This window comes from Crinia signifera, chromosome 7 (assembly GCF_055691185.1).
Source record: "Crinia signifera chromosome 7, ASM5569118v1, whole genome shotgun sequence".
NCBI classification, from domain to species: Eukaryota; Metazoa; Chordata; class Amphibia; order Anura; family Myobatrachidae; genus Crinia; species Crinia signifera.
Genome location: NC_139223.1, coordinates 88,095,477 through 88,167,565, shown reverse-complemented (window position 1 = coordinate 88,167,565; position 72,089 = coordinate 88,095,477). Strand labels below are relative to the sequence as shown.

Genomic DNA, 72,089 nt, shown 5'->3' with positions numbered 1-72,089 from the left:
ATTCAAGAAAGCAGCGACCGAACGAGCCTCTGCGGGAATACGCGCTAAGCTTACAGGAAGCCATGAAGGCCATACAGCTGAGGGAAAAGACACCGAAGGAACAGGTGGACGAAACATTGACCAACCTCTTCATCGAAGGAGCGAGAGAGGAGGCAGTCAAGTCGCAATTGCGCATGTGGAGGCGGCAACAACCTGACAGCTCCTTCGCCAAATTTAAAGAGACCGTCCTACAGATCCTGGGCATGAACCAGAGTGGCCGGGATGAAGATGAGGACTCGACGGAAGGAGAAGCCTGCTACCAGGCCCCAAAAGGGCAAATCACAGACACCCTATACCCGAACAGGGCCGTTACCCAACAGGCACAAGCCCCTGCGGAACCAAGCCCGCTCGAAGTGCTGACCCGCCAGATGTCCGAATTAACGAATAATGTGACGCGCATGTCGCAAAAACTAGAAGACTTAGACAGAAATCAAGGCAGAAGTCGACAGGGGGAATGGCGGCAGGACCGTGGCCCGAGGAATCGCCCAAGATGGGAAGTCACCCGCGAGTCCGGCCGAAGATCATCTGACCAATTCGACCAGCAGGGGCGACCAATCTGCTGAAGGTGCCGGCTGAGCGGACACATTGAGAGAAATTGCCCAGAAGCGACTTTAAACGAGGGGACCCCGAGGCAAGGGACCGACCCTCGGGAGGAGACTCACTAACCGGTCCGGCACCACCAGCAGAATGGTGGCCCCGGTACGTCGGGGAATGCCCCCACCTGAGTATCAGGGTGAACGGGGTACAGCTGACAGCCCTGTTGGACACAGGGTCACAGGTGTCCACCATCAGGATCACGGACTTCCTACAGCACTGGGCACAGAAAGACATCGTGTCTCCCCCCGCAACCTGGTTACGCCTACTAGCCAGCAACGGCCAGCCCATCACCTTCCAAGGATATTGGGAAACTGATGTACAAGTGGGAAAAGCCACCCTGGACCAACAGGGGTTCCTAGTCACCACTAACTCCAATGAATACCTACCGCCGGTGATACTGGGCATGAATGTGCTAAGAAATTGCCCGGATGAAGTAGTAGAAGCATTACGGTGGGAAATGAGAACAGCCCCCCCCCCAAGAGAGGAAGGCTTTGCAGCAAACAGTGCGACTAATCACGGGTCAGCAGAAGTTCATCAACGAACAAGGAGAAGTGGGGAAGGCCCGAATCGCAGACCGCCGCCCGATTCTCCTGCGACCAAACTCAGAGCAAGTCGTCTGGTGCAAGGCCAGGACGGGCCCGGGAGGCAGGGATTACGAAGCCCTGGTCGATTCCTGGGATCCAGATGGTCGACAGCCATTCGCAGTTGCCAGAACCTTGGCGAAGGTGGTCCAAGGGAGAGTACCGGTGAGGCTGCTGAACCCACATCCATACGCAGTCAAACTATACAAGTACTGTCAAGTGGCCAGGATTAGCTGGGTGGACTTCCAGGACATCTTGGGGCGAAGCGTCACGGCGGCTCAACAGGGGGTGACGGAAGGAGAGAGGGACGACAGAGAACCCCCCTGGCACGCAGCCATACAGATCGGAGATGGGGACACCCCGGCCGAAAAGAAAGAGGGGGTCCTCCGTGTTGTGGAACGGAATGCTGCCGCGTTCAGCCAACACCCGAGCGACTTCGGCAGAGCCGAGAAGGTATACCACCATATCCCTACAGGATCGGCTCCCCCGGTCAAAGAAAGGCACCGACCCCTTCCCCCGGCCATGTACCAGCCTGTCCGGAATATGATCACCAAAATGAAGGAGGCTGGTGTTATCAAAGAAAGCCATAGCCCCTGGGCGGCCCCCCTTGTGATCGTCAAAAAGAAGGACGGTAGTCTACGCTTCTGCGTGGATTACCGCAAACTGAACGCCGTAACACACAAAGACGCCTACCCACTCCCTAGGATCAAGGAATCGCTCACGGCCCTGAAAACGGCGGAATACTTCTCGACCCTTGACCTGACCAGCGGGTACTGGCAAGTCCAGATGGCCCCAGAAGATAGAGAGAAGACGGCCTTCACGACGCCAATGGGCCTGTTCGAGTTCGACAGGATGCCCTTCGGACTCTGTAACGCCCCCGCCACGTTCCAGCGTGTGATGGAGCACTGCCTTGGGCAGCATAACTTTGAGATGGTGCTCCTCTACCTAGACGACGTGATAATTTTCTCAAAGAGCTATGACGACCACCTGCGGCACCTGGACGAGGTCTTTAAACGACTGATACAAAGCGGTTTGAAGCTGAAGCCCACCAATCCGACCCCAGACCGACTGGGTCCGTGAGCATCAGCAGAGGATTGACGCTGCTCGAGAAGTCGTTACTCAGCGGATGGAGGGTGCCCAGCGTCGGCAAGAAAAGGACTACAACGCTAACAACCGGCCCGAACCCCTGAAAGTTGGAGACTCCGTATGGAAGAAACGGAATCACCGCTCGAGTAAACTCGACGCCATGTGGGAGAATGAACCGTACACAGTCGTCAGAACACCCGCGGGTGACCGATACACCTACGAGATCCGAAAGACCCCTGAAGGACCCATCCACGTGGTGTCAAGGGACCAGCTCAAACTTTGCACTGCCGAAGTCCCAGCAGAATCGAGAGTCTCGCCTGAGGTGGAGGGGCAGGGAACCTGAGGGGGCATGCCTTGGGACAGCCCCACTGATTTGTTAGTCTTCATGAGTGCCCCAGCACCCTTCCTTCCATGGGCGTCCCCCACTCCTGTGGCGGAGGAACCCCTGTCAGTGGCCGGCCATGATTCCCCTGAGGTCCGTCCCCCAGTGGTGCAGACACGTAGGTCGGAACGCACAACCAAGGGTGTCCCACCCTTGAGGTATAGAATGTAAAGTACTTTTCTTTGATATTGTACGATTGTAAATTGTTCCTTAAACCTTTCTCACCTGAATATACAGTTATTATTTATGCAGAAAAGCCCAGGCCTTAAATGTTTTGTCCTGTACCAAGAGACTGAAACTGGACTACTGTCACTCCCGACATAATGCCTGCGGACTGGGGGTGCCCCGTTTTGAGCTCCGCCAGGGGTTTGCTTTGTTCAACATTGGTGGGCAGTGGTGCCCTTAACTAAAATGGCGGACGGCCATTCTAGCATAGGGTTGCCAAGCAACCAACCCGACTGGAGCCGCAGATGATCAGGGACCAGGAGGGACTGACCTTGGAACCCTGCTGACGGGGGAAGAGAGTCCGCTGGGATTGGCAGCGGGAAGAGCGGGAACGAAGAGAGGAGGAGAGTGCTGGTGGCGCGAAGAAAAGTGAAACGCCCCGCGCGAGAGGAGGAGAGAAGGGGACGGCGCCTGAGAGGGGGAAGAAGGAGCGTGACGGAGCCTGAGCGAGAGAAGCGTACTGCCGGAGAGGAGGAGATCGGGCAGCGAGGAAGTTTATGGTGAGGCGGCAGAGACCCGGGCGCAGAGGAGTGACATCACCGCCGGGTAGCAGAGACGCGAGACGCCAGGGGACGCGAAAGTGGAGAAGACCCGGAGGCAGCCCGCCCCGCAGTTGCCAGGAACCGGAGAGCCGGCGGAGTCACGGAGTGGGGCAACGCCGCGCCTGCAGCGCCCCCACTAGTGCACCCCGGTGAAGAAGAAGAGGCCCTGCGGAGACACCAGCGGTGTGGAGAGCCGAGTCCCTGTTCGTGACGGGCAGGAGCCTGCAACTGCATCCGGTCACCAGGTACTCGCTCAGCCAGGTTACCAGCCCCAGTGTCACTGCCCTCACTACCACCCGGTGTGCAGCCAGCCTGCCAGCCCCAGCGTCACTACCCTCTTTGCCACCAGACACTCAGCCAGCCTGCCAGCCCCAGTGTCGCTACCCTCACCGTTGCCAAGCCCTCCTTAGAGCTGTTTGCTCCCTACTGTCAGCCACTTGGCCTCTCGCTACTCACTGCAGCCCCTAACGGTACCCGGCTGGGACCAGAAATAAAAGGGAAAAGAGGGGGGGGCCATTAAAGAGACCAGGCCTGTAGCCCAGGAGGAATACCCTGCCTTTCACCGTACTGCCTGCTTCCTCCCTATTGGGAACAATTGAAGAACAGCCTGCCTTTGCCTTGCTGCCTAACCCCCCAGTGATTGGGTGGTGGTCACCGGTTCACCGCCACGTTGGGCCAGTGATTACCGGTGTGACACTTATACTTGTTGGCTCAGTGCCAAAATTCAGGGACTCAGTGCCTTTTTGATCTATGGACCTTTTGTTATTGTTTGTACTAAGTGTACAGTGTTACAGTGTTGTAGAAATTCATTTGCAAACCCTTCTTGATGTGTGACCCTTACTCTCTGCTGTGCACAGATTGCTGGCGGTATTGTTGGAGCTGAATATTGTGCGAGTTGTGGCCTACGGGTATTATAACTGGCCCCATTGCGCACAATATTTCTATTGTAGAACATTTCGTATTACTCCCGTAATATTTGGTAACTTCAGTGTACAGATTGTGTGCCTGTTATTGATTGTCGGTTTTATTGTCATTACACTGATAAATCCTTTCTGTTATAGCGGTGATCTTTCACTTCCTAGCAGCCTAAATAAATCATTCTGATCACCGCCGTAACGTGTGCTAGCCGGTTTGTGGGATTGTTTTGGGGTATTGCTTTCCCGGGGACCCTCGCCCCTACACCCTCCGAACTGCAGGCGAGTGAAGCGGCAAGACACAGCGGAGCAGTGCCAGACGGGAGTCCGGAGTCTCAGGTACCGGCCACATACACCTACACGTGATTTGGTTATTTCACACTCCCTCAGCTTCAACCACCCTGGTGAAGTTACAACATTTTCAGGCAAGCTCTCTGCCACTTTCCAGAGGTTGCCCAACTCACCTTATTTCTCCTCCTCTAGTTTCACCATAGGGTTGCTTGGAAGATCAGGACCTACAAGCATCCTGGAAAGGGCATCGGCATTGAGGTGCTGTTTCCCCAGATGATGCATCAACTCAAACTTAAATGGCTGTAATACCAAAAGCCAACAGGTCACACGAGCATGTATGCATCCATTCTAAGGGTGCATGATCTGTGACCAACAAAAACCTCTCGTCCCAACAAATGATATCATAAGGATTTGAATGCCCACTTAATTGCTAAGCACTCTTGCTCTACAGTTGAGTACTTGCACTCTCTGGGCAGTAATTTATGACTAAAGTAGAAGATGGGCTTCTCCTCTCCATCTACCGCTTGGGAAAGGACTGCTCCTAATCCCATCCCAGAGGCATCTGTCTGTAACACCAATTGTTTTTTTTTAAGCCAGGAGCTTGCAAGACAGGCTCGGTACACAAAGCTCACCTTAAATCCTGCCAAGCAGTTTCCATTGGGCTAAACCGCATTATCTTGTCTGGGGACTGATTTTTAAGACATTCAGTTAGTGGAGTCACTCTCGTGGCGAAATCTCGAATGAACCTGCAATAATATCCCACCAGACCAAGAGATGTCCTAAGTTATGACTTACATTTAGGTTTAGACCAGGTGAGGACTGCACATTTCTCAGGGTTGGCGGTAAACCTGTGTGCCATTAGAGACTTTGGGAGGTGTGACTCCCAGTCAGAGCTGAAGATAAAAATGTCATCAACATATGCAGCTGCATATTTCCTGTTGGGTCGCAGCAACTTATTCATAGCTCCCTGGAAGGTTGCTGGGGCACCATGTAAATCAAATCGCAGCACTGTACTGAAATAAGCACTCTGGGGTAGAGAAGGCTGTTTTTGCCTTAGCAGCTGCTATTAATGGAATCTGCCAAGTGTAGTAAGATACTGACTATTGGATACATTTTCTACCAACTCATCAACTTGGGTATGAATGAAACCGGGAAACTTGATTTCATTACGAAAGTAATTGCAGAGACAATTGGATTATTCCGTATTGTGTTTCTGTTTTTTTGGAATAAATTAATGCGGTACGTGCTGCCTGACACTGTCCAGTTGATATGTCACCACATATACAAGAACATAGATACAACACAGAATATACTGACAGTTTTTTTCAGGCGCTCCTCTCTCCTAATTCGTTTATCCAGTACCGTTTTCACTGATATCTCTCAATATTCATGAAAGAAAAAGAGACCATACCTAGGGTGACATTTATTAGAGATCGATGTTGTGTTTTTGGCGATTTATATTGCAAAAACGGCCGTTTTTTCATTTTTTTTCCAAATCGACTACTTAATGGGTGGCGATTTGCGGCATAAATCGCACTTTTTGCCGCGAAATCGCACTTTTTGCCGCGAAATCGCACTTTCTAAAAGTGCGATTTTTTTTTAACTCCGGAATTCGCATCCAGATGTTTTCCCCATTGAAAAATATACAATTCGCATTTTTAATGAGATGTGAATTTGGAAATCGCCCAAAAAAATGGTCTAAAGTTCCAAAAAAAAATAGACCTGATCCTGACTGGCGATTTGGTCAGAAACATGGCGATTTTGTCAGAACCATGCACAGATCATTGTGATCTGTGTATGGTTCTTTGTTAAAATATGTGTAAAAGTAAAAAAAAATGTACATAACCAGCCCTGGGCTCATTGAGCCGGACCTGGTTCCAAAAATACGGGGGACAAAAAGCGTAGGGGTCCCCCGTATTTCTGAAACCAGCCCCGGACTCTTGGACCGGTCCTGGTTCCAAAAATACGGGGGACACCTGTAAAAAGAATGTTAAAAGAAAACACACACACAGAAAAGTAAAACTTTATAACACACACATACACACACCTCACTTTTACACCGCTATACATACCGATCCAGGATCCAGCACTGGTCTCTCTGCAGCAGAGCCGGACAGCCCCCACTGACAGCGGGCTGAACCGGCTTTCTCCGATGCAGCTAACAGCTTCTGTCGCGCTGTCCCAGCGCAACAGAGGCTGAGAGCGTCTCCGGCTTATGTGTCTCTATGGAGACGCATAGCTCAGCCAATCAGGGCTGAGCTATGCGTCTCCATGGAGACACATCGCCCAATCACGCTCTCAGCCTGTGTCGCGCTGGGACAGCGCGACAGAAGCTGTTAGCTGCATCGGAGAAAGCCGGTTCAGCCCGCTGTCAGTGAGGGCTGTCTGGCTCTGCTGCAGAGAGACCAGCGCTGGATCCTGGATCGGTATGTATAGCGGTGTAAAAGTGAGGTGTGTGTATGTGTGTGTAATAAAGTTTTACTTTTCTGTGTGTGTGTTTTCTTTTAACATTCTTTTTACAGGTGGACTACTAGTCCCAGCGGGCCCATTAATGCCCCGCATGCTGGGACTTGTGGTTCTCCAAGTCCCAGCCTACGGGGGAGGTCTGCTGGCACTTGCAGTTCTCCTGTATTAAGCAATGTTAGGAATGAGAATTTAACCATATCAGGCCGGCGTCCAATGGCCAGGGACGCCGGTGACAGCCCCGGGCTTCAGCCCTGGACGGGTGAAGCCTGGGGGGGACCCCTTTATTGGGGGGGTCTCCACTCCTCCAGGTACCCCATCCAAGGCTGACCAGCCACGGTGCTCATGGTGCGGCCGGGGGACCTTGTGTAAAAAGTGTCCCCCGGCTGTGGCATGACACTGGGGGCTGTTGGAGCCCGGTGCTGGTTTCAAAATACGGGGGACCCCCAGATTTTTTGTCCCCCGTATTTTTGAAACCAGGACCGGTCCAAGAGTCCGGGGTTGGTTTCAGAAATACGGGGGACCCCTACAGTGGTGCAAGTAAGATTTTTTTCTTGGTGGTACTGATAGCCTCCACCAAAAAATGGGCGTGGCCATGTGTCATGAGGGGGCGTGGTCACACAAAGCTAGAGGAGTGACTAAATGACAATAGTAGCATGGCATCAGGAGACAAGGAATGAAAAACAGGGAATGATTGGGGGTGGGTTGGCTCTTGCTTGGGGGAGAGCAGGACAGCTTGTGCTTACAATTGTGGAGTCTGCTCTTCATGCTGTCAGCACCGCTGATGCCTGTCAGTGTGACAGGCTAAATCAGCAGTAGCTGATAGCTGCATCCATCACCAAGCATAACGCTGGGTGGGCGGGCTGCGGATGCATTATATTTAGACTTAAAATAAAAATAGAATTGACAGTGGGTCAGGGGGTAAGTGGTACTGCGTACCTGCAACATATTTCTTACAGGTACTCCGTACCACGCCGTACCCCCTTACTTGCAGCACTGGACCCCTACACTTTTTGTCCCCTGTATTTTTGGAACCAGGGGCCTTATTTTGGTTCACTCTTAGAGGCAAATTCCTTCTTAGATGGGTAAAACCATGTGCGCTGCAGGGGGGCAAATGTAACATGTGCAGAGAGAATTAGATTTGGGTGAGTATTTTGTTTCTGTGCAGGGAAAATACTGGCTGCTTTATTTCTACACTGCAATATATATCTCACTTTGAAGAAAAACCCCACCCAAATCTAATTCTATCTGCACATGTTATATCTGCCCCACCTGCAGTGCACATGGTTTTACCCATCTAAGAAGGATTTTGCCTCTAAGAGTGAACCAAAATAACCCAGGTCCGGCTCAATGAGCCCGGGGCTGGTTATGTCCAGGAGGGGGGACCTCACGCCAATTTTTTATTTTATTTTTTTGGTACTTATGTAGTATCTGGGCTGCCGATTTCTAAATCGGGTCGGATCGGGAGATCGCATCGCATCGCATGCGACCATGCGATTCGATGCGATGCGATGCGATGCGATGACCCGATTTTTCCATAGGAATCAATGTTAAAATGGACTGAGTCCATTTTAACATGGAATTCAATGGGAAAAATGGGTCCTTTTCATACCCCTACTATCCAAGTGGGCATGGAGTTGGATATAAACCTGTGGCGAGCGTAGCGAGCCACCGAGCCCGAAGCGTGGCGAGCGAAGCGAGCCCCGCGAGGGGACGAATACCGTCCCCTCGCGGGGCTCGCTTCGCTCGCCACGCTTCGGGCTCGGTGGCTCGCTACGCTCGCCACAGGTTTATATCCAACTCCATGCCCACTTGGATAGTAGGGGTATGAAAAGGACCCATTTTTCTATAGGAATCATTTTAACATTGATTCCTATGGAAAAATCGGGTCATCGCATCCGATATCGGATGCGATGCGATGCGATGCGATGCGATATCGCATCGCATCGCATCTGATTGTATGCCTTAACTTAAGGCATACAATCAAAAAATCGGCAGCCCAGATACTACATAAGTACCATTTTTTTTTTAACACAAAATCGCACATTTTAACAAAATCGCACCTTTTCATGACTACAAAAATCGCACTTTCATCCCGAAAATCGCCCTACATCGCACTTTCTCGCACTTTTCATGCCGGAATACACACCTCATTAAAAATGCGATTTTTGGAAAAAAATGCGATTTTAAAAAACGGCGATACAGGGCGATATGAGCAAAAATCGCATTTTCGGAAAAACGGTCAACACAATAAATCTCGCCCATAGTGTATTACCCTAATTGCATACAGATAAAACAGATGAAATCCCCAAGTGGGGAACCGTACCCTCTGTTGTTGTCCACTTATTTTAAGCAGACAATCTGCGTTCAATGGGAGGGAGTGATCGACTCCAAACCACGATCTTCTATCCCTTGGGAATATATCACCATGTGGAGAAAACACAGATTTGCCTCTGATAGTGAAATACCATTTTATTCTTTAAAATACAATTAAAATACAATATGGGTGCATACAATGGACTCTCACCAGATTTTTTTGTCCACAAAACTGCAGACAAAAACAGCGATAGATGGAAAACCACAGGCGTCCCTGGATGCTGAAGATGGATATTTTTCCTGGTGATAGGCCCACTGTCTGCAAGTCCCTGCTTCCAACACATTTCAAACAAGATTTGTCCTTTCTCAAGGCAATTGGATTATTCCACTCACTGGTTGATTCCTCTATATCCCCTAGGCATAACATCTCTTGCACCTCTTGCTTTACCGCTGCCCAGGTGGTCTTTCCTGGAATGGCAGAAATCAAATCTTGGTAGTGCTTTACCAAGTTTACCACTTCCTGTTTCTGTCTAGGAGTAAGCATGACTTCAATGGGTACCTGGCATTCTGGAACCTTTTTGGCTACCAAAGAGGGCTAACTGGCATGTTCCTTCCAAGGTTTTAACAGGTTTTTATTTATTATTTTTTTTAATTGCGTTTTTATTTAATTTTCAATATAAAACAAGACAAAAAACATAGTTACATTATGGTACCAGCATAATTCATATGTTACACAATTCATTAGTTAAAAAGATACCTCATGCAACAGTACACATAACAGACATATACACGTTCACAGCACAACTCCCTGAACTCCCACCAGAAAGGCCTCTCCTCTTCATCCATGACAATTTCCCCTGTCCTGTTGCACACAGCCCCTTCTCCCCCCCCCGATCCATTCTCGGCACAAATAGCCCCTACCATGCCCCCCGGTCCTGATTTATTGGGCTCCTTCACTTACTCTAAGTAGTACTCCGCTGTTGACTTTAAAACCTGCTTTCTTTTATACCTGCCCTAGGCCTTGGGTGCTATACCGTGTTAGACCCATAGAAACCAACCTTACGGAGAGGAGAAAAACTAAATAAAACAATATATACATAAAAAAAAAAAAAAACACCCATCAAAATTGTTAAGCTATCTATTCAATAATGATCAAAAATTTCTAAGTGTATCAAAATGTGTCGAAAACACCTCCCTGTGCAAATATTGCCTGCATCTATTTTCACTAGATTCGCCTCTAGCACTATTATGTGCCAAACTTTTTACATCTCGTACCTCCTATAAGGATACCTAATAGGATAGAATAGTGGAAAAAAAAAAAAATATATATATATATTTAATTATGCTATACATAACTTTGGGGTAGATTTATTAAGCTTGGAGAAGTGTTATCTATCCCCATAAAGAACCTTAAGTGCAAGGTGATAATGGTTCAGCCAATCAGCCACAATATGTAAATTGACAGGTAAGAGCTGATTGGCTGAACCATTATCACCTTGCACTTAAGGTTCTTTATGGGGATAGATAACACTTCTCCAAGCTTCATAAATCTACCCCTTTGTGTCTAAAAAAATAAATAAAGGGTTATCTACTGTGGTACAATTGCTAAGCCTCGTTCTGTGTAAGAGAGGAGAGCTCCTCATACGTGCAACTAAATCTATATTATCTGATTATTTGACTATGATCAAAAAACAAGTGCTTATACATTCAACCTCTCACAGTTATTGACTCTATGGTCTGCTGACCTATTCCAATATCCCCAAATGCCCTGGTATTTAGAACTCGAACCCCTGGATGCATGCACAAATTTCTCATGTTCACTGGTCTGGTTCACTAGATTGACCCATTCTCCATGGAGCGGTCCCAAAGGGGACATCCACCTACGTGCTATTATTACCTTCGCTAGGGCCGCTAGGTTCTTTGCCAACTGCTTCATTTCCCGATTAATTGTCCCTTCCGCCCAGATCCCAAGGACCAGATTTAGTTTATTTAAGGTATTTCGTGGGACACCAATCAGGACCAAAGTTTTAATTATTTCATCCCAAAACCTACTAACCATCTTGCAGCTCCACAACAAGTGGTCAAGGGTGGCATCCCCTTCTCCACATTTCGGACAACTATCAGACCCTCCTCCAGCGAATTTTTTCATTCTAACAGGCGTTACATACGTCCTGTGTAAGATGTTAAATTGGACCTGTTGAGTCCGCATTAAATTTGTTGCTTGTCGTGGGCCATCCAAGGCCACCCTCCAGCCATTTTCATCTAGCTGGGGGATGTCCTTGGTCCATTTTTCCCGTAGGACCCCTAGTTCCTCAGATTGAGTAAATGAGTGTAGAAAATTATACATTTTAGACAAGCGTTTACCCTTCGCTAGTTGTTTAATGAAGGTTTTACAAGGAGCCTCCACCACCTCCCACCGAGTGGACTTGCCACCTACAGTCATAGCACTCCTTACTTGAAGATATCTAAAAAAAACTGCCTTAGGTATACTAAATTCTGCCTGCAGCTGGGAAAATGATTTCAACACCCCTTCCTGGCACCATTGGCCTATTGTATTAGCACCATAGGTATTCCACACTAACCCACCTTGTTGTTCCTTGAGGTCCCTCATGCCTGTTAGCGAAAGGATTGGAGTGTCTGGATCCAGACCAACTGCTTTTGTTAATTTACAAGACCATCTCCAGATTTTAACCGCTTGGCTAATTATAGGAGGAAGATCCCGCCGGAGCCCCCTCACAAACAGTCTCTGGAGAGGTGTATAATCTGGATCCACACACTCCACAAGACTCCGCAACTCTGCAGAGTCTTCTCCTGGCCTAACCCAAGCACATATTTGAACCATCTGAGCGGCCATGTAATATAATTTAAAATCAGGAAGGGCCATTCCCCCTTTATCTCTATCCCGACTCATAACGTCCATTTTTACTCTGGGCATTTTATCCCGCCAAATAAATGAGGAAACTATGCTCTTTATCTTCCTAAAGTGCTCATCCCCAATAAAAACTGGGGAATGTTGCACTATATACAAAAATTTAGGCAATAATGCCATCTTAACCAGATTAACCCGCCCAATTTGAGATATCTGGAGTCTGGACCAACTACGGCATTTAGATTTTAATACACTAATATATGGAATTATATTTTGGGATATAAAATCTACTGAGTTCCTAGTAAAAGAAATACCCAAGTACCGGAATTTTCCCACCCTCTTTAGTTGTCCTTCGGGTACTAGGCTCAACCCACCCTCAGTTCCCAACTGGATATAATTAGATTTATCCCAGTTCATTGTGAGGCCGGAATATCCCCCAAACTCTTGTATGAGTTGCATTACCACAAATAGATCCCCAGGCGACGCTAGACCAACCAACAGATCATCTGCGTATAGTGAAACTAAGTTCCTGCTGGGACCCCTACCCCCGTTCTCTCCCCCCAGGGCTGATCTCAACGCACATGCCATAGGCTCCACCACCACTGCAAACAGCAGAGGGGATAGAGGGCATCCCTGGCGCGTCCCTCTGGAGAGAGAGAAAGAGGGGGATGTAAACCCATTGATGGTCACTCTAGCCCTTGGATTTTGGTATAGCAATGAGACCCGTTTTATAAACAACTCCCCAAACCCAAAGGCCTGCAGAACCCTCCACAAAAATGGCCATTCGACCGAGTCGAATGCCTTGTTCGCGTCAAATGACGCGAGCACTGCATCCGACCCCCTCATCTCCTCATTCTGAAGGTAAGTATATGCTCTTCGGAGATTAATCATGGTCGACTTCCCCTCCATGAAACCCGTTTGATCGGGATGGACCACCTGATCTACTACTTTCTGAAGTCTAGTTGCCAAAATTTTAGCATATATCTTTGCATCTGAGGTTATTAATGATATAGGCCTATACGAGTCAACTCGAGTCAGGTCTTTACCACTCTTGGGGATCATGATAATTGCAGCCTCTGTCAAAGACTGAGGTATACACTCCTCTTTTTCCATACATTGAAAAACCCTCAACAACTGAGGACCCAGTTTGCTAATATATTTCTGGTAGACCTCCCCGGGGAGGCCATCAAGGCCAGGGGCTTTGCCCCCTGGAAAGGAGTTAATAGCAGCGTTCACTTCTTCCACTGTCAGGGGGGCCTCCAGTATATCTCTTGAGGAGGACAGCAGATTTGGAAGTTCCAACCCTGCCAGGTACTGACAGATTTCCTCATTACCGCTACTTAATTTAGACCTATATACCTCTTCAAAATGTGTAGAGAATAATTCTGATATTTTAGGGGTGTTGGTCACCTCCTGACCTGATTCTAGCCTAATCATGGATATAATGTTAGATGGGCTCTCTTGTTTCATAATATGTGCCAAAAATGTCCCTGTCCGATCCGAATTGGCGTACCACCTATTTGACCCTGAGGTTAGCCGTCGGCACGTTACCTCCTGAAGATACTCCACCCACTCCTTTTGGGCAGCCTGCCACAGCGACCTGGCTGAATCTGTCTTATCGGACAGGAAGGTGTTTTCAAGACTAATCATTTTATCTTCTAATTCCCTTGCCCTCTTTCTACTTGAGAGCTTCAGGAAGGCTATCTTTTTAATAAACACCCCCCTCAAATACGCCTTGAAGGCGTCCCACACAACAATATTTGCAGAGGACCCATCATTTCCTTCAAAGAATTCATCTATCGTTTTCTCCATCACCGCCTGATCCCCCATTTGCTGCAACCAATATGCCTGCAGTTTCCAGTATCTGAACCCAGTCTGGATCTCTAGGTCAATCTCCATAGTGACCGGTTTTAACAGGTTTACATGGTATATTTGTACCTTCCTCCTTCTACCCTCCTGTCAGACCTTGTAATTGACCAGTCCCACCTCCTCTATGATCTCATAAGGGCCCCACCATTGTGCATACATCTTAATTTTATGTGGTGGATACAAGCACTAATGCCGCCTATACACGTCCCGATGTGGACATGCGTTCTGTGCTTAACTAGCATCCATCACATTGCATTGCATGCCTTGTGCATGCCTTGTGCATGCAATGTGATGCAATGTGATGAAAAGCAAGTTGAAATAAAATGTGCAGCACATACTTTTTGTACTGTGCGATGAGGTTCTGCAGGAGCACGCACCTCAAAGCACACATCGCACAGCCCGCATCGGGACATGTATGGCCACCTTAACACTTTGTCTCCCGGCTTAATGGACCGGTTGACTTAGGTAACATCATACCTTTGTTTTCTGATGTTGGGCCCTTTCCATGTGTTCATTCAGGAGTGGCACAATATGCCTTAGATGGCCCTATAATTGGAACACAAACTGATGACGTTAGGGTCCTGGCACGGTTGTTCTTCCCACCCTTCTTTTAAGAGATCCAGAATCCCTATGGGCTGTAGTGGATTGGGCTACCTCTCTGACAGCAAACATCAAATAAGGTAGGAGCAGATCCCAATCTCATTTTTCTTGTAACAATGCCCTCTTTATAATTTGCTTAAGGCAGTATTTTTCAACCAGTGTGCCGTGGCACACTATTGTGCCTTGAGCTGTTCTCAAGTGTGCACCCAGATCTAGAGATACCCAAACCAGTTTACAGCCACCAGCAGTTCAACTCTTATTTACTGAAACATGGTTTCCTAGGGTAGTCCAGGAACTGCAGTAGCTCTCCCGGATGCCTAGCTTTGGTAGTCTCTGGCACCTTAGTTGCTTCAGTGGCTAATGTTTTGTTTGTGTCATGCCAGTTAACTCCTGCAGCAATGAAAATGTCATGGCCCAGAATTAATGTTTAAGGTGGTCCGGAGGTCACCACTGCTACCATTTTTAATGGCCAGCCTAGAATGATCAGGGGTAAGTGTACACTTGATCTCTCCTCAACATTGCCCTGAATATACAACACCCTGACAGAAGGTAGGGCCTTGACGACTCAAGGAGGAACCACGTTGGCAGTGACAATGGTGAGCTCACTGCCAGTATCCACCAGTGCCTAGATCTCCCAGCCTTCCAACTGTACCAGCACCCGGAACAGGAAGGACTCTGCTTGGGATACACCCACAGCCACCATGCTGACCAACGGCCAACCGCTTTTACTGCACTGCAATCAGTGTCGTAACTAGAAATTATTCCCCCCCCCAGCCAAAACAAATCTGCCCCCCTCCCCTGTAAATAATAGTGGTGGTGGTAGCGAGATCAATGCTTGCATTCTCCACCAATTGTGAAAAGGATCACATACACAGGGATTCAAATTAACTCTTTGATCTTTATTTTGAACAGCAGGTCACAGCATACTAAATAAATTCCACAGGCAAGTGATTTACAGGCAGCAGCATACAGGTAATCCAGCATAGAACAGACATACATGTGTGATTTCTCCTGCAAGCGTTCACAATTATACCATCATTAATTATCAACCTTCCTTCTCTCTAGTACAGAATGCAACATGCTTGAGGCCAGTGGTGTAGCTTGGTTTGGGGCGCCCCCCCCCGCCGTTAATGGGGGGGGCGCCTCCCCCCCTCCCCGCCGACCTCCCCCCCGGCCGCCGGTGCCCGCCCCCCCCCCCCCCCCCCGCAGGCTTACCTGTCTGCGCATCCCGGCTCCCCTCCTGGCTTCAATTAATAATTCTATGCAGACGGACCACGATAAAATGGCCGCCCCCATACCGCAGACAGTTTAAGAGAACAAAAAAGAGAAGGTATGTGTGGTGCGCAAATCAACAGCAGCTGGCACTGGGCGGTCAAGCCCTAAAGGGTACAGTAGTAAAAACAAAAGAGTAGTGCCTGCGCTGGCTATTCCAAATAATTGTACCAGACGTTTCTCAAAAAATTATAAACAATTTATTTAAACATATAAAACAAGTATTAAAATTCACACTTTGCATGCAGATGCCCGGACATGGAGTCTGGGGACTGGGATTGTATTGTATCACTGGTGTAGTGATTATAAACAATAGGCTGCTGAAGAATTTGATTTTATGGTGCTGACATAATTATTTTATATTACCATCCTGGTCGGTCTGGATGATGTTGAGTAGTCCAGACTATGGATCACAGTCCAGAGTATGTCCTATATAGGCAGGGACTCCAAAAACTCCACTTGATATACTACGTCCTTTTTGGGGAGCTGGAAGGATTAGGGATTTCTCCAAGGCGGACGTCTGTACGTGGGATGGGCTGTGTACCGTGGTTTTCATACTTGCTCCTGAAGAAGCCGGAGGTCTTATCCGGGGAAACGCGTTGAGCTTTCCAATTACCCTCACCTGTGCTGCTGAGATTTGGCGACTGACACCACTCCACCTCCCTAAATGGGATCCATCCACAATACTGGTCCAAGATCCATCTGAAAACCACGGTACACAGCCCATCCCACGTACAGACGTCCGCCTTGGAGAAATCTGGAGTTCCATCTTTGGGATATCTGCTTGATCCCTAATCCTTACAGCTCCCCAAAAAGGACGTAGTATATCAAGTGGAGTTTTTGGAGTCCCTGCCTATACAGGACATACTCTGGACTGTGATCCATAGTCTGGACTACTCAACATCATCCAGGCCCTTATTCTGGTTGGTGCGGTCGAGCCGCATATGCGGCTCCGACCGCACCAGACGAATCCCCGCCTACAAGACGGATCGGCACGGCCGTCCGTACACGGACGGCTGCCGATCCGCATGAAAATGGTGGAGGCGTACGCCTCCACCATGGTGGGAGCTGCCCCCTGCATTCGATGGTCGTCGACCATCGAAGGCAGGTCCGCACGCCGCGGCAGCTCCCGCAAGCTGAGACCACACGGACAATCGTCCGTGTGGTAGCTTGTATGGGGGCTGAAAGCTGACATCCGGCGACGTCAGCTTTCCGCCCCCATGAGTTGCGTCATGGCCTCATTACCATGCGTACGCCCCGCGTTTGCATGGGAACGCCCATGAAACGCGGGGCGTATACATAGGGAAATGAGGGCATGAAGCCCCTCACGCCCCTATACGCCCCCTTTGCGGCGTACTAACGTTATGTGCGGCGAATTCGCCTGCACATGCGCAGATTGACCTCTGCGCATGTGCAGACGGAAAACATCGGCGGTACGGCCGCACGCGGGCCGTACCGCACGAACCAGAATAAGGGCCCCAGACCGACCAGGATGGTAATATAAAATAATTATGTCAGCACCATAAAATCAAATTCTTCAGCAGCCTATTGTTTATAATCACTACACCAGTGATACAATACAATCCCAGTCCCCAGACTCCATGTCCGGGCATCTGCATGCAAAGTGTGAATTTTAATACTTGTTTTATATGTTTAAATAAATTGGTTATAATTTTTTGAGAAACGTCTGGTACAATTATTTGGAATAGCCAGCGCAGGCACTACTCTTTTGTTTTTAGTTTAAGAGAACAGTCTGCTTTATGGGGTGGCCATTTTATCGTGGTCCGTCTCCATGGAATTGGTTGAAGCCAGGAGGGAAGCCGGGACGTGCAGACAGGTAAGCCTGCGGGGGATGGGGTGCGGGGGCATTACTATAGCACTATTACTATAGCACCGCAGCCCCCCCGGCACCCCCACGTGCTATAGTTACGCCACTGCTTGAGGCCCATGGAAGGTGCTATACTCCACTAATTGTAAGACTCCTAGGTGCACTTCCTGGGGACTCGCTAAGGCATCCCAGAACAGGGATAGCCATCAGTGTGGTCACAAACGACGGTTGACAATGATGGCAATAGTTCGAATGACCATCGATGGCAGTATACTATGAGATGGGGACCATTAATGGTTATGCCCATTATCTTTAATAAACTGCCCTGTGGGCCAATCAGAACCTAGGGGCAAGGCCTTACGGGTGAAGCTATTCTCCCTGTCCTGGCTAGGGATGGCCATCAACTATCGATGATTTGAAAGCATCGATGGTTTATGGCCAATGTCGAAGACTTTTGCCATCAATGTGGGAGAACCAGATGGCTTCCCTACATGGATGGCAAATGAGAACTGATGTTTCTTTTTATCAAGGAGCCAGGTCACGGAGCATAGCTATGCCCGCCGACACCCGGAAGCCCCACCCCGAGTGAGTTCTGATTGGCCCATGGGCCATTCAATCAAATATAATATCACATAATATCACATAGTTTATGATTATCACTGATAGCCATCCCTAGTCCTGGCGCCTTGGGGGGGGGGGACGACTATTTTGTTATGCTGTGCCATTGATGTAGGGCAGGCATGTCCAAAGTCTGGTTTGGGGGCCAATTGCGGCCCGTGATGTCACTTCAAGCGGCCCACAGCCTCCAGCCAGAAGCGGGCGGCTGGAGGCTGATGTGGGGCGCACAGCACGGGACTGGTGGGACCCCGGCTGCCACTGTGAGACGTGTTTGCCGTCTTTCAGTTGAGTATGTGTCCAACTCCTGCTGCTGCAATTATATATCACCCACCACCACGATCAAAGTGACAGCAGTGTGCGGGGAGCAGGGCCAGCAACAGAAATCTTGGGGCCCTGTACAATGGTATTTCTGGGGCCCCCCACCTAATCCCAAATCCACACAACGCTCTTCTGCATGAGCCTCATTTAACCTTTCGCTGCTCCAGATGCTTTTCGGGTGTGGACTTCTCTCGTTCTCAGTCCTGCTCGCTTGGCTCTTGGCTGTTGCTTCCTGCTGGCTTCTGGCTGCTGCTGGCCTGTCACTTTCACAAAAGAATGCTGACCACTATGAGCAGGCAGGGCAGGTCTTTCACAGAGTGCGCAACAGACGACCCACGCATGCGCAGTAAAAGTACAGGAGCCAGAGACTGAGGACACAGCACCAGTGGTGGATAAGGCTGTGCGCCTGCCACCCCAGGCCGTGTGCACTCACAGAGTAGATGGCTCTGTGCGCCAAGTGGCAGGGCGCACACACAGTAGATGGCAGTGGCACACAGTGAGTCAGTCAGACTCAGCCAAAAACAGATGGTGCACAGTAGACGGCCAGGCCGCAAGGGTCATTGACAGGCCAGCTAGTACAGGCAGTGGCCGTGCCGGGGTATGGAAACTCTGGGGCCCTTCAGATCTCTGGGGCACGTCACATTTGTCCCCCTTGACCCCCCTGTCGCCTGCCCTGGCAGGGAGGGGGGAGCAGCAAAGGGGAAGCTTGCTCCCGTAATATGTGGAACGGAGAAGGGTGGCGGCGAGAGCCCAAGCATCTGTCTCCTGCAGGGGAATATACAGTGAGGTGAGGCAGTATGTGGTACATTCAGAGAAGGGTTGGCAGGCTGGGAGACATAGTGAATGGGGGCAGAGTGGGGGGCATACAATGAATGGGGTACATACAGCGAAGGAGGGGCAGTTTATGGAAATATACAGTGAAAGGAGCAGGCTGGACGACATAGTAAATGGGGGCAGGCTCAGTAGCGCACGCAGGGGGGGTTTCTGAGTACCCAGAAACCCCCCTAGGAGTCTAAGGGTCCTCAGCTGAAAGCTGAGGGTCCCCTCTTTCCATGGGTACCAGAATTGTAAAAATCGGCCCTTGGGAACTGGAGATATCTGACTTCAAAGCAGTGGACCCCATCCAAGCCTGTTAATTGTTATTCCCAGTCAGATATTTCAGGTTCTGTCTGACTTAGAGTTTTTCTGGGACTCTCTCCCTTTGATGGACACTAGAAGCTTGTCTCTACTGTTCCCATAACCAGAGATATCAGCCTTCCAGCAGCTGGTTACTGCTCCAGCTCCACACACCTGGTATGTAGTATTATATTTTCGTGGGCAGATTGCTCTGCCTCCTGAACTCTGATCCCCTAGTCCCCAATACCATTTGGTAGGTGGGATTCTCTAGTTTTTAAATTAATTAAAATCTAAGAAATCTATCTCCGGGAACTGTAGATATCTGCAGTCAAGCAAGCTGTCCTCCCACCAGAAAATTATGAATAATAAGCCCACTCCACTATACACCCCTCCTCTGCGTATTAAACATCCTCTACCACCCTGGAAGTTATGTATCAGGTCCCCTTCATTCAGCCCAATGCCCCCTTCTCCCACTCCATCTCCCACCATCTGTGCAGTAAAGGGGTAATTAGTGGAAATTACTGATCCAGGCCCTAGATGCTGAGCGGTTGATATAATACCCCCTACCACCCGCAGGACATCAAAGCTTCCCCCACCCCTACCGCTGAATGATCGGTAGGGGCCCCAATACATTGCTATGCCCAGGGGTCTACACTGCTGTTGACACCCCTGTATGTATAAAAAAAGGGTTTATTTTTACTCCCAGCTTGGCGCCCCTTTCACAGACAATAGAGTGAGGTAAATAGTAATACTCTCCTTCTTTACACGTTAATTCCTCTGTCCCCTTCTCCCTTCTTCAGATGATCCTCGGAGATGATATGCAAATAGAGAACATAAAAAATCCAATGTGTAAAGAACGTTTGTATATTGTTCAATATTCGTGATTATTCTATGTATATATCACGGGAGCGTACATCAACTCACTATTGGTAAGCTGAGACACACATATCTGGGTTTCTTTAATAATGGGATATCGTACCCCTACTCACGATGAATCGTAGATTTCAAAGCACATAAAGGTATCTTTCCGATATTTTTCTCATAAAAATCGATTTATTCAAATACAAACTCCAAATGAAAGCATAAAAAAATACACTATTAAACAGACTCAAGTTAGAGGGCAGTGGTGCAGTGTAGTCTACACACAGATTTTCCAGAATTCCGGACCTGAAAAATGTGTGGACAAACACTCACCCACTTACCTTCTTGCCTTATAATCTGATGTGTAGGTATCGATGATAAAAACAATTGCAAAGCACTATTCCAGACACAACATGTTTCGAGACTAAAGTCTCTTCCTCAGGTCCCTGGGGGTCATACAGTGAATGGGGGCAGGCTGAGGGACATACAGTGAATGGGGGCAGGCTGGGGGTCTTACAGTGAAAGAGGGCAGGCTGGGGGACATACAGTGAAGGAGGGGCACGCTGGGGGACATACAGTGAATGGGGCAGGCTGGGGGAAATACAGAGAAAGGGGGTCAGGTAGGGGAATATACAGTGAAGGAGGGGCATGCTGGGGGACATACAGTGAATGGGGGCAGAGTGGGGGACATACAATGAATGGGGGCAGAGTGGGGGACATACAGTAAATGGTGCAGAGTGGGGGCATAGAGTGAATGGGGCAGAGTGGGGGACATACAGTGAATGGGGCAGAGTGGGGGCATACAGCAAATGGGGGAAATACAGAGAAGGGGGGACAGGTGGGAATATACAGTGAAGGGGCATGCTGGGGGACATAAAGTGAATGGGGGCACGCTGGGGGTCATACAGTGAATTGGGGCACATACAGTGAATGGGGGCACGCTGGGGGACATACAGCGAATGAGTGGGGGACCATTCTAATGTGATTAATGGTTTAAAGAATGTCAGGCTGAATGGTCGGTCCCCACACATTTTCACCTCACCAAATCTGGCCTTCTTTGCAAAAAGTTTGGACACCCCCGATGTAGGGTAACCACCTGGTTCTCCCCCATCGATGACCATACTTACCCCAGAAATGTAGTAGTGCAAGGGACAAGGGAACAACTTATACATGTGTATGTGTGCCACCATTTTATTTATTTTTGCTTTCTACCTGAACAGTTGTTTTTAGCCCTATCTCCTTCCCAAAATACAAGGGTTAGGAGGATAGTAAAATGCCCATTTAAGAATAGAAGTTATTTACCCTACATCCTGCCGCCTATAGACTATTTAAGCACACTGTGCTCCTGCCTGACAGAGAGGGAGCACACGTCAGCGCAGTGAGCACTGTGCCATGTAACAGCTGTCTACGGGATTTTCTGTCAAGAGAATACAATTCACCCGCGTCTAGCAACAAGAGGGCGTGGTCACGTGTTCCTTGCGTCATGTGAGGCCCGGTCACATGACGGCCTCAGCAAGCACCCACGCTACGAGCGGGCAGGTAGCAGCAGTGTTTAATACTTCGTTCTCAATCTCTGCAGAGCAGACCCACAGCATCCTCCTCTGCTCCACTCAGCCTGCCCACCGTTTCCATGCCCACAGTCACCGAGCAGTTGGATGAATGGTACTTACAGTAACCAAGTGAGTCATTTCCCTGCAAGCTGCAACACTTAATTTTAGAGTGACAAGAGTACATCAACGCAGACAGAAAGGATACACACTGTATACTATAATGTACCAATTATGACCACAGTTTGTGTATTTATATATATATATATATATGTGTGTGTGTGTGTGTGTGTATAATGTATGTGTGTATATATAATTTTTACACACTATCGCAGTGGGTGTGAGCCATAGTTTCCTACCTGACCCTCTCCATGTGGCAGAAAATACTCTGCTCCTGGACTTCCCTAATGTATGATTGCCAGCACCTGTGGTGAAACACCTTTACCTAGCTCCCCACAGGTGCTGGCAATCATACATTACCAGGGAAGTCCAGAAACAGAGCATTCTCTCCTGCATGGAGAGGGTCAGGTAGGCAAGTATGGCGTGAGCACCTGTTTTGAAAGCAGCACTATCCTGACAGCGGCTTAACTATAGCATTGCATATAACATAGTTAACCCCGCCCCCCCATCCCCTGCAGACTTACCTATCTCGCTGGTCCCGGCGGCTCCGTTCTTCTGCTGAGGACCACCACAAAATGGCCGCCCCCATATAGCACACTGTTCTCTGAAACTGGCTGCCCCCATATAGCACACTGTTCTCTGAAACTGTCTGCTGTATGGGGGCGGCTATTTTGTGGTGGTCCTCAGCAGAAGAACGGAGCCACCGGGACCAGCGCGATAGGTAAGGCTGTGGGGGATTTGGGGGGGGGGGGGTAGTAGGGGTGCTTGGCGAAGCGGCACCCAAAACGTAGCTACGCCACTGTATCCTGAGCTGTTTTGGTTATCTGTTATAAAAGTCCATGTGGAATGTCTGCTCAGCCGCAGGCTAGTCCCATACGCACTAGGCAATTTTGTTCACAATATTGCTCAGAAAAAGCTTTTTGAGCGATATTGTGGGCAATATTGCCTAGTGTGTACACTCCCTGTTGTTACCGATGCATGATCCCGTGCGTCGTTAACAAACACCCCCACATCCAGCAGGTCACTGTTAACGATGGCTACTGATCCCCCTGCCAACATCCCCACCCACCGTCACTCACCTCGCAGCCAGTATCATTGGCAATTGTGTATGCACTTGCCAATGCCTGCCCTGCTGCCAATATCGGCATCAGGAAGTGTGTATGTGGCTTTATACAATGACAAAAGGAGTGTGATGCCATATACACACTAGCCATTATGCTCTATTAGCAGTATCGGTAGTGCTTGCTCCTGAACTCCAGGGAAAATTATATTCATTGAACACACTGAACGATATTGGTACATTTTTTTTTTATCATTCAGTGACATCATTGGGACCAGCTGAACATGTGGGTCATTGGCTATATAGTCAAAATTGACTTAAGGCCCCCATACACTAGCCGATTTTCGTCAGATTTCGGCCAGATCAGTCGGATCTGGCCGAAATCAGACCAAAATCGGCTAGTTTTGATGTCCCTCTCTGATCCGATGCGCGGTCCCGTGCGCATCGGATCTGCGTCGGGTGGTCGGACCTGCTGCACGTCCGACCACCCGACTTGGGACCTAGTGGAGGGAGCAGGGGGGGCTGGGGACGCTGCGGGGGACACAGGCGGCATAGAGCCGGGCAGGGGGAGCCGGGAGCTGTCAGTACTGAATAAAAAAAAAAAAGCCCATACAATGAATGGGCGGCCTGTGATTGGCTGAGCGCTCTCTCAGCCAGTCAGCAATTGGCTGAGAGAGCGCTCAGCCAATCACAGGCTGCCCACTCATTGTATAGGCTTTTTTTTCTAGCACTAACAGCTCCCGGCTCCCTCTGCCCGGCTCTATGCCGCCTGTGTCCCCCGCAGCGTCCCCAGCCCCCCCTGCTCCCACCAGCAGCCCTGCTCTGTAGCCCCCCTGCTCCCCGGGTTTTTTACATGTGATAAATCGAGACGATTTATCACATGTAAAAAAGGGCACATCAAGTGCCAATCTAATCAAGCTCCCCCGGGGAGCAGCCGGGGAAGCTTAGGGGGAAGTCGGGAGTCGCCCTAGTGCAGGGGTCTTCAACCTTTAAGACAGTGTGGGCCACATAAAAAAATTCAACGAAGCCCGAGGGCCACTATGCTCTACTGTGGTATTTAGCACAGCTCTTAATAGATAGAGAGCACAGCCCCGCATAGATAGTTGGCACAGCTGCCCATACACATAAACCCTGCCCCCAATATATAGGGCGGTATTCAATGAGCCAGAATCGTTGGTCACAGTGATCCAGATTTAACATTCGCCTGCCAATCGCCGGTTTTTAGCTGTGAATCGCCATGCATGGGGATTCGTGGGGAGTCGCCAAGTCACCCTATTCAACGTGGCTGAGAATCGCCGGCCCTAACGGCGATTCTCAGCCATACCGGCGTTTCCCTATACAGCCGCATTAATGTAGTCAGTTGTTTAAAAAAATGCAGAGAAATGCAAGAAAAAAGCAAATTACCCTGGACAAACGCTTCCCATACAGCATACGGCAAACGCTGGGTAATCTGCTCAAAGGGCAAACGAAGGAGTGAGGTGGGGAGGAGAATCATGGGTAAGTGAGGTGCACCATGGGTAAGAACAGTGCTTTGTGGGAGAAAAAAAAATACCTGAAAAAATTAAATATATATTTGTATAGCACTTCTACGACCATGACATCACACAAGGGCAGCAAATAATAATACATTAGACTTGCATAGTTAAATAGAACACTTAAAACCAATTATTTCACATGTTCCTATAAAAGTTCACCAGAAAAAGATGACGAGGGACACTCGGTGAGGAACGGCGATATGAAAGAAGAAAAAGGAATCGCCAACTTCTCATTGAATACACTTTTGGCGATTCCCCTCAACTACCGTCGATTCCCCATGTAAAATCCTATAGACAAAAAACGGCGATTTGTAGAGAATAACATTTGGCGATTGCTGCTTCATTCACCGGTCGTCATCGGCGATTTCAGCTCATTGAATAGGGTGATTCGCATTTGGGGCTCCAAAAATCACCGTCAGACACGATAAAAACACAGAATCGCCATAAAACTTGGCGATTCCGGCTCATTGAATACCGCCCATAGCACCAGGGCTATTTCTAAACAATTAGGGCCCCAGTGCAAACAGAATAAAAATGCAGCCCCCCCATATATAACTTGGTATTTAAGAAATTGCGCTCCCAAAAAGGGGTGTGGTCTAATTATAAGAGTGTGAACTAGCAGGAAAAAAAATTACCTGACACCTAACTTTTGTAACCTGCATGACCAAACATTGGTTACCGCAGGAATGGCTGTTTTCCTTCAACGCTTAAGTTGGCTGTCTAAAGGCCGCACAGTGACATATAAACATGAAGGCCCATTACACCATGATGCCCATTGCACATTATGCCACACAGCGGTGATGCCCATTGCACATTATGCTACACACCGTGACACCCATTGCACATCATGCCTCACACCATGATGCCTATTGCACCTTGCACTATAAGGCCCCCAATACTCCTGCTTATGCATATGATGCCCCCAGCAGTGCCTCTCACAAAATGCCACCAGTAGTGTCCCTCATAAAATGCCACCAGTAGTGTCCCTCACAAAATGTCCTAGTATTGCCCTCCATAGTCAGCACTGCATTGCACAGCATGCCAGCCCTCCCTTAGTCAGCACCACATTGCACTGCCAGTCCCCCCTCCCCCATAGTCAGCCCCCTCCCCATACATAGGGCCACATTGCCCCATACACAGGGCCACATTACACTGCCAGCCCCCCTCCCCCATAGTCAGCACTCCCAAAACATTTCTAAATGCAGCCAGGTCACCTCACCCCCCCCCAAAACATTTCTAAATGCAGCCAGGTCACCTCACAACCCCCCCCCCCCAAAAAAAAACATTTCTAAATGCAGCCTTCTAAGCCAGCTCACCTCACCCTAGCCAGCTCACCTCACCCTCACCCCGACCCCCACCCAGGGCCGGCGCCACCACTAGGCAAATCTAGGCACTTGCCTAGGGCGCCGGCCATTGGAGGGCGGCATTTCGCCCCCCCCCCGTGCCGCGGGGGTACCTGTCCTGCGGCTTTGTATATAAAGCTGGCGGCGGCAGCGGGGGGTCCCTGCAGTCAAGAAATAACGAGCGCTATCCGCCTGGCTACGCGGAAGCGCTTCTGTTGTGGAAACACTGGCCGCACGCTGATTGGCTGAGATTCAGCCAATCAGCGTGCGCCGTGCGGCCAGTGTTTTCACAACAGAAGCGCTTCAGCGTAGCCAGGCGGATAGCGCTCGTTATTTCTTGACTGCAGGGACCCCCTGCTGCCGCCGCAAGCTTTATATACACAGCCGCAGGACAGGTACACCGCTCCCCCCCCCCCCCGCACCGGGGCGCCCCCACCCCGACTCGCCTGGGGCGCTCCGGTGCCTTGCACCGGCCCTGCCCCCACCTTCAACAAAACAATTCTAAAAACAGACAGCTCACCATCTCCTGAGGCCCCTGCCTCAGTGTCCCTTGCAGAGGGCTGCTGCTGCTGCTGGCGGCGTCAGCGTCTGTCTTTGCTGTCTTCACAGCTAAGAAGGGACAGGTGCGGTGCAGTGCAGTGTGCAGCTGGAGGCTGGCGGCATTTGTCACAGTCTCCTCCCGGCTGTCTGAAAGGGCGTGGGCGGGACGTGTGCGCGGCGTCAGGAAGTGGACAATGCGCATGTCCGCGCACAATCCCACCCGCCCCAGCCTCAACGTCACCCAGCAGCATCCTCCGCTGCGTCCCTCTACTAAGAGGACAGCGCGGAAGGATTTTTTTTTTCATACAGCATGCATCATTTTACTGGCGGGCCAGGAAAAACAAGTCGGCGGGCCACGGGTTGAAGACCCCTGCCCTAGTGTATGGGGGCCTTTACATGTTCAGCAGGGGGTCTAGTGTGTATGGTGGTAGAGACAGAATATTACCTCAGTATGAAAAGGATTCTGGAGCTAAACTGTATTATCTTATCATGGAGATTGCAAGCAATTGTATTGTGACAGGATTTCTTACATCTTATACCACTTTCACACCAGAAAATGCAGGGATCATGCCGGTGCATTCCCGTGTTGGCCCCTTTCACACCAGAAAAGTCACTGTATTTTCTGGTGTGGGGAGGTGGGCAAGAACTGGGATGGTGGCGGAGGCCGGTGAACAGTACTCACCCTGGGTTGCTGGTCCATGGTGCAGGCCGGTGATCCACACAGACGGCGGGCACAGATGACAAGTCAGACGGCGGGTGCAGATGATGTAGCTCTCCAGCAGCAGTGAGGGCGCTGGAGAGCTGCATCATCTTCATCCGCCGCCTGTCCTGTCATCTGCTCCCGCTGCCTGTGTGGATCCCCGGCCTGATCACCCGCACCATGGACCGGCAACCTGGGTTAGTACCCCCTACCCCTTTCACACCAGCCAGGACCCTGGGTTGAACCACAGCAGGATTGAAATCCCGGCAAATTTACCCAGGATTTTCGGGAAATTAGGCGGGTGTGAAAGGGGTATTAGTTTACATTGTTTCCTATTACTGTACAGGGGTTATTGAGCCAGGGGTAGGGAGGGGGGTGTCCTGCATGACACCTCACTTGAACCTACAATGATCTCAATCACAAGATCATGGTTAGCCTCAGTGAGAAGAAGCCAGATCAGAGGAAAGGGGAGTTGCTGAAGGGAGAGTGGCCCCTCCTTCCTGCTGGGTCTAAACTCGGAAAGAGTCTGGATGACTAATTGTAATGCCACTGACTGCGGGCCCGTTTACTACACTGCCACTAGTTCTCTGTCTGCTGCTGTTGCTTATTGACCTCATCAGTGATACTGCTTTCACACCGCACCTTTGACCTACCATAGTCAAGTGTCTATGTGAAAGGGTCCACCAGGGTTGTGTGCACTGGGAGCAACCTTGGTAGCCTGTGCTTTGAAAAACATGACTAAAATTGGCAGCTCAGGAGCATTTGGGGATGACGTCATCTCCAGTGTGGAGTCAATAAGCTGAGATTTTGGTCTGAAAGCAGTATAATAAATAGTGCTCACTGTAGGTGCAGTATTTTGATCAATGAGAAAGACATATTTCAATTTTGAAGGACAAAATTTTAGACATATGGCTGATTTAATATGGTGCACTGTGAATGATCCCGAGAGGGAGCTCGCTGAACTATTCTAATCGTCGTGCCACTACGAATAGTGGATTTCTGCTTGCACCCATCCTGGAGTGCGGAGCAGTAAAGTCTGATTATGCCGGTACTTGTGACTAAGCACCCATTTGTACAGCGGGTGTAGTATAGGGTTCTGACATTCGGGATCCCGACAGTCATTAGCCGGACTCAGACAGCATGGTGAGCGCAACAAAGCCCCTTGCGGGCTCACCGCACTGCGGGCACGGTGGCTCTCTACGCTCGCCACCTATTCTATTATCCCTCTATGGGGCTCATGGACCCCCACGAGGGAGAATAGCTGGTGATGAAAAGGTTAATAAATGCCCATCACCCAACTCGCCCTCTCATCCCCTAATCGCGACTCTCAATGTCACCCGACACTCCCTCTCCACCCAATTCTGCCCTCCCACCCCAAACTCTCTATACTTGCCCTCTCACTCCAATCTCGCTATTTCACCCATCTTGACCGACTTGCCCGTCCCCAGACTCGAATCAGTGTCCCCTGATTTGCCCGACTCGCCCCAGTCTCTCCCGACTAGCCTGTTTCTTGACTTGTCCTCTCGCCCATCCCCAGGCTCAAACCAGTCTCGCCTGTCCACCGATTTCTCCTTCTCATCTTAATCTCACCAGACTCACCCCTATCTTGCCTGACTCGCCTCAGTTTCTCCCGTCCCCTGAAATGCCCCATCTCACCCATCCCATCATCAGCTCGCCGACTTGCTTACTCGTCCGGGTCACCCGTCTCCCAAAACTCCATCTCGCCCTTATCCCACCCTCTCTCGCTAATCCCACTCAATTTGCCCAAGTCTTCTCCACTCGCTGGCCCTTTTCACCTGTCACATACTCTAGCCTCTCTACCAACTCACCCTCTCTAACCAGTTTTGCCCAACACGCCTTTTTGCCACAATCCTGCCCTCTCACCAGACTCGCCCAGTTTTAGATTCCACCTCTCGCCCGTCCCGAGACGCAAACCAATGTTGCACAGCTCGCCCGGATCACACCTGACTTGCCATTTCGCCCTTTTGCCCCATCCCCCGATTCACTGCATCACCATCTCGACCCAATTTTCTCCTTTTGCCCAACTTGCCATCTCACCCCAACTTGCCATCTCACCCCTCTCGCCCTAATCTCACCAGACTTGATGATTCACCCGTCTTCTGACTCAGCCTTTCTCCCATTTCACGCTCTTGCCCTGCGGCCCGTTGACTGGTCAGTCCGCCCCCTGACTTGGTTCGACTGGCCCTCGTTTTAACTAATAAGTCCCACTTACGAGATACGAAGGATTTACTCCAGAAAATACCTACCTTCAAATGGAGAGAGAACATGTTCCTAGTTACAGTGGACGTGAAGTCCCTGTATACGATAATTGGCCACAATGAAGCTACAACAACATGTCTACAAAGAAGCACTTTAAGTTCGAACCTACAGGAGTTTTTAATCGAGGGTGTTGCTTTTATCTTATCAAACAACTATTTTATGTTTAAGGGGGATTACTATCTACAGCGGGTCGGTACAGCTATGGGCACCAGGTTCGCCCCAAGTTACGCTAATATCTTCATGGGCCAATGGGAGTTGGAGCGTATATGGAATAACAACCCATATGGGGCGAACCTGGTGTCCTGGACCCGATATATAGATGACGTTCTGTTTTTATGGGCCGGGGACGAAGACTCTCTTAAAGATTTTTGCTGCTATTTAAATACCAATGATTTTAACATAAATTTTTCATTTAATATAAGCAAGACAAGTGTGGACTTTTTAGACATAACCCTATACTGCGAAGATAATGTTTTAAAAACAAAGTCGTACACTAAACCTACGGATTCTGGGAGTTATATCCACCTGAGCAGTTGCCATCATGACAACTGGCTCAACTCCATCCCGATGGGACAGTTGAAAAGAGTAAAGAGGAATTGTACGGAGGATGCTATCTTCGAGTCACAGGCCAAGATTATGGGGGAGAGATTCAAAAGCAGTGGATACAAGAAAGAAATTGTAGAAGAAGCCATTGAGAGTGTAAAGAGAATAGATAGAAAAACACTCCTGCAAGAAAAATCTACATTACCACTTTCGGATGCCAATCAAAAAGAAGAAAAAGAGAAAGAAAAAGAAAGAGATGAGAATTTAAAATGGGCATTTATAACAGATTATAATGTGCAACATAAAAAACTTGAAAGATCTTTTAAAAAAAACTGGGCCATCCTGAAACAGGATCCAGTTATTGGCACCATGCTCCCCAACAAACCGAAATGTATCTATCGGAAGGCTGCAAATATAGGAAACTCCATAACCAAAAGCATATATCCAGTCAACAACGTGAGACGAGGTATCCGCACTGTGGGTTTCCACAGATGCGGATCTTGCATGGGATGCAAGAATATCCCCAATACATCCAATTCAAAAAAAGTTGAGGATATCACAATAAATGGAGTCAATAAAAAGATAAAAGAATTCATCACTTGCAACGTTAAAAACGTAGTTTATATCATTGAATGCAGCTGTAATCTCTTTTATATAGGCCATACATCGAGGCCCCTAAAGATTAGACTGGGAGAGCACATAAGAAATATTAAAAAGGGCTTAGATCAGGGGTGTCAAACACAAGGCCCGCGGGCCAAATCCGGCCCGCCACACCTCTTCATGTGGCCCGCGCAGCCCCAGATAGCCTTCACCTTTGTTTTTTTTAAACAAGAAAGCCGCCTCTTCAGCGCATGCGCGGCAGCCTACAAGCCAGAGAACGTCTGCCCTCTAGCGCAGTGCTGCCGATCGTCAACCCCTCCTCCGCTCCTACCTGCTGTATAGGAGCCAGAGAGAGGAAAGAGCAGGTCCGTCGTGGTGAATGGTGCTGCTGCTGCTGTGCGCTCCAGGTCACTTACTGCTGAGTGTGCACTGCACAGTGACCGGGAGCATGCTGCCCCCCACTCCTGGATAGATAGTGCGAGGAGCGCTACTCACAGGAGGGAGGGGGAAATGCGCCAGTGTGAGAGCGCAGCTGTGTCCTTGGTGGTGGAGCAGCTCAGACTGGAGTGGACGCATCAGAGCGGGTAAGTGTCAAACTCTCTGCCTAGGTGTGTGTGTGTGCACTGGCACATTGCAGCCCATCATTAATTGCTGTGTCCCATGATAATAAGCAGGACATATGCCCTAAGACTGAGTGCTGTGCAGGCAGCGTGTGCCCTAATGCACTGCAGTTCACAGCAATAGCAGGAGGGAAATGCTACTGCTGAGTTACAGTGGTATTATTTTGGACATACTTGTATGAAGGACACTATTATGATAATAAAGAGTGGACACATAGTCCTACAGATACAACCGGCCCTTTGAGGGTGACCAAACTGCTGATGCGGCCCCCGATGAATTTGAGTTTGACACCCCTGGCTTAGATACTCATTCTCTCTCCCAACATTTTAAAATACAGCACAACTGTTCCCCTGTCCACATAAAGAATTTTTTGGGATTCAAATTAATAGAAGGCGATAGAAGGAGGAGGGATATGGACACTCAACTAGCCAAAACAGAGATGAGGCTTATTTATGATTTTAATACATTAAAACCTAACGGCCTCAATGCCGATTTCGAGCTTAAATGGTTTTTATGAAATATATCACCTGGATTTTTAATGTCCCCCTCCCACTATTTATGTCCGCCTCTTATGAAAAAAAAAATTTTTTTTATGTATTTTTCTATGTATTTTATATGATCCACATTCGTATTGCTGCTATTTGATATTGTATTGCTGCTAAAATCACTTATCGTCACTTTTTCTTTCTATAATTTTAAGATCAAAAACGGATATTAAGGGCGGAAGCCTGCAGACGGACTTTGAAGCATAGTAAGGGCGGAAGTAGGAAGTGCAAGTGCCTGAGGTGACCGGCGGTCCAGCCGGGACCTGCGGCGCTGCCCCTTAGCCTATGGAACTATGCAATAGCCGGACATTTGAAACGGACACTGCGGGGAGACTGTTTTCACGCGACACAGTAACCATGACGATTACAAACTTCCGGTTTGGAGCGGAAGTACAATTGACACAGCGTACTTATACCGGACCAGGAAAGCACACAGATCATTCAGGAGCCTTGATAAAGACCAGTCTGCTGGTTGAAACGCGTTGGCGTGCCCCTGGTGGAGGAGACGATTTGCCGATCACATTACCAGGATTGCTTCCAGATACAGGCTGCCCGGGCTGCTACTCTGACAAACAATCCCTATTTGAACTGTTTCTCGCGACTCAGTTCCAACATCACCGGTAAAAGTTTTCTGGCTATTCATTTCCGCCACCAGAGACACTTTATGTTTTGTGTGCTCATTTTGTCTTTCCTTTGAAAGTATATGTGGAAAAATCTTTTTGCCTGTTTTTTAAAAAGAATTTCTGTGTACCTCGTATTAAATGTATGATTAAATTGTATTACACTATGATCATATTCTTTTTCCACATATGGATTTAACCACTTCTGATTACTGAGGATAACCTGCCCCTCTCCCCCTTTGAAATAGGAAAAGGGGAAGTATTTCCATTATTATTGAAGCGCTGGTGAAGGGTACTCTGTCCACTTTCTCTTGCATTTACCTATTTGGGGTGAGGAAGAACACCCCTATAGAGTGCACATTCCAGCTGCTTCCTTTTGCGCAGACCTTGGTCCACTCACACTTGTGCTTCCGACTGGCCAGCCTGCCTGCCCGCCCTCCAACTAGAAAGCCTGCTCTCTGACTCGCTCTCTCGTCCTCTGACTGGCCCACCCTCCCTCCGACAGGCCTTCCCTTGCCCACCTTGGCTTAAGGTGTGCACACATGGTTAGATGTGAGGGACACACTCCCTCACCCCGTGGCCTGCACTCTATCACACTGACGCAGTCCCTCACCCATCGGCCTGCGCTCTCATACTGGAGCACTCCTACACCCTGTGGCCTGCACTATATCACACTGGTGTTCTCCCTCACCCTGTGGCCTGCATCATGCCACACTGACGCAATCCCTCATCCTGCGGCCTGCACTCTTTTGTGAAACTTGTGTAGCTCCACCTATTTAGCACTGTGCCTGGTGGGTCTCGGGTAGCTCCGCCCACCCACCAAGCAGGGATGCCGGGCAGCTCATCTCCTGACTGTGCTTTTGAGGGGGGGTAGGGGCTGAGCACTGAGTGGCCGGAGGAGTGAGAAGGGGGGTGGCCGTTTTGGGGCCCTCCAATCTGCAAAATCCGGGACGGCTGTCCTCTTTGATACCCCCCCCGTCACTGGGCCTGTGTGGAGGCCACCTCCCACTGCTGCTGAGGCCACTGAGAATCCTGGGACACGTGACAGCCTCCTGTCCTGCTGCTGCTCTTAGGGGCTGTCACATATTCTCACCACACACACAGTGCTGGCCATGAGTCTCTGAGAGCAGCAGCACAGCAGCTGGGTAAGTGTCACGGCCATACACCCCCCAGGATGCTGAAATTGTACTGGCCTGGGGGGGCACACGGCACCCTGCCCCCCGGCCCAGCACGACACTGGCCCCAGTACTGCCCCCAACTGCTATTTACACTTCTCACCCCCCCTTTCTGTCTTATCTATGGTGCATGTGTAGGGGTGGTCTGATGCTATATGCGGGGGGGGGCATAATGTGGGCGTAGCATACCTCCCAAAATGACCCTCCAGGTACCTTATGCTCTGTTTCTCTATCATGCAGCAGGTGACACTGGAACTCACATTGGGGTTTAGAGCTGGGACAGCTGGGAGCTAGGCACTACTAATTTGATTAGGGAAGGCTGGCTCCTCCCCTCTAAGCCCAATCAGCCCCCAGTTAGAAAATTGTGCTCAGGGAGCTGGTCACCATTCTACCTGCTCCTGCAGGTTGTTCGTTTTTCTACTATCTACACTGTGAATACAGAGCCCTTACCTTACTCATTTTAAAAGCTTGGGTCCGGGTCTCCTGCGCCCCTGGTTCTGAACCAGGTTGTCGGTCAGGGCCTCTCTAAAGGTGCCTGCCCAGACGTTTTGTGCTCCTGCCAGCCCTATGCTACAAAGGGTCTGCCAGCCACTCAAGCGGTAGCAGCCTCAGGGTAAGTACTATGCTTTTTTGTCCCCCTCCTAACTGCTGCCGTTTTCACGTGCAGCATCGCGGCGCCGCCATCTTGGAATTCGCGCCGCCGCTGCAGCGCTGTTCTCTGCCGGCTCTCCTGCTCTGGTTCCCCTGTCCTAGTGTTTGTAGGGGCTGGGGTGTGCGGGAGTCGAGCGGGCGGTCAGCGGAGCGCTGGGCGCGAGTGAGAGGTGCGCGCTGCGGCGCTGTTACAGACGCTGCTGGGGAGGGGGTGATGTAATGTTTAGGCTTTAAGCCTGAGGCGGGCACGGTGCGGCCCTTTGCTATGCGCTACACACACAGACAATTGTTGCTATGTGTAAAAGGCTGCTCTTTTCCTATTCCATAGGACTACTGCAGCCAGCAACTCCTGTTAACCCCTTGTGGGTAGATGTTTAGGGGTGAATTCTGGGGTGTCGAAGCTTGTTTCCCTCCAGGTCCCGCAGCCCCTGGTGTCTTTAGTGTGGTGTGTGTGTGTGTGGAGGGCGCAAGAGGTTGTGTGGACCTGACTTGCGCGGGGAGCATGACGGGCAGGTCAGGCACCAAGGCTTCCAAGAAGGCATTCATTTACACTTCTTGTAACATCAAATTTGCTCAATACTCTGCAGATGGCAAACCAACGCTTTGTCAGGTCTGTTCTGCCTCCCTTACGGGGTCTTTGATAGACGAGCCCACTGCTCCTAACTGGGCTTCCCTGCTAGCAGGGAATATGTCCAAATTATCGGCGGAATTGGCAGAGTCACGCAGGGCTGAACCAGCGTGGGCCTCAACCCTGGCTAAGTCTGTGGAGTCCTTAGCTTCTTCAATGAATAGGACCCAGAAACAGGCTTCTGTTAGCCAGAAGCGGCCGTTACAGGCTGCGTTTCAGTCGGATGATTCTGACGAGGAGCCTCCGTTTAAAGAAATGGAGGAAGGAGAGTGGGAGGAGGTGCAGGATGATCCTGTTGAACCGGAGCTTACTTCTGGGGGTATTGAGGCCCTTATTATTGCAGTGAAGCAGGTTCTTAATTTACCTGAGGACCCTGCTCCTCAACCGCAGGAATTGGACCTGTTTGGTCTGACAACGAGGTCTGCTATTGTTTTTCCTTGTCCAAACCAGGATCAACTTTTAGCAGCCTGGAGGAACCCGGATAAGCGTTTTCAGATGCCTAGACATTTTCCATCGTTATATCCTTTTGATCCAGCTGCTTTAGGCAAGTGGGAGACTCCGCCTCCAGTGGACGCGTCTGTGTCCAGGTTATCCAAGAAGACGACATTGCCGGTTCCGGGAGCTTCTTCTTTGAAGGATCCATCGGACCGCAAGCTAGAGGCCACCCTAAAGACCATTTACATGGCGGCGGGTGCCCAGCTTAGACCTGCCATAGTATCGGCCTGGGTAAACAAGGCAAATGCTAGATGGGCAGAAATGATCCTAGAGGGTTTGGATTCAGGTATGTCTCGGGATGAGATTGGTCAATTAGCAGAGCACATAAAGGAGTCTGCAGCCTTTTTGGGTGACGCGGCGAAGGATATTTTGCTTATATCTGCTCGTATTTCGGCCAACACCATTTCCGCAAGGAGAGCATTGTGGCTGCGTTCTTGGCAGGCAGATGCCGAGTCCAAGAGAGCAGTAGAAGGGCTTCCGTTCACAGGAGACATCCTGTTTGGACCGGAGCTTGATAAGTGGATTTCGCAGGCCACTGGGGGGAAGTCAGCATTCCTTCCCTCAGAGCTCTCCTGTTGGACTTCAGAACCCAGTGGTTATCCCTTTCGGAGGACCCTTGGGTTCGCAGGCTCATTTCGGACGGTTTTCGAATCCAGTTCGACCTTCCTCCCCCCACACGTTTCTTCACCACGGCTCTTCCCGTGTCTCAGGACAAGAGGTTGGCTCTTCAGGGGGCGATAGATATCTTGCTGAAGTCTCAGGTTATCATCCCGGTTCCGTCGACACAGAGAGGCAAGGGGTACTACTCAAATCTTTTTGCAGTGCCCAAGCCAGACGGGTCAGTCAGACCCATCCTAAATCTCAAGTCCCTGAATCTATTGGTATCATACCAACCTTTCAAGATGGAGTCGATTCACTCTGTCATTGCATCCTTGGAACCGAACGAGTTCATGCTATCATTGGACATCAAGGATGCCTACCTTCATGTTCCCATTTGGAAGCCTCACCAGGCTTACCTAGGGTTTGCCATAGGGAAGGATCACTTTCAATTCAGGGCCCTGCCTTTTGGGTTATCATCGGCTCCCAGAGTTTTCACAAAGACTCTGTCAGTCATTATCGCCTCTCTACGACATCAGGGGGTGACCATAATTCCATATCTGGACGATCTGCTCATCAAGGCGTCGTCGGTGGAATTACTGGAGGAACACGCGCATCTGACGGTTCGGACTCTCGTCAGCCTGGGTTGGTTCCTAAATTTCAAGAAGTCCACTCTGACTCCTTCCAAGAGGATTCTTTTTTTGGGACTCTGGTTGGACACTTCGGTTCAGAGAGTGTTCCTACCGGAGGACAAGATCAGTTCCATAACAGCGATGACCCGCAGGGTTCTGCAACCGCGTCGAGTTCAGCTTCACTTGTGTGTTCAGCTCTTGGGAAAGATGGTGGCTTCCTTCCCAGCGGTAACGTGGGGAAGGTTCCATTCCAGACCTTTCCAGCTGGATCTCCTAAGGAAGGGAGCGGGGTCGCATCTGTCTCTACACAGACTGGTTCGGCTTTCAGCCCGGGCTCGTCAGGCCTTACTCTGGTGGCTTCACTCAGAGCACCTCAGACAGGGGCGAAGATTTGCCATCTGGGACTGGATTCTCCTAACCTCAGACGCAAGTCTGAGGGGTTGGGGAGCAGTGGTGCTCGGTCTTCGTCTGCAGGGGAGATGGGACTTCAGAGAGAGTCAGTTATCCATCAACGTGTTGGAGCTAAGGGCAATTTACAACGCCTTGCTAGCAGCACAGGATTATCTTCAGGGAAGACCAATAAAGATTCAAGCAGACAACGCCACAGCGGTTGCCTATGTGAACCGACGGGGGCACGAGAAGCAGGATGGCCATGGCAGAGGTATCCAAGATTCTGCAATGGGCAGAAAGCAGGCAGGTGATTCTTACTGCCGTGTTCATTCCGGGAGTAGAGAACGTGGAGGCAGACTCTCAGCAGAGAGGATCTCCATCCAGGAGAGTGGACTCTACATCCCGAGGTGTTTCGGGAGCTCACGGATCGTTGGTGGACTCCCGAGATGGATCTGATGGCATCCCGAAAAAACCTTTAGCTTCCAAGATATGTGGCAAGGACAGGAGATCCTTACGCCATAGGGACCGACGCCCTAGCAATGCCGTGGACATTCAGGTTCGTGTACCTGTTTCCTCCTCTTCCACTTCTGGGTCAGGTTCTAAAGAGGTTGAAAAGAGAATCCGTCCAGGCAATTCTCATTGCCCCATGTTGGCCGCGCAGAAGTTGGTTCTCCGACATTCAGCAGCTTCTGGCGGACGAACCATTTCCTCTTCCCCAGCTGCACGACCTTCTTCAACAGGGTCCGTTCCACCATCAGAAGTTGTCGTCCCTCCATTTGACGGCGTGGCTCTTGAGACCGAAGTGTTAAGGGCGAAGGGAATTCCAAGTTCAGTCATTCTGACTATGTTGAGGGCTCGTAAGCCATCCTCCGCGGCTCACTATCATCACATCTGGCGTGCCTATGCGGACTGGTGCAGATCTCAGGGTTGGCCTTTCTGAACTTTTAAGTTGTCCAGGATGTTGTTGTTCCTCCAGAGGGGCTTGGACGCTGGTCTGCGTTTGGCATCTCTGAAGGTGCAGATCTCGGCGCTATCCATTCTTTTTCAGAGGAAGGTAGCACTCATTCCTGAGATCCAGACTTTCCTTCAAGGAGTTGTACGGGTCCAGCCTCCGTTTGTCCCACCAACACCTCCTTGGGACTTAGCCTTGGTCCTTTCTTTCCTCCAGTCCAGGACTTTTGAGCCTTTAGAGGAGGTACCTTTTAAAGTTCCTCGTTTGGAAGACAGTTCTACTACTGGCTCTAGCTTCAGCCCGCCAAGTGTCTGAGCTGAGCGCTTTATCTTGTAAGGCTCCGTTTCTTATACTCCATGAGGATAGAGCGGAGTTGCGTACACATCCGTCTTTTCTTCCGAAGGTGGTGTCAAAATACCACGTGAATCAGCCTATCGTGGTTCCTGCCTTTCGGAGTGATTCTTCTTCTCAGTCTACTTTGGATGTTGTTCGGGCTCTGAGGATTTACGTGGCACGGACTTCATCTATCAGAAAGTCTGATTGTCTTTTTGTTCTATATGACGCTTTCCGCAGAGGATGGCCGGCGTCGAAACAGACTTTGGCCAGGTGGATACGTCTGACCATTGCACAGGCGTATGTGCAGGCAGGGAAGTCGCCGCCTTCTACGGTGAAGGCACATTCCACGAGATCGGTGAGTACATCCTGGGCCGCTCAGAGGGGAGCCACGGCTTCTCAGCTCTGTAGGGCGGCCACGTGGTCGTCAGTGAACACGTTTGTTCGCTTTTACCAGTTTGATACGTTTGCCTCTTCATCTACGACTTTTGGTCGTCTGGTGTTGCAGGATCCACAGAGCTCTCCCACCCGGGGCATGGTCTTTGGAACCTCCCCAATGTGAGTTCCAGTGTCACCTGCTGCATGATAGAGAAAAGAGGATTTTGGGTACTTACCGATAAATCCATTTCTCTGAATCAGCAGGTGACACTGGACACCCTCCCAGCTCTGGAGTTTTTCCTGCCTTTTGTGTTCTTTCGTGCAAGTTCGGTTACTTTTATAGTATGATTTGATGAATGTTGTTGTCTCAATGAACGATTTACTATTACCATCTCCTCTAGTAGGACAATTTCCTAACTGGGGGCTGATTGGGCTTAGAGGGGAGGAGCCAGCCTTCCCTAATCAAATTAGTAGTGCCTAGCTCCCAGCTGTCCCAGCTCTAAACCCCAATGTGAGTTCCAGTGTCACCTGCTGATTCAGAGAAATGGATTTATCGGTAAGTACCCAAAATCCTCTTTTTTGAACTTCCCTCTTAATTTATGTCTGCCATCACCTGTTTTAAACAGGTTAATAGATAAGAAAGGTGTTTCCACACAGGTGATGGCAATCCATAAATTAAGAGGAAAGTTCAGGAATAGAGTATTGTGTCCCTCCTGGAGACGGTCATGTTCGAAGGTATGCGTAGGACCCCAACTTTTTAAAGTTAGGGGTCCCCAGGACCTACACATTTATTTCACTGAGCGTGATCACTGCTGCTAAAATAAACCCTAGTACATGTGGGTTTTTAGCTAGTCTGTTATTTGTACACCTGTTGGTGTCTACTCAGAAATCAACATTCAGTGAGAATGCGATGTTATACAAATGACAATCCCTTGTAACAATACATATTATGAAACAGTTCTCCCCTTGGAATCAGAGAAACATTTAAATTATTGTTCTGTACTACCCTGAACTGTAAAATGTAATATTTCATAGTTCTTAGTTCTTAAGCCTTTAGGTCAGTGATAATGCAGAACTCTTTCCCAGTGATGTGTTGTTGGAGGCCTTTGTGGAGATTGACTGTTGGCATGCTGCCATTTTCTATTTTAAATTAGTCTGCCCTTGTTTAAAGATCATTGGAAGTGGTAGACAGGCTGCTGTGCAGCACTCAGGCAAAAGAAATAAACTTTAAGTACGTTTTATTTCTTAATGGACTTTGCGGCTAAGATCTTTTTTACTTTAAGATGCTGTGTACCAGTCTATGGTGCTGTCACATTCCTGTCAGAAGTCTTTGTGTAGGCACAGAATAGAGGACTAAGTAGCTTTGAAACTGGTCAGACTCCCCAAGCAAGAGGTGACAGAAGTGGTAACGTAAAACAGTGTTTGCTAACAGATTTTTGTGTACAATACCTTGCAATTTTAAAGCTACACAATACTGTAGTATGAGGTAGTATTACTAATCCTAGAGTTGTCCAGTACTGCACAGGTACAGCTGTATGTAAAATACTCCACAAAATCTTATCCATTAGTGCACTAGTTCAATACTGGTCCGAGGGAGGGTCTGCAAATCAAATATGTGTTCTTGCTAAAGATCTGTAACTTGGTAAAGGTTCTGCTATCTGAGAATGATTATCGCAAATTAAGTAAATCTTGTAGCAGGGCCATAGGTAAGGACACTTGGCTACACAGGGACAGGGATTAGCAACAGATGTCTGGATTCTGCCTTACAGGTCTTTATTTAGACCCCCTTGAAAGTGTGTGTTACTGTATGTCTTGGATACCTTAACTAGTGATTAATGCTGATAAATGTCAGCACCACAATAGTAGTACATGGATGTAGGTGTTGTATACAATCTCACCTCTTACAGAAAGTGAGTTTGGTTCCTCACTTCCTGAAAATCGGACAAAAGCGCCATAGTTTTATTTTTATACATGCATTTTTTATGTTTGCTGGTACAAAGATCTATTAACTTGGATTATGCTGTATTCTATCTACAACATTTGAGATATTCTACACGTAAGTAAAGAAGGATATGGCCAAGGAACTGTGGTCTGGTAAAGTTCTTCATATGGCACAGATAAGCATAATTGTTGTTGTTTGTTATTAATTTGGTAAAATGCTGTTGCACATTTAGATGCCATATCATCTGTATGTTTTTTATTGTATTGCTCTTGGAGGTGCTCCTTTTTTTTTCTTTTTCATTTTTTAATTTAATGCTAAGATTTACTCTGTGGTGTAAGATCTGCTGTCTGCATTTACTTTTGGGTTACAGTTATCTCTGCAATTTGAAAAGCATTTCAGCTGCACTGCATTTGGGATGTGCACAAGTTTTTAAATTACGAACCTTCAAATCACAATTGCACACAAAGTATTATATAACTTTTGAACAAATAACTTTTTTTGTTTTGTTTTGTATTTGTTAGGAAGAACATTACTTACTCCAAGCTTAAGCTAATGGACCTGACTTCATGGGTCATCATTCCTGTCCTCTTGGGAAGTGTTGGTATCTACAGCCTTTTCAAAGTCTTGCAAAAGCTGCGCAGCAGTGCCTATATCCAGGATGCTGCAGTGGTCATCACAGGTGCTACATCTGGTCTGGGCAAAGGTAATCGGTTAGGGCAAGGGGTGTTGTGCCTGTCACAACAAGCACTCATACAAAGCAGTGCTGCAGCATGAGTGCATGTTAACCTATCAGTATATTGTTGGAATGTGGGAAGAGACGGGAGTACCCGGAGGAACCCCACATAAGCATGGGGAGAATATACAAACTCTGCACAGTTAGGGACATGGTGGGAATCAAACCCATGACCTCAGTGATGTGAGACAGTAATGCTAACCATTATACCATCGGCACTGCCCCCTTATGCATCTTATTTACTCTAACCCGCAGAAATACTAATGCTATTAATTTTCCACAACTTTCCACCTCCCTGCAACGACAGCTCTCAATAATTTCTACATTTACCTCTCCTGACTCTCTGCTGTTTCCCACCTCTACCAGACTCTTGAAACAGTCCTTGATGTAGTGGCTTCAGCTACCCATTACACCCCACGTAGGCTTAGATGCCAACCGTGGCACTCCAAAACAACAAGACAACTACGAAATCAGTCACGTAATGTAGAACGCCAATGGCGCAAATCTCGTAATATGACTGATTTCCTCACATATAAGACTAGCTACCACTCCTACTGCAATGCTTTGGACACTGCCAAACAAACATACTACCAATCTCTCATCTCTACTCATACCACCAACCCTAAGCGACTTTTTAACACATTTAAATCTCTTCTGTACCCTCCCCCACCGGCTACCATCAGTGCACAAGAACTTGCCTCCTACTTTAAGGACAAGATAGATAACATCCGAGATGAAATGGTATGCTCTTCCACAAACTCTAACCCTCTTTCTTCCCCACCTGAACCCTCTGGCACTTTCTCTTCATTTGAGTCCACAAATGAAAAGGAAGTATCCACACTCTTCTTATCCTCCTACTCTACTACCTCTCCTCTTGATCCAATACCTGCACAAGTCATTAAATCTATCGCCTGTGCTTATTCCAACCTTAAGTAAAATCTGCAATCTCTCTTGGTACTGGTACTTTTCCTTCTCTGCACAAACATGCAGTGATTACTCCGATTCTGAAAAAACACAATTCTGACCCTAACTCTCTCTCTAACTATCGTCCTATCTCTCAGCTCCCATGCCTCTCCAAGCTACTGGAGAGACTTGTCTACTCTCGCCTCACAAACTTTCTTAACTCTCACACCCTTTTAGACCCGCTTCAGTCAGGCTTTCGCTCCCAACACTCCATTTAGACAGCACTGACTAAAGTGGTGAATGATCTGGTAACTGCTAAGTCTAAAGGCCATTACTTACTACTTATTCTTCTAGATCTTTCTTCTGCATTTGACACTGTGGCTCACACTCTTCTCCTACAAACACTACACTCCCTAGGTCTTAATGATACAGCCCTTTCCTGGTTCACATCTTACCTATCTGATCGCTCTTTCTGTGTTTGCTTCTCTGACTCTACTTCCTCTTCACTACCTCTGTCAGTCGGAGTTCCGCAAGGCTCAGTCTTAGGTCCTCTACTTTTCTCAATCTATACTTCCTCTGTTGGCAAACTAAGCTCTTTCGGATTTCAGTATTACTTGTATGTGGATGATGCTCAAATCTATCAACCCCAGAGTTGTCACCAGTGGTTTTGGGCCGAGTCTCTGAATGCCTCTCTGCCATCTCATCTTGGATGTCTTCTCGCCAACTCCAACTCAATATTTCCAAAACGGAATTACTTATATTCCCGCCAACTAAGAACAGTTACCATCCTGATATCTCCATCGCTGTTGACAACTCGACAATCTATCCTACCCCACAAGCTTGTTGCTTAGGGGTCATCCTCGACTCTAAACTGTCCTTTCTTCCCCACATTCAATCTGTCTCCAATTCATGTTACATGCATCTAAAAAACATATCCAAAATACGACCGTATCTTACACAAGTCACTACTAAATCTCTTATCCATGCACTCATTATATCCCACATTGTTTATTGCAATAGTCTCCTAACTGGTCTTCCCAGGAACAGACTCTCACCACTGCAATCCATTTTAAATGCTGCTGCTAGGCTGATCTTCCTTGCAAGACGCTCATTGTCTGCTGATCCGCTCTGCCAGTCCCTCCATTGGTTGCCTGTATCTTTCCGTATTCAATATAAAACACTTCTACTCACATATAAAGCTATTAACCATACTGCACCAGCATATATCTTCTTACTTATCACGAAATATGTCCCATCTTGACCACTCCGCTCTGCGTCTCTCTTCTGCACGGATCACTAGCTCCCATTCACTATTACAGGACTTTCATCGGGCTGCTCCCATCCTATGGAATGCCCTTCCACGCACAATAAGACTCTCCGCTAGCCTCCAAACTTTCAAGTGTTCCCTGGAAACTCACCTCTTCAGGCAAGCCTATCATATTTAAGTTCTACACGCATGACCCTCTGAGGCACTTATGTATTATATAGCTTCCCTTCTGGACTTGTAACTTAGTGGGACTGCTATGCTATTACTGGTGCCTGTCCTTGTGTTTCCCTCCTATATCCCTCCTATATCCTTATAGATTGTAAGCTTGCAGCAGGGCTATCCTACCTCCAAGTCTGTCTGTTGTTACCCAGTTTGTTTTTTCACTGTCTACTATTGTAAAGCGCAGCGGAATCTGCTGCGCTATATAAGAAACTGTAAATAAATAGATTTAGCAGAAGAGGTTATATAGCTTCAATATCTTATAACCTGCAATATATGGTAAGATAGTATCAGTGAGCTGTAAGGGGTAACTGACATTTTAAAGTGCATTTCTCTCCAACCCATAGTTTGTAGCTATGTAAGAAAAATTTTCCACCACACTAATCTCCTTTTCCATTTAGAATGTGCAAAAGTATTTTATAAAGCTGGTGCGAGGCTTGTGCTATGTGGGCGCAATGAAGAAAGACTGAAGGATCTGATCAATGAACTAAGCCAGATGCGGAAAGGATCCGGTCAGGTGTGTGTGCGACTATTATTTCAGATATTCCTTATTTCAATTAACCGCTAGATCAGCGGGTCCTGACCTTCTGAGCATGGGGTCGCGGACTCCATGTTGCTGACCATCAGGCTGATGACTTTTTTTTAATCTCAGTCAGTGATTCAAGGAGTCTGAAAAATCTGAGTTGTCTGTTATTTTAGGCTCCTCCCATCATTTTGTGCCTCCACAATGCTGCCATGTATGTGCTGTCTGCTGACTACACGTGTGATGTGATGACCTTCTGCAGTAACTTGCTGGGGTCCTGTAATTATTTTTATTGTCTGATGGGGTCCCAGAGCTAGATCATCACATTTCCACTCACATTTAGTAATCCCCATGTATTTCTTCTTGTGAGTACTTCATTTCATAGAGTAACACAATCAGTTTGGTTACCCAGATGACCTAAATTGAATGTTTTCACATTTTTTCACAAAAAGGAAAGCAAAATAAAGCACAGTATACTGAAATTACCTGTTTGGTATTTAACAGCCATTGAAGTCTAAAGGTCCATACACACTAAGCGCTTTTCGCCCATTAAAGCGATTTTGCCAGGGGTGGGCGGCTTTCCATAGCAGTACACTGTGAAAAGCCGACCACCCCGTCACTCATCTGCTGTAAAATTTTACCCCTCAGTTATACATGGTGTTCATGCAAACATGACAAAACTTGTAAAATGTATGCTTGTAATGTCAACAACAACAAAAAATCATGAGTTTTGAAGATTATGGTGTGTACACACTGTGAGATTCCCTTGCTATTCGACTTAAGATTCGAGTGCTATACAATCTTTGCTAACTCTGTACTTTTTACATATAATTCATGCTATATACATTCGATATGCACTATATAGTCATTGCTGCCCTGTCTATCTGGGTTTCGATTTGTGCTGTCACGGGAGCGCACATCGGGATCGCAAGCTAAAAAATTTGTGCGATCTGCATGCGATTTTGACTATATAGTCAAAATCTCCTGCTGGATTGTACTGTGTACAGAGCATTCATTTTATATTTCAATATTTTCTAGCTTTCAAGGACACATAATGTGACTTTGACCTTGAATATCTAAAAAAAAGTATGTTTATTTATTTTTACATAAAGTATGTTATATCAAAGAGATTTTATTGTACTGTACAATTTTCATTATTAGAAGCTTTTGTGAAGAGGAGCAAAAAAAAAAAAAAAAATCTAGTATGGCAGTTGCACCCTTCCTACACTAACCATGCAACTGGCAAGTTCATATTTGTCTATTAGCGTCTCCCTCTGAGCTCTTCTCAGTCTGGCTGCAGCTTATGCATTGTGATACAAGGACATGATTCAGACCTGATCACTAAAATATGAAAGTAATTTAAAATATAATAAAACTAATCTCATTCGGAGATGCTGGCCTCGGCCAGATTGGCAATAAAGAACACAAATAGTCACCCCAGGGACGTTTGTTAGTCGTGCAGGTGGCTTTTGGCTTGGTTAGCACTCCACTGCCTTGTTTGGGTCCGCCCACGTGCTGGTCGTTGCTGGGGGGAGTAACTGGTACCAGAAGACCAGAAGAGATTGGGACTGGATTTGCTAGGGGATAGCAATCCATTTGCAATTTTCTCACAATTTAGCAAAGGGAAAAGAAACCACACCAGGCGGATAACTTCACCAACGTTTCGAGGCTAAGATGCCTCTTTATCAAGGTGCTCACAAAAACTTCAAACAGATTTTTGTGAGCACCTTGATAAAGAGGCATCTTAGCCTCGAAACGTTGGTGAAGTTATCCGCCTGGTGTGGTTTCTTTTTTCTTCGCGAGTGCCGCCGCAACCCCCCCTGTGTATACCGCCAGCCTAGCGCTGACCCTGGACGGGCACCGCATCATTGTATTTCACCTGTACATTCTGCCAAGGAGCTTGGAGTGCCGCTAAACCCCCCCTCGCAAATTTAGCAAAGGGCAGTTACTTTTTCTGTCTGGGCAGCGGCGTTCTCCTTGCAGTCCACTTTGATTTGTCAAATTAATGATCAGGTCTGAATCGGTTAATCTTATACAGTATGACACCATCATAACATTGGCTTTTATCAAACACAACAGGAATATGATCCCATAGCTTTAAAACAAGATCACAATGAAAGTTCTTCCACAAATATAGCAACATTTGATCTGTTTTAGTTGACCTCGCAAGCATAAAGCCAAGGGCGTAATTACCATAGGTGTAAGGGGCACAGCTGTTATGGGGCCTAGAGCTGAAGGGGGCCCATATTTACAGTCTAAAATGTTTTACATACATTTATCGCCATCAGTTGCTAAATAGGGGTTTCTTACAACCTTTTGCTATGGGGCTATATCTAGTTACGCCCCTGCATAAAACTTACATTTGTTGTCATGTACTCAACAGTGTTGCATGAGCACCTTGTGTAGCGAAGGCAGGGCTGGGCAACACCAGATGTTAATGAGCTACACATTCCAGCATGCCTTGCATCAGTTTCAGCATGGCCACATAGCAAAACTAATGCAAAGCATCCTGGGATGTGTAGTTCATCAACATCTGGAGGGCCGGTGTTGCCCAGCCCTAAGCTAAGGGCTAAAATTCTACACATGAAAATGACTTGTCTATCATCCTACCAAATTTCATGAAAATCTGAGATGGTAGTGTTGAAAAGTTACATTTTATACCCTGTATGGGCGGTATTTAATTTAAATATTTTTCTCTACCGTCCAATGGGATTTGTGTTCAATACTTTGGGGATAGAGATCCTCCGCAGGAGAGACAGGCACATTAAAACCTTCAGTGTGGGTGCACGGGCTCCTCCCCTCTATCTCCCTCCACTAGTCAGTTTAGAAAAATGTTCCTCAGGAGAGGCAGTGCTTCTGGATGCTCCAGGCATTTTTTCTTCAACTTTATTTTAGTTTATTATTTCGGGGCGCTGCTTGAGACCTTAGCAGCTGACCTGCTCCGGGGGAGCCAGGGGAAGGGTCAGTCACCGGCTTTTCAAGGCTCAGAGCTGACCCTGCTGCAGGACTTTGTCCTGAGTGGGACTTCTCACCGCCAGCACTGCGCTGAGCGAGCGAGCCCCCCAGCTGCTGCACACCCCTGGCACAGGTCTGAAGACATCGTTGGTGAGTACGTGTCGGAGTCCCCTTTAGGGTTTGTGTGGCAAAATGGCGGGCGGTAGTAGCGTTGGCCCTCACGCAGGGACCGCACGAAACCCCCCCCCCCAACCACACTGGTGCAGGTGATAGCCGATTGACCACCAGGGCTAGTCATGTAGTTTTGCATGTTAAAAAAACGCTGTTACGCCAGTATAATCTTATGGAAGTGCCAGCTCTGTGTAAAGGGGGTGGGGCTTCACTCAGAGCTGGACCAGGCTCTGCTGGACGTGCTTTCTTAATGTTTCCTGCTTCTTCATGCTCCCTGTGGTCGCCATTACAGCTCCTCAGCGGCGTGGTGGATCCTGATTCTTGTCAGCGGCAGAGACAGCAAGTTGAAAGCTATTTAGCGCTGCAGCGCTACATAGCATTGTATTTGCACTGTGTGTATTCCATACCAGCTCTCTCTAATCCGTGAGCTAAGGCTATAGGGTGTACTGGTCCCCCAAATAGTTCTGTTTTTCCTACCCCACTGGCATATTAAGCACCTTCTTTTTACACTCTGCATAGTCTCTAACACACAGAGTCTATAGACCCTCATACTGTGTACAAATATCAGTTTGAGTGCAGTGTGTGTGTGTTGTGCTATTGTGTGGTAGAGGTGCAGCTTCATCATGGTGAAGAAACAGACCTGTATGGTATGCAGCACTAAGTTCATACCAGCTTCACAGTCACAGGTTACCTGTGAACCATGTATGCTACCACCGCCTAGTGGTGTAGCCACTCAGGTCATTGGGGTACCCCCACAACTTGTCATTCTAATCACATCCTGGGATGTGATTTTGGGAACTTGTATGACATCCAAATCGCATTGCAAAGAGAAAGCTGCATTGTGCCTGCTGACATCACAAGGGAAAACTAGCACACTATAGAGATGTAATTTAGCAAGGTAACCACTATCCTAAATGATATTTTGAGGGATGTGTATATATTAAAACCATACAAAATAATTACAAATACGTTTGGATATTGGGCCTGATTTAGCTTGGATTGCTTATGATCAGCTGCTTGCAGTAGTTTATTGTATAAGTTACCTAAGCAATGCAAATGCAGAAAGAGGTGCATATTATCCTCTGCCTGCACTAGGAATCACATCGAACTGCGATGCGATCGCAGCACAAGAGGAACATCGCAGGTTAGCGCAGAGCCTCACCGGTCATAATGCAGATTTGATCGCTAGCCCCATAGTAACATAAAAACCACATAATAATAGTTCTGATTTGTATAATGTTACAATCCCCTGGATTGAGGCCACCTGTTCTTTGTTTGGGAGTAAAGGGATGCATATATAATTGGTCGAAGAGGGTTGGTTTCCAAAACAAATACTTTCAAAATACTAACTGCATGATAACATCCTGCCAATGTGATTCCTTTCTAATAAACCATCTTTGTTTTTTCTATAGCGTCATAAACCACATATGGCAATATTTGACCTCTCTGATGTAGAGACTGTAGCCAGTGCAGCTAAAGAAATTCTTCATCTTGTGGGAAATGTGGACATTCTCATTAACAACGCTGGAATCAGTTATCGTGGCACTATTCTAAACACGAAAGTTAGCGTGGACAGAATGATTATGGATACAAACTATTTTGGACCAGTGGCTTTAACTAAAGGTGAGTAAACATAATCTGTTTGTCTTTACGTATTGATATGGCTTTATGTTCAAACTGAACAGATCAGTGATATATTTTTCATTTGGGCTGCGGTAATATTGTTTATACAACCGTTCTTTATGGAGCACACATACTATTTCTAGAGCTTAACATATAATATTGTTCAGTGGAGATTCCAGGCCAATTAACCTACAAGCACATTTTTAAAATGTGGGCGGAGGCAAGAATTGGGAGAATATTCATTCCAATAGTCAGCTATTTCCAATAGTGAGAAATATTATGCAGGACCCATTTAATCTCTGCAGATTTGACGGTACTCGTTTCCTAGCACGGCCACAATCGCGGGTGTCATTTTTAGTGGTCTGCGACGCGACCGACGCGATGCCCCCGATTTTCCCATTGAAATGCAATGAAAAAAGTCAAAATCGCGTCGGTCGCGTCGTATGCGGCTAAAAAAGGCTTAAATGGTCCAGACGCGATGCCCCCGATTTCCCATAGGAAACAATGTTTAATGCCTCAATTTACCCGCGATGCCACCGATTTCCCATAGGAAACAATGTTAAATGCCTCAATTTCACAAAATCATCATAGGGAACAATGGTAAATGGGCCAGAAACCCCCAAAAACACCCCTGAACAGTGAAATGTCCCCACAAAAGTAGTTGACGCCACCCCACGATCAACGCGAACCCGAAGCGTGGCGAGCGCGGCGGTACGCGTCCTCCGACCTTTTCATACCCCCACTATCCACGTCGGCGTGGAGTTGAGAATAGAATAGTGTGGCGAGCGCACCGAGCCCGAAGCGTGGCGAGCGGACGCGGATACCTTCACAGGTAAACGCGTCCCTTCGCGGGCTTCACAGGTATCCGCGTCCCCTTGCGGGGCTCGCCACGCTTCGGGCTCGGTGGCTCGCTGTGCTCGCCACACTATTCTATTCTCAACTCCACGCCGACGTGGATAGTGGGGGTATGAAAAGGTCGGAGGACGCGTACCGCCGCCCCGCGCGGGCTCGCTGCGCTCGCCACGCTTCGGGTTCGCGTTGATTGTGGGGTGGCGTAAACTACTTTTGGGGGGACATTTCACTGTTCAGGGGTGTTTTTGGGGTTTTCTGGCCCATTTACCATTGTTGTTCCCTATGATGATTTGGGTAAATTGAGCCATTTAACATTGATTCCTATGGGAAATCGGGGGCATCGCGGGTAAATTGAGGCATTTAACATTGTTCCCTATGGGGAAATCGCGGGCGTCGGTACCATCGCACCCGATTTTTTAGTGCATGAGATGGCCCCGATTTTTCCTCACGATGCCCACGATCATGATCGTTGTGGCCGTGCTAGGAAACAAGTACCGATTTGACTGAGCATTGTTGGAAATGGTCGCTAAATTGTCACATTATTGGCTGTTTTCTGACAAAAAAGGACGTGCATTCACCAAACCACTTCTTTTTTCGACTTTTGAAATGTTTCTGGCAGTCTGTAGATTGGAACACATTGAATTTTTGGTACTTGTGGAGTATCACGGCTCCCATCGTATGGCATCGTATGCCATACGATGCCATACGATGTTTTACCGATTTTTGAGCATTTTAGCTCAAAAATCGTATGCGATCGCATTGGATGCCATACGATGGCATCCGATGCGATGCGATGGCACCCGATTTTGCACTGAAATGCATCAGAATGCATTGAAATGTGTATTAAACTTGTGAAATGCCCCCAAATGCCATTTTTCATAGTGCACCACCCCCACTATCAACGTGAACCCGAAGCGTGGCGAGCGGCGGCGGTACGCGTCCTACGACCTTTTCATACCCCCACTATCCACGTCGGCGTGGAGTTGAGAATAGAATAGTGTAGCGAGCCACCGAGCCCGAAGCGTGGCGAGCGCACGCGGATACCTTCACAGGTATCCGCGTCCCCTCGCGGGCTTCACAGGTATCCGCGGGGCTCGCCACCCTTCGGGCTCGCTGCGCTCGCCACACTATTCTCAACTCCACGCCGACGTGGATAGTGGGGGTATGAAAAGGTCGTAGGACGCGTACCGCCGCCCCTCGCGGGCTCGCTGCGCTCGCCACGCTTCGGGTTGAAGTTGATAGTGGTGGTGGTGCAGTATGAAAAATGGCATTTGGGGGCATTTCACTACTTTAATACACATTTCAATGCATTCTGATGCATTTCAGTGCAAAATCGGGTGCCATCGCATCGGATGCCATCGTATGGCATCCGATGCGATCGCATACGATTTTTGAGCTAAAATGCTCAAAAATCGGTAAAACATCGTATCGTATCGCATCGTATGCCACTACATATGGCATACGATGCCATGCGATGGCATACGATTTTTGAGCAAAAATGCTCAAAAATCGGTAAAGCATCGCATCGTATGCCATCGTATGCCACTACATATGGCATACAATGCCATACGATGGGAGCCGTGATACTCCACAAGTACCCACTATTCTCAACTCCACGCCAACGTGGATAGTGGGGGTATGAAAAGGTCGTAGGACGCGTACCGCTGCGCTCGCCACGCTTCGGGTTCACGTTGATAGTGGGGGTGGTGCACTATGAAAAATGGCATTTGGGGGCATTTCACAAGATTAATACACATTTCAATGCATTCTGATGCATTTCAGTGCATACAATCAGCATACGATGAAGGTCGTGGGAGCCGTGATACTCCACAAGTACCGAATTTTTTAATGTAAATTTGACCTATTCTTGTTGAAATTGACCTATATTTACGCCAATCTGATAGGTTGTCAGTACTGAATACCCCTTATGTCCTATAATGTAATTAGTGAGATGAGTCTCCATGTTTTACAAATACCAAGTTTGCTTTTCTGATATTTGAATTACTATATATTTGTTGCACCCCTACTTGTTATGCTTAAGAAATACACTAAACAACAAGGTGTTTAAACATGGAGATTCTAACACACAATATGATTATAAAAAACAATATTATGTACAGTATATATTATATTATACTACCATAGTGTAGTGCATGCCCACGCATGAGTTGAAATACTTTGTTTTTGTTTGTTTAAGCTCTTCTACCATCAATGATCAAGAATAAAAAAGGACATATCGTTGCAATCAGTAGTGTTCAAGGAAAAATAAGCATTCCTTACAGATCTGCATGTAAGTACATCAAATGTACCTTCCCAGATCACTAGGTTCTGTAAGCTGTATTCATTTAATTAACAGAATTTTTTCCAGTACTTGACGTTAAGAGTAAAACAAGGAACAATATATTGTGGGGGGATGTGGTCAGCTTCTCAGCAGGCGGGATGCCCGCAGCGACAATACTGATGACGGCATCCCGATTATCGCCATTGTTGAAAATGTCAGCTTCAGAATCTGTGGTGCTGGCACCCCTTATGTAAGTATGTGGGGAGCACTAGCATTAGGCCAGGGGGGAGGAGGGTTCGGTATGAAGGTGGGAGGTAGGAGAATAAAGAAAAGAAAAACCCATTCAAAAGAATGGACAGTCTCCGATTCTTTTGAATGTGTTTTTTATTTTACCAAATGCCATCCGCTGGCCGCCACCAGCTGCAGAGGGAAGAGCACCTTTTTTTCATATATAAACATGCTTGGGATAGGCATAAGAATATCCTTGCAAAGAACTAAGGATCAAAGAGGGTTGATGTTATAAGGATTACAAATAGGGCACCACTTATAAGCCACCAAAGTCTTGTTTCTATCCTCTCCTAAACACACTCAAATCTGGTTTTCATCTAACCAGGGAAATCATTTGCTAAATCTAAATATGACTTCTTTTCTCATTTCTCCCTGACCTCTCACCAGCCACTCCATCACCTTGTGGCACCATATTCTGATGGTTCACCGTGTATTTCTCTAAGTTTCCCTATTGTACTTCTTCCTTGTTTTCCAAGAACCTGTGTTTGGTTATTTTCTCTTCTACTGCTGTACCTTTTTAACTCAGAATGTTTATCATTTCATTTGGCCTCCATTGCCACCACTATGCTGATGAGGTTCCAATTTACAGCTTTTTGCACGACTTCTCCTCATTTGTTTTCTCCCCGTATTACCAGAATTCTGTCTGCCATATATCTCCTCATGAATGACCTATAGATGAACTACACCAGGCGTCAGGGACCAGGGGTAAATTACCAAAATGGGGTACAAAAATTAAATTCCTGGGGGTAATGGGTGGCCGTGCTGCTGTGACACAGCCAGGCATGTATATGAATATATGCATGCCCGGCTGTCTCGGCAGTGTGACCGTTCATTACCCCCAGATGTATATATATACCGCTGACCATGTCTGGTCTGTGCGCTAGCCTAAACCGCTCCCCACACCAGAGACCCGCATCCCTGGTTCCACTTCCGGTTCTTGTGTTCCGGATAGAGGAGGATGACGCTGCGGGTGGGAGTGGCGGCGTGTTGCAGGCTGCAGCATGGACGGGAGGGCATTGCTGTGTACCTGTCGTAGGTGAGTTTTGGTAAATTCCACTGCTTTATATATACCATCTAGATCCCCGCATTGTTTGGTTACCCTTTGAAAAGGACGCCGAAACGGCCTGTCAGGGTACATGCTTGGCTCTATGGCTGTTGAAATATGCTGCTTCCACTCTGTATTTTTTTGGTAGTGAATAAGCCTGTTATGAGAAGATGAGTATCATGCTTCTTTATTTCTTTTAAAACCTCTGTTTATCACATTTAGGGGATGTGCTGATCCAATCTTTTGCATACATCTGTGCAATAGAGGAAATTATATATATGCATGTATGTATTTATATTTCCGGCTGTGTGTGAGTACTGTTGTGCACAAGGACCGGACGCAGTGTATCAGGCCCTTGTGTATAACCTGCTTCCTTGAGTAATGCCCCAGGTCCCACCTATAAGTCCACCTGCTTCTTCATTAGAGTCAACTAGTTGCTGCACCATATTGACAGCGTGCAGTCTGTACTGCTGCTGAAATGCCGTTTCTTTGCCTGGTTATAGTCTCCTGTCAAGGTATACCCATCTCTAGTCTAGGGAAAAAAATTTGCACAGACTGTCACCATATTATTTTGAAATACTGACACTAATAGTTGCCTGGATGTCATATTCTCAATGGCTATACCACACACTACCTCCCAGCCATTCATGATGATGATGATAATTACCATATATGGCTGTGTACCACACACGGCTGTGGTAATGTATGGCTGTGTGTTACAGCTGCCATGCTGTGTATGCACTAGCAGTATATATTATCTCTTTCTGGTGGTACAGTGTGTATTACAATTATGACTTCCTTCCTTTCAAATCAAGGGTAACGTCGGCATATCCTATTTTCAGTTTCTCTCCCAAATCTGTCACTCTTCACTTTGTAATATTTCAATGATCACATCCTTTCTGTCCCTGGAATTCACTAAAACTGTCAACCGTACTTTTATAATCCGCAACATTGATTATTGTAACCTACTTTTTTTGGCATACTGCTATCCTACCTATCTCATTTTTAATCCATCCTTTGCTCCATTGCCAGCCTCATTTCACACTCATTGCTACCTCACTTTGTTTTGTTCATCTCAAGGAGCCAGTTGAGTGAATTAAAAAGTTCAAACTCCTCCCACTCACCTTCCAAGTCCTCTGTCCCACCCTCTCTGTTCTGTCAACAGCTGCCTTGCCCCTGATCACTGCTTCCCTCTCTCATCGTCTGCTGTGATCACAACCTCTTGAATGCTTTGCCATGCTCAGATATACAGGGTGGGGCATAAAGATTTCCCACATTTGGCAGTGGCACTGTGCAGGTTGTAGTAGGGGCAGGTCTAATTTGCTAGGTATGGCTCTATCCTTTTCAGTAAATAACATACAAAGAATTTGGGAGGTGCGCAGTCAGCAATCAACAGCGGCTGGTAGGGCGATTGCCAGTCCCGTTAGAAGTAAATATAAATAAACAAGATTACCAATGCTGGCAGAGAGCAAAAATCTATTATTTTTTAAATAAACAAGTTTAATATAATATATAGATGGTATGTTTTTCTTTTTTTCATGGTTATTACCTATGAATTGGGAAAAGTGTGGAAAAATGGTGATCATTTTTCATGTTAAAGAAAAAATAAGTTTATATTAAACTATCTACAGTATAAACGAACACTTCAAGCTCTTAATTAAGTTGCATTTTTTTTTCTTCTCTTAACAGATTCAGCCTCCAAACATGCTACACAAGCCTTTTTTGACTGTCTACGAGCCGAGATGGCACCACATGACATAGCGGTCACTTTGATAAACCCTGGATATATTCAAACTAACCTGTCGCTGAATGCGCTAACTGATGATGGGTCCAAATATGGAGGTAGACATTTTCTTTTAGTTGTTTAACGAAATTCAGCGCTCAGAATGTGACCGCTGAATTTCTTGAGCACTGAGTGACACAATCTTGCTTTATTTTATTGAAGGTTTACATCTGTGGAAAGAAAGAAAACCCAAACCCATAATACAGAGCTACTGTACCAATAGACAATGTTCCAGATAAACAATATAAACACAAATTGACAGTTGAAAACAGAATTTCACAGCAGAGCGCAATGGAAAAAATACAGATTTATTACAGAGGTCAATTTGTAAGGTAGACACTATTCACATTCATTATCACAAGTACTGCAGAATTTCTCAGCAGAGGAAAAATTTAGCCTGTCAAATCAAAACACTGAACTAAAAACAACGAAGAATGAAAATCTCTTTTCTCACCTGACCCTGGGGAGTCCCCTACAGTGTAACAAGCAGCCACAAATAAATTGTTTAACAAAATAGACTAATTACCAGCTTCTGTACCTCCTGTGCAGATACCAGGAGGCATAACATAAACTTGTATCAATTAGATTTTTTGAAAATCGCCTGTCAATATAGCTTTCCCACATATAGAGAAAATCACTTTTAACCTGAAATTCCTTGTCAAGAACCACTTTTTTACAGTTTGATTGAAAGAGATTGAAAAAAAAAGTTTGGCCTTAACCCCTTCAGTGGTGGGTTTTTCTGGGGCAGGAGTACCTAAATAGGACAGGTTTTTCCTGTCCCAGAAAAACCATCCACTGATGGGTTAGAGGAGTCCTAGTGCTCCCCCCCCTCCCCTCCTGTGACCCCCCCCCCCCCCAGCCCCTCCGCTCCAGCGATCTACAGCGGAGCTCCCCTGCCGCTGCGGCCGCTGCCAGTCATAGCAGCACACTAGCAGGCAGCAAGCGGCAGGCTCGGCTAGGCTCAGGAGGACTCAGACGCCTAAACACCCGAGCGATCTGAGTCCCCCGAGCTGTGCCGTAAATCCCCGAGCCTGCCGCCATCTCTCCCACAGTAATGGCGGCGGCAGGGGAGCTCCGGCGAACGATCGCCGGAGCGAAGGTATGGGGGGGGGGGGGCACAACAGTGGAGGTGGGGAGGGAGCGGCCTAGTGAGGGTCGCTGCTGAGGTGATGCGCTAGTGGCGCACACCTGTAGGCACCACTGGCGCACACCTGTAGATTTGTGGCATGCCCGGAAATTTTCCGGGACTGCCCGCTGCGGCACCGCAGCTTGGCCCGGAAAATTTCCGGGACTGCCACGGAAGGGGTTAAAATCAATAGGGCGGATGAGACATACTGTAGTAGGTTAACAGCAGCAGCAGCAACATCCATGAGTGATCATCTACCTACGGGAGTTAGCAGTGAGAATCTCAAAAACAAGTTAACCAAGGAAGCATCTGCAAAGGTCTTAAGCTGCAGTCACAAACCCTGATTTAGGAGGCATTGGCAAAGATAATGCTACAAATCAGCCGTGGGATTCTTACCTCTATAACCGTTATGCACAGTTGATTGCGTCTGTGGAGTGCTAAATAAGTTCTGTGGAAAATATTTAATGATATTTCAATATACATTGTAGAAGGAAATAGGCAGGCACGTGAACTTTAAGTATCTTCCCATTCATCAGTTGTTATATCAAATAGCAGTAGCGTGTGTGTGTGTGTTTATCTATATATAGATATATCTATCATACACACACACACACACACACACACACACACACACACACACACACACACACACACACACACACACACACACACACACACACACACACTTCTTCTTATTTGTCCAAGACCCTGAGTGCCGGTCCTGCAGTTTATTAGGTGCTGGCAAACAAAACCATTATCTCTTGGGCAAAGCAGAGGACCGGCACTCAGGGTCTTGGACAAATAAGAAGAAGCGGGGAGACAAAAGATTTTAGTGTCTCCACTTCTTCTTATTTGTCCAAGACCCTGAGTGCCGGTCCTAGCTCTTCTTGGGTTGCTTCACTAGCTTAAAGCATTGTTTATAATAAATGCTATATATTCTATATGCAGTTTATTGGGTGCTGGCAAACAAAACCATTATCTCTTGGGCAAAGTACAGGAACTGGGATCTTTTGCAAAGGGCCTATTTCAACACTTTTCTGTAAAAGCTTTCCATTAGGTTCTAGAACCTGACGGGATTTGCATCCATCCATTCAAAAGAGCAATAGTGAGGTCTGGAACTTAATTTGTGCATGGAAACCTGGCTCAGATTTGTCATTCTAGCTCATCCCAATCATCTGATTAGGGTCAGGCCTGCTTTTTTTTTTTTTTTTTTTTTTAACCTTACAGGCCAAACTTGGCAAAGCATATGTTGATGGACTGCTCTGGGTTACTGAAATAAGCAAGGGCCTTGCTCAAACTGTTGCTTTGTTGATCTATATAGATTTACAAGTGGTGCAAATAAATGAATAAACTGAATAATCTCTTAATCAGTAATAGTAACTTAGTAATTAAGGCTTAAAAAAGATGTTAGTCCATTAACTTCAACCTATCTAACTTGTAACTACTGACTTTGAGTAAGTCATATCTATAGGATTCCCTTGGTGGCCAAAAATGTATCCAGTTTTTTTATTTAAATTCATTAACAGAAGTTGCTGTAATCACCCCCACCGGCAATGAGTTCCAGAATTTGCTCCAATGGTGAAGAATCCTCTTCTTAATTCAGTATGGAATTAATTTTCCTCAAGCCTCAGTACATGCCGGTGTGTCCTAAATATAGGCCTCTTAGTGAACAAATAATCTCCCGGTTCCATATGATTGCCAATCCTGTAATTGAACATACTAATCATATAACCTCTCAACCTCTGTTTCTCCAGTAAAAACATATTCAGCCTGGTTAACCTATCTTTGTATTCTAGTGATTTGAGAACTTTTACTAGTTTATTTGCCCTTCTCTGTACCTGTTCTAATTCATTTATGTCCTTTTTAAGGTACGGTGCCCAGAACTGACCACAATATTGCACGTTTGGTCTCACCAATGCCTTGTAGAGAGGCACTATCACATTGGCATCCCTTGAATCCATTCCCCTTTTAATGCATGCCAGTTTGCTTTTGCTGCTGCACTTGAGCAGTGTGCACTATTACTCAATTTTTTATCTATGATGACCCCCAAGTCCTTCTCTACAGCAGAATTCCCTATAAAATTTCCATTTAGCCTATAAGTAGCTTGTTCATTTTTGTTCCCATAATGAATTACTTTACATTTTTCAACATTAAACTGCAATTTGCACTTTTCAACCCACCTTTCCAGTTTATTTAAGTCACTTTGTAGTGTTTCCACATCCTCTCCTGAGTTAATTTTCTTACTCCATTTCGTGCCGTTCGCAAATATTGCAATTTACTCACTATGTCACTTCCAATTTCATGAATATATTAAACAAGGTGGGTCCCAATATTGAACCTTGTGGGACTCAACTTTGGCCCTTACCCCAACTGGAATGTATGCCATTTACCACCACTCTCTGTCCCCAATTGTGCAACCAGTTTTTAATCAATTACAAAATTTATCTCCTAACCCTAAATTACCTAGTGTCATTAATAACTTTTTATGAGGCACCGTGTCAAAAGCTTTTGCGAAATCCAGCAGTATTACATCAACCGATTTCCCTCCCCCTACTGACTTACTCATGAACGTAACAAGGTGTACTTTTGATCATAGCATCCATTTGAAGCCATACCAGATATTTACCTAATGCTAAAAAAAAATAAAGTTTCTTACTGTGTATACACAATGTTTCACCAGAACCTAATACTTTTTGTACACTGTTCTTCTGCTCTGCACTGTATTTTGATTTTGTATATCATTGTTTTCTAATGAATGATTTCCCTTTTTTTGTAGTAATGGATAAGACCACCGCTGAAGGCAGATCAGCAGAAGAGGTGGCAAAAATTGTCTTTAACGCTGTAGGGGAAAGGAGTAAAGAGGTTCTTGTGGCTGGACTGGTGCCTACATTGGCTGTATACCTGAGGGCTCTGGCCCCTAAAATATTCTTTTCTCTCATGGCAGCAAGAGCTAAAAAGGAGAGGAAGCTAAAGGATGCTTAGTATGCCAAGTGTAATTCTCTGAAGACCAAAAATGTCCATGCCAGTAGGAAGCCTAATATGAATCAAGGATAGTAACAACAAAAAATGTGAACTGTGATCGCATTCACTAGTCTGTTCTCTCCTGGCTTGCTATTCTTCTACAGAAAAAGGATTTATTACCGTTTAAAATTCTCTGCAGCCTGCCCTCTTTAATGGGCAAGAAAAAAAATCTATGATTTCCCAGCACTATGTAAAGAAATCTACAGTAAAGTTTTAATGTACATTTTGTGATTCCAATACTATTCTACTGCTCATTACAAAATACATTAAAGTGATTTTATGTATTATACTCGCTAAGACCTTAAAATTCATTTGATTGCTCTAATGATAAAACTAGCTTTAAAAGTTTGATAGATGTATTGATATAGTATGTACAGAATAAGACTTAAGGCCCCCATACATTAGGCCGACCTATCATCCTGGCAGCTCCCCGCGGGGGTCACACACGAGTTGTGCAGGTGGCGGACGCCGCCGAGGGGACCAGGGAGCGGGGGACAGCAATGAGGGGATGCCCATGACCAGAGAGCTGAGCGGAGGGAGCCAGGCAGGGGAGGAAGCCGCTGCTGTCAGAGCGGGAGCAGAGGAGGTGGCGCAGGGGACCAGGGAGCTTGGCAGGAGAAGATGCTGCTGGGCAGCGGCTCAGTGCTAGTGGCGGGAGCAGAGGACTAGGACCATACAAATGAATGGGCAGCCACTGATAGGCTGAGACCTTTCTTAGCCAATCACTGATTCCTTTTCATTGTATGCGGTTTTTTTTTAAGTCCTCAGCTTCCGATGCTGGCGCTGCGCCGCTGCCCGGCAGCATCTTCTCCTGCCCGGCTTCCCTGCGGTGCTCCCGCTGACAGCAGCCCCCCCTGCTCCCTCCGTACGGCTCCAGGCTGCACATAAGATTTAGCAAATCTTCTGTGCAGCTCGTCCGACCTCCAGACTCCAATCCGATGCGCACAGGACCGGGATGTCTATATGTGCGATTTTGGCTGATTTCACGGCCCGATTCATCCGAATCCGGTAAAATCCTACCCAAATCGCATAGTTTATGGGGGCCTTTAGAGCGCAGAAAGAAGAGCAGCAATTTCACCAATCTGGTATTACCTTTCTGAAAATGGAATGTGTATTACAAAACAGAGATGGTGATCTAAGCTCTATTGAAAGTTAAGTGGGATAAACTTGCACATATAAATTTCCCAGATGGTGATCTCTATTCTTCTCCCAAAATAACTCCAAGGGTATGCATTTTAGATGAAACACAAAACAAAGAAGAAATATATATGTTTTAAAAGTCTGGATAAATAGTTCTTTCTTAAAAGAGCAGATGGGTTCCCAAACACCCTAATTACAATATATATGTTATAATTATTCTCTTGGATCATCTTCTATGCAGTCAAACGTTCTAGTTGCCTTACTTTTGTTTTACTTAAAAGAATGTATAAACATGCATATAAAGGTATCTTTCAAACTGTATATTCTCTCCAGAATAACCACCTGATGGAGCAATAATCCAAATCACCACCTAGATAGCATATAGTGACACTCACATTTATGCTTACATGAGAAAAGCAGGTACTAAGCACATCAAGGTTTCTTTGAATGTCCTTATTTGTGGCAGTATGGGATTGTTTTATTTTCTCATCCTCTCCCAGCCAGAGCCATGACCTCAGCATTTCTGTACCCATTGGCAATGATGGAATGTGTAGTACTCCAGAGGCAGCTCTCACCAGTCAGCAGCTGACATTGGCATATAATATAGTATATGTTTTTATATCAAATTATGTGTTTCTTATTATAACACACGTATAATATAGTATGTGTTTTTATATCAAATTATGTGTTTCTTATTATAATACACACAAGTTAATTTATTTTATATTTTACTATAAGACGGATTTATTTTAGTAGTACATTGAAGAGCATTGTTTTTTTTTTTTTTTTGACCGCGCTCTGATTTTTAGAAGCTGCTCCAATATAAGTGGTAATTCAAATAGTTTGTTGCTAGGAGCGCTAGGATTAATAAAAGGGGTTGTGTAATATGACTGGTCCAGGCAGGAGAGGGTGGTAAACTTTGGTACCGTATTTTTCGGACTATAAGATGCAGCTGACCATAAGACGCACCTAGTTTTTAGAGTAGGAAAACAGGGAAAAAAATATTCTGAACCAAATAGTGTAATAATTGAGATGAAGATTGCAATCTAATTCTTCTGGTCAGTTTTTCCGAACATGAAGTTAGCAGGGGTTTTGAGTACTGAAAGTGGGTATATTAAAGGCAGGAACAACTGCACTCCACTTATCACTTCTAAGTGAAAACAAAGAAATTCATCAGTTTTTTTATGTACAAATCAAAGCGTAAAGAGTAGTGTGGGCTGAGTGACGGTAACATTGCACTTTATAGAGCATACACATAGACACACACACACATAAGAGCCAGCGTACACACACACACACACACACACACACACACACACACATATCAGAGTCAGCATATACACACAGACCCAGTGGTTCCCCGCATCCAGGCTCTTAGCTAACGCTGCCCGCGGTGCACTCCTGTGGATGGAGGTGGGGGGTGGGGAGCAGGGGAGTCACATGGTGCCGGCTCTGCTGCTAGGCTCTGAGATGCGGGCGCTCTGCTGCCGCGCTCGCCTCTCAGATGTCGGGCTCTGCTGCCGCGCTTTGAGATGTCGGGCTCTGCTGCCACGCTCTGAGATGATAGCGCAGCAGCAGCAGTATCCAGGACCCGGCGCTACCCGCACACTCTATCTGGGCTCTCCCACCCAGCGCAGTAAGCTCCATGTAAGCTCCAGCTGTCTGCTTCACATGTCATATTCGGTCCATAAGACGCACATAGTTTTTCTCACACATTTTGGGGGAGAAAAAGTGCGTCTTATGGTCCGAAAAATACGGTAAATAATAAAGCTAATAAATGAAATAAAAGTACAATAAATAAAAATAAATATAAATAAAAATAATATAAAAATAAATTATATAATGAAAATAAAAATGTGAGTAAAAATAAATAAACTGTGATTGTGGGTAGAAAAATTATGCCAATTGCGAGTGTACTACACAAACTTAGTGTGACCTGTAAAGTAAAGGTTAGAATAAAAATGTTTACACTTCCTTGGAGTGGTGGAGAGTTTGTGCCTGACTGACCCTACTAAGCGGCTTGTGTTACCTTTGCCGCGTGCTCCGATCCCGGAGATTGGCTGCGGGTGCTGCTGGTCTTCTGAGCGGGATGCTTGTACTCGCGGCTGTGATCTGCTGCCGCGGCTCTGATTGCCGGATAATCGGCGTGGGGGGAGGATGGACCGGCGTCCCGATGTGCCGCTCTGAGGGTTCAGTTAGGTGACAGTACTTCTCCAGGCTGCTCCAACGCGTTTCGTGCCTAACAGGCACTTTTTCAAGGAAAAATAATGCAGCCAATATTTACCCTGCACAGAAACAAAATAACTCGCACAAATCTAACTCTCTCTGCACATGTTACATCTGCCCCACCTGCAGTGCACATGGTTTTGCCCATTTTGAGAACAAATTTGTACTGCGGTCAGATCTGAATAAGGGCCAATGTTGGAGCTCTTTTAGCAATCCAATGTCTTTGTATAGCTTTTTTAGATATAGTAAAAAGCATATTGAGTATAAGGAATAGTAGTTTCAATGCTGGAATAGCTTTCCATGTATACAAATCTATGCATAGGCTTGCTAGTGGGTCGGTTGCCAATGATAAAGATAAAAAAATGTTTTAAAAGAAAAATATCTGGACGTGGGAGCTCCCGTACCGTTGCGCTGCCTCCCCTGCCGCTCGGTGGGGCTTTGTCCTGCTCTCCGCCTGCCGCCCTGCCCTGAATTCATTGCCTTCATGGCCCAGCGGCTGCTGGTGCCGGGAGGGTGAGTCTCTTCCCTTCATCCCCCCCAACGCGGTTGGACGATATGGAGCCTTGAGAACAGCTAGACCAGCCTGCTTTCGGTGGTGGAGTGGGTGGCACTACCCTCCAACTGTATAATGTGGACATCTCTGCGCCGCTGACCTACACACTTGTATTGGCCGCGCCCGTGGGATCACACTCCTCCTGCTGGAGAAGGCTCGGCTCTTCGGTGGCTGCATGTCGAGAGTCGGGACATCTACCCTCCTTTCCTGATGCTGCTAGATGGTACGGGATCTTGGTACAGGCTGGACCTGCGGAGGTGGTGGTGGTGGTGGTGGGGGGGGTGGTCCTGCTGTCTACTTCCCGTGGTGAGTGCTTGGGTGGGGCGGAGGTACCCTGTTCCTGTGGTGCATATCTAACTTGTTAATCAGTGCTGAGGCCACTGGAAGAAACTTCCCTCATCTGCTCCCTTTCCAACCCACGAATTGCCCCCCATACGGTCGGCTCTACTCAATACGCCAGACACTGGCTATATGTCCCAGACTCCAGGATATATTGGGGACTCATTCTTCCACGCAGTTGGGTGGTTAAAAACTTGGGGGCTGCTGGACCCTATTGTATTATATATAGATGCCTGCAGGGTGTTTGCCCAGATAAAAACCAAGGAGAACTCATCCTATATCTAACACCCTGCCCGGGGCTCACTTGACCCTTAACAGGGGGTGCAGCCCAATCAGAAGGACTGTTACTGCTGTCCCCAGTAGTTTGTAAGATCTGATTCGGGACTGTGGGACCCTAATGGTCTGAAAGTTCATTGCACACACTACTATCTCCCTGTCTGGGAGACATCGACTACCATTGGACTGGGCTACTACACACCAGTCTGGACGGCTTTGGTTTGTGACCTCATTAGACCCTATCAACTGCAAAATTACTTATCGATAGGGCGTGATTTATTATTATTGTTGTGCTTTATTAACGCACAGTTTAGTTTACTATTTTACTTATTTCTTTGAAAAATAGGAAGATATTAAGGCAGAATATTTGCATATACCAACCGAAAATTCATGCTCTCTGACTGAGGTGTACATATGTCTGCGTTTTCTCTCTCACATACACCTCTGCCTTCTTCCTTTTGTACTTGAGAATTTAAATGCATGTTATTAATAGTTGGGGTTAATTGGTGGGCACCATACACTGTAAAAACTTGTCAAAAAGCTCCTAAATCTCTATAACAGGTCAAGGGAGCCATCTAGTGTTCAGTTATATCATTACATTGCAATATAACACTTAAGCTTCCTTAGGCTTTTAAATTGAAAATAACCATACTGCATTATTTGAAAGCCTAGCATACTGATCATTGGGGTGGTGCCCCAACTGACATCAGTGAACATAATTTGATTGGTTAAACACTTGCGTGTTGGTTTTGACCCCAGATATCTGGCTAGGGTGCCCTCCTGGTTGAGAGGGTTTAAATGAAGGCTAAGGTGTTGGGATCATTTGGTCTACAGCGTGATGGTTGACAGTCATTAGGTCGACATTGGGAAAAGGTCGACAGTTCTAGGTCGAAAGGTCATAAGTTCGACAGGTTGTTAGTTTGACAGGTCATTAGTTTGACTGTCTATGTCGACAGGCAAAAGGTCGACGTGGGGTTTTTCATTGTTTTTTACCTGAATGTCAACACAGTCGACATGGACAAATTTTCAAGTGAACCACATCCCCTCGCTATGCATCGAGCAGGGTGCCTCGCTGCGCTTGGCACACTATTTTATTCTCCCACCATGCCCTAGTGGATGGTAGGGCATGAAATACCGCCTGTCGGCACATGTCGGCTCAAAAAAACGGAAAAAACCTTGTCGACCTTTTGGCTGTCAACCTAGACATTGTCGAACTAATGACCTTTAGACCTAGAACCATGTTGTCCTTTTCCCATGTCGACCTAATGGTGTCGACCATCATGCTGTAGACCAAATGACTGTATCCCAGGCTAAGGCCAGTTGAGATTGTTGTTCACCATATACTGCAAAAATTGTCTAAAAGCACCTAGAATTTAAATAACTTTCTGACACAGCTAAAAGGGGCCATCTAGTCTCCAACTCAGTTATTGCATTGTAATAATTATTTTTGATGTATTAGGTTTTAATTTTAAAATCAACCACATTACACTGTTTGGGAATTTAGTTTCCTGATGGTATAAGGGATATCATGCCCATTATCAGGTTACACTATTTAAATCTGGTGACCATTGGTGTGGTTGCCTCAAAACCAGATATGTTATTGGTTAGTGCATGCCCACTTGGGGCGACTTGGCCCTCTGTATTTCCACCAGATTATTCATTAGGCTCTTTCTCCTACTGCAAATCTATTGTAAAGCGCAACGGAATCTGCTGCGCTATATAAGAAACTGTAAATAAATAAATAAATACTGCAAATCTAGGTTTTAATCCTCTATTGGGTACATACACGTAGTGACAATTGTGTTGCCTTGAGGGGTATGGACAAATTCCTTGAGAGGAATTCCCTTACTCAACCCTCACGTCCCTCACAAAACTCCAATATGGCGAAGAATCGCCAAAGATCTACCCAAACTGCTTCACCTCCATCACCCCCTTTATTTTCTTCAGATACCTCCATAGGGGATCTGCTCAGTAATTCATCTCAAATACAGTCCATACCCTCCCCCGAGGACAATGCAAAGGTCACCATACAAATGCTGATGCCTCTGTTAGACAAAAAATTTGAGGACCTGCATACCAGGCTGGAAGCTTCTTTAATGAAAATTGACTCTAATACAGCCAGAATAGTTACGGCAGAACAATGCACCAGCGATGTTGAGGACTCGGTCCACAACATGCAGGCGCTTTCGGACAGGAAAAATTCCCAACAAAATTTTGGATAGGAAAAATTCACAGAACCAGGCGCTTATGACAGTAGCAGGAGTTCTAAATTAAAGCAGCTGCCTAAAAAGGGGGGGGGGGGGGGGTCGAGGCATGTGAGTAGCGCTAAACCATATAAAGACAAGTAACAAGTGTTTGGTACAAAATTAAGATTTTACTTTCATATATAAAAAGAATTGCAATGAAAATACACAGTGATTTGCATAAATGGAAAGTGAAATAAAAGAATTCATGCCACAGGATGGTGGACAAAGGTTTGGAGATGGCCCAAAGAGGGGGGATAGTGAGTCACAGGTAGGTACACTTTACCGGTTCATTGGTGACCTTGTTGTTAAATAGGCTCCACTTTATATATGATGGTAATCCTCACTATTTGGTACGGCACTATAATTACCGTTGGAGGAAGAAGGAACAAAGGTTTGCGCAGTAACTGGTGTCCTCTTGCTTTGGTGGTCTATGATGATATGTGGCCACCAAGGGGGTCCAGAGAGTGGTGGAGGGGGTAAGGGCTGATGGTAATATACCTGGTGCCAATAAGTCCACACTGGGTAACTGGTCCACACTGGTGAGTTCTGGGCGTGAAAGAGTAGCTGTCCACCTAATGCATTTCACTGCCAACTGCAGCTTTATCAAGGACTTTTGGACAGGAGGGAGCAGACCATACTCTCTCTTTCTGCCAAATTAGACAATATGGAAAATAGAGATAGAAGGTGTAACCTCTGCTTCATAGGGGTTCCAGAATCAGAGGTCCACAATTGGAAGAATTCATAACTGTTAAGATTGCCCAGGTACGGGGGGGGCGTGGCCTAGCGACCTAGCGAGGCAGACGTGCTAAACTGAAGCTCCTGCCCTAACTGCCTCGAAAGCACCCTTATCCCCGCCAATTCTCAAGCCTGAACACCCTACCCTCACCCTATCGCCCCTGACCTTTTCTGCGGAGCCGGGGAGCTCTTTTCAGGGCTCCTGCGGGTTGCGGCCTGGTCGTGGGGTCGGGACTGGGACCGGGACCTCGAGTTCCCTGGAGGGGGCCTCCGGAAGTCGCTGTGTAGCCGCGAAAAAAAGTCTTCTGCCGCGGCGGGGGGCGGGACCGGGATCTCCCCCGGCACGCTACCCGCCCGAGCAGGCACATCAGAAGTCCGGGTGCTCTCCCCGCCGCCTGCGACACGCCGGGATCCAGGACTCCACCGGCGCCAGTGACGGAGTTGCAGTGACGCGCCGCGAACTCCCCACCCGCCGCATACCCTGCAGATAACCCTCCGGCGGGGACCCGGAGGTTGAGGGAGACAGCCGACGACTGCAAGGGGCTCACAGTACGCCCAAGAGGTGAGGGGACCCAGCCACAGTATCACCACCGCCATCTTGGATGGGGCGCGACCCTGGGACCAGCGCACATTCAGGCATTTAGTCCTACCTAGCCTGCCCCTCATACCTGCGCAGCCCCACCAACCACCCCAGCACAGCCCCACCAACCACTAGCCCTGATCACTAACTCTGCACATCTGAAAATCTGGGCAGCAGCAGTGGTGCTCATTCCCTGTGGTGGGTGACCCTTGTCCTACACTGGTGCAGGCTAAATACCACCACCCCACCAATATCACCAGGTGCCAGGGCTGACCAGTGGGTAAAATAAAAAAAAAATAAGATACCACGCTGGTTGGGACTGACATCCTGCCTAGCAAGTCTGGCAGCAGTCAGCCTCTCACCGCCTGCCCAACTGCCTGCACCTCACAACTACCTGCGACGCCCAAACTGGGCTGTGCGCAGCCCCCTCTGAAACCCGCTCTCCCCCACGGCTACAGTTGGCCCTTTGCTCTGGGTGGGGACCCTCATCCTACAGGAATCTCCGACCAGCTCCTTCCCAAATTAGAGGTGCTGAGGTGTTCAGCTGACCCTCCCTGCACTAGGGCGACGCTTCCTACCACCACTTATACCCCTACTGCCCCGGGTGTCCGCCATACACCGGCCCGAGATACAATGACGTACTCCACTCTGATGTGACTTTAATCTTCAACATGTCACCGCCCATGTGACCCACAACCGCATACCTATTGCTCCATCCTACCATTCTAGTGCGTGTAGCCCTGTCCATCACTGTCTCCAAACCCCAATAGTTACAAAAAAAAAAGAGTATCAAAAAATAAAAAGGGAAAAAAATATATATATAAATAAATAAAAAAAAATACAAAGGCTTGAGATGGCTCCTAAGAAAGCCAAAGGGGTCCCCACTCCCCGAGTCTCCTTCCCTGCACAAAGGGCCACGCAGGCCCAGGGGACATCCCCGAGCACCTCCATGGCAGTGCTGGCAGCTGATACCCCTGTACACGGCCCCGACCTGTCCTTCTCAACAGCAGGCGTCGAATGTGCACCTGACACCCCGCTCACAGCTGGACTACTATGTCAAATACTGTCTACCTTCAAATCGGACCTGACTAGAGACCTAACAACTGCGATCCGTGAAGTCAAAACCGACCTGATAGCTGTGGGGAACCGAACAGATCATGAAAAATGGAGGAACTGGTGGCATCCCATAATGACCTCCTCTCCTCCTATGACCAACAACAGGCTGAAATCGAAGCAGTTCAAAACAAGATGGCCGACCTCGAGGACCGATCCAGGAGGAACAACATAAAAATCAGAGGGATCCCAGATTCGGTATCCAACCCTGAACTGGAGGGCTATGTCATCGCGCTGTTCTGAAAACTACTACCCTCCGTGGAAGACAGAGACCTCTTAATTGACCGTATCCACTGGCTCCCAAGACCCTGACAAGTCTCCTCGGCTCTTCCCAGAGACACCCTCCTACGTGTACACTTTTTCACTATCAAGGAGCGAATCCTGAGAGCCGCAAGATCAGCTGGAGAAGCAAATACCTTGGGAGGCCTACAGATTTTTCCAGACCTCTCCGCTGTGACACTTGCCAAAAGAAGAGCCTTAGTCCCAATAACAGCAGCCCTTCGAGCCAACGACATTCCCTACCGTTGGGGTTTCCCTGTGAAGCTTTTGATTACCCACGAAGAGTCCACGCACACCGTCTCGTCCGGAACCGCACTCCTTTCAGAATGGGACATCACGGTAAAACACCCTCCCTCATCTAAACAAGCTCCCGCCCCAAGAACGGAATGGGTGGACACTTGAGAGACTACTCCGCTGCCCTCCTCGTGGCATATGACCCATAAGTCCCGTTCCTGGACATTTTCTCTCCGCACCCCGGAGTTTGACCCCGTGGCTAAGTATCACAACCGTTAGTTCCTTAGTCTCACTGTTTGTTTAAACATTCCATGCTCTTTGCCTTACCTTTAAGATAATACTGGCTTATGTTAGCTGAGATGTTTGATGGTTACGTTGTTAGTCTATATTATTCTTCAAGTTTCGCACAGGTTTTGCAGATATGTGTTTTAGTTAATGATTCCTGTGAGGTCTACATGGGCGGTGGCGCTAGGCCACCTTCAAGCCCCCACCTCTCCTATACTACTGCACTTGTTCCCCCTTCCCTCTACCTGCAGTAGTCATGTCAGTCCGATATAATGGACCATTTTGGTTTGTTCTTTTCCCTCTCCCTGTCAACCTTTCCCTCTCTCTCCCTCTAAGTCAAAATCCCCCCCCCACCCACTAGACTCTGTCTTGTACCCCATAGTGTACGCACCTTATATACCAGGTTAACACGCCACTATCTGTGGACCACTACACCCATCATCCTATCCATGTGGATCTATGGCGACTAAGATTTTATCTTTAAATGTAAAGGGACTGAACTCCCCCAACAAGCGTAAACTTGCCCTCACCTTTTTCCATAAACAGAGGGGAGACGTGATCGCCCTACAGGAGACTCACTTCAATTCGGTAAACCCCCCTATCTTTAGAGACAATAGATACCCACTAGGTTTTTTTGCCAATGGTCAGTCTAAGCGTAATGGGGTTGCCATCCTTTTCAGTAATAAAATGACTTTTACCCAACACTCTCTCACTGCAGATAAGAACGGGCGCTATTTGATCCTGACTGGATTGCTAGATGACAAACTTGTTACCCTAGTCTCAGTGTATGCCCCTAACTCCAACCAGATTCCCTTTCTGCGTAAATTATTTATTCTAATTCGCAAAGTCGCCAAGGGGTCACTGCTGATAATGAGAGATTTCAACTTAGTATTAAACCCATATCTCGATAAATCCTCCAAATCTTCCACATCTCGACTTCCTCCCACTTCTGGCCCTTCCCTGGCATTTCGAAATATGTTGACAGAATTTGATCTATACGACATCTGGAGAACACACAACCCTTCGGGCCGAGTATACACCTTCTTTTCAAACGTTCACAACTCATATTCTAGAATTGACATGCTCTTATGTGACAAATGGACTCTACAACATTCCAAGGACATAGACATCCTCCCCATCACCTGGTCCGACCATGCCCCGATCCTGTGGAAATGGTCGTTAAACAACTTCCACATGCCGCCTAGACCCTGGCGTTTAGCTTCCCATCTTCTAATCGACCCGCTGCCCAAAAAAATTATCTCTGACAGCATCTCCTCGTACTTTACCAACAACACCCCCCAAGACACATCTATATTCACACACTGGTGTGCCTTTAAGGCGGTTACCAGGGGTGCCGCTATTCAGGCCGGGGCTACCCTCAAGAAACAAAACATCCAAAGACAAACCGACTTAGAAAACAAAATCAAAGACTTAGACAGTAGAAACCAATCTTCCCCTTCAGCTGCTCTAAGGAAAGAGCTTTCCGAAACCCGCAGCCAATTGCAGAAAATGCTCTTGGCCCGAACTCAAATAGCCTTGAACAGACTCCGTACAAAATTCTACCTATCAGGGAATAAGTCTGGGAAAATGTTAGCACGCAAACTGAGAATGCAACATGCTAAAAATAGAATTAAGCTCATACATTCCCCCTCAAAGGAGAAACTTCTGAACCCAAAGGATATTTCCAACCAGTTTGCTAACTATTACAACTATATAACCTATTCCTGGACCCAGACACCCCCCAACCCTCCAACGCCACCATCTCCTCCTTTTTAGATGGGGTAAACTTGCCTTCCCTGACCAATGATCAATTAGAAGTCCTTAATGCCCCTTGGTCCCAATCTGAAGTGGACGCCGCTGTCAGATCCCTACCTAGAGGTAAAGCCCCGGGACCCGACGGATTCATCAATAACTTTTATACTACTTACCGTGAAACCCTCACACCCTACTTGACTAATCTTTTCAACACCATAACCTCTTTGGGATCTTTTCCCAAAGAAATGCTAGAAGCACAAATAATAACCATACCCAAACCGGGGAAGGACCCGGCCCACTGCCAAAATTACCGTCCGATAGCCCTGTTAAACGGCGACACTAAATTGTTTGCAAAACTCATAGCCATCAGAATTAAAAACTATCTCCCTATGCTAGTGCACCCGGACCAGACGGGGTTTGTCCCAGGGAGACAATCCTCTGACAACACCCGCCGAGTGTTCAACTTGATTGACTCCCTTATGGATGATCAGGGCCTTCTGCTGCTGTCCTTAGATGCGGAGAAG

At 47.3% G+C, this 72,089-nt stretch overlaps 1 protein-coding gene across 2 annotated transcripts; it reads left to right on the top strand.

Annotated features, from left to right (window-relative positions):
• Positions 1 to 22,234: 22,234 nt before the first annotated feature.
• Positions 22,235 to 60,093, top strand: DHRS7B (dehydrogenase/reductase 7B). 2 transcript variants are annotated; one of them, XM_083153457.1, is made up of 8 exons: positions 22,235 to 22,466; positions 32,377 to 32,841; positions 41,536 to 41,717; positions 44,538 to 44,653; positions 49,198 to 49,408; positions 52,458 to 52,550; positions 55,564 to 55,716; positions 59,560 to 60,093. In XM_083153457.1, the coding sequence occupies exons 2-8, from the start codon at positions 32,507 to 32,509 to the stop codon at positions 59,763 to 59,765; spliced, it is 1,296 nt and encodes a 431-aa protein (XP_083009583.1). In that variant the 5' UTR covers positions 22,235 to 22,466; positions 32,377 to 32,506; the 3' UTR covers positions 59,766 to 60,093. The 2 variants fall into 2 exon arrangements, with proteins under 2 accessions (XP_083009583.1, XP_083009584.1); XM_083153458.1 differs by lacking the exon at positions 32,377 to 32,841 and having other exon boundaries at positions 22,237 to 22,466.
• Positions 60,094 to 72,089: the final 11,996 nt, after the last annotated feature.

Bases quoted from the DNA above. Each gene is read 5' to 3' on its own strand.
- DHRS7B (XM_083153457.1), top strand. From the start codon at position 32,507: ATGGAACTATGCAATAGCCGGACATTTGAAACGGACACTGCGGGGAGA. The intron at 32,842-41,535 runs GTAAAAGTTTTC...TGTATTTGTTAG, and splicing joins ACTCAGTTCCAACATCACCG to GAAGAACATTACTTACTCCA. The intron at 52,551-55,563 runs GTAAGTACATCA...TTCTCTTAACAG, and splicing joins CATTCCTTACAGATCTGCAT to ATTCAGCCTCCAAACATGCT.